The following is a 72,089-nucleotide window of genomic DNA, read 5'->3' as shown; positions in this document are numbered from 1 at the left end:
GAGAAAGTGTGTTTCTCAGCTTTTGTATGTGTTTCTTGTGCTTTGTCTTTAGCTCTTTGTGATTCTGTTTATTTGTTTTGTGCCAGTCTGGTTTGTGTGTTTTCATTTCATCTTGTGTTATTTTATTATTACTTTTTTAGATGGCTGTTTGTGTTTAATGAGAGCAATAAAGAACGGGTGTGAATTCCAGTGGATAGGGAAGAGTTGGGAAAGAGGAAACCATAATCAGAATACATAGTATTAAGAAAGTCCATTTTCAAAAAAAAAAAAAAGACTTTGACATATACTGACGTATACTGGACAATTCATGTTCACATGGTATTGAACAGCAGATCCAACTTCAAGCATCTTTACAAATATGCTATTGCCCTCAAGTATGCTAGAAGAATTATGAATCAGAGTTCAGCAATGTGTTGAACCGTTAAAATTCATAAACTACTTCTTCATTCATCATTCTCTGCACATCGTTTTCTTCTCCCTATATACTTTAGATAGTTTATTGAGCCAGGCAGTGGTGGTGCACACCTTTAATCCCAGCACTCAGGAGGCAGAGAGGCAAGTGGATCTTTGTAAGTTCCAGGGCAACCTGGTCTACAGAGCAAGTTCCAAAAAAACGAACCAAAACCAAACCAAAATCAAACCAAATCAAAACACACACACACACACACACACACACACACACACACACACACACACACACACAAACTATAATTACTCCATTACTCCTAGTCAGTGAGGATTTGTTCAAAGAGAAGTAGAAAGCCTTCACTTTTCCGTAACTCAGTTTTGACATCTGCCTTTAAAAAACTAGTGCCTTGCAGGGAGATAGGAAGAGGAATGGTGCTCACAAGGACTATCAATACCATGTCATGTAAAAAGTTTGCAGGAAAGAGAAGTATATTCGGTTATGTTTACTGACTGATCGACTCAGGGTTACTTGTTTATGCTTTTCTGCAATAACCATCAGACATCAACAGTAACAGTTCCTTTGTTCATTTTTGTTTGCACAACATATTATTTTTAGAAAAATATTTAAACTTTACAATATAAACCAATTACATGTGAATACTTATTTAAATAAACTTTATTCCTTAGCAGTCTTGCAGAAGACTATCTATTCCTGAGCTCCCAACTGGGATAGTAGGGGTATGAGGGAATCCACTTAATAACAACCACAGTGCATACTTAATAATTCTATTTTACACCATTCCTTTCAAAATCAAATTCCCAAAACTTAAATTCCTAAAGGTTGACACCCATCAGACACTATATAAAGTGTTGTGTACAGGGTAAGCTTTTACATTTGGGGGTTTTATTATTTTTTTATTTTATTTTTTTAAAGAATCAATATTTTATTTTTATTTATTTATTTATTTTTAATGTCGAATGCCATTTATTGAAGGAGGGAGGAGGTCTTAAATACAGGCTTACAGCACAATGGGAGAACCCCGGAGGGCAGAAATTCACTACCGATGTTTTACAATCTTGTATCTAAGCTGTTAACGCCCATTATGCAGGATACAGGGACAAGGAACTTCCCTTAAGCATTCAGGAGGGTGGAACCCCGCAGGGAATTAGCATAGGGAGGATATCAGGTCAAGGTCAGCAAGCAAGGCAACAGCTACCCAAAAATGGGGGCCAGGGCTCATTTACTAAAAAATGAGCTTCTGACTTAGATTGTGTGGGATGTCAGCAGGTCACCTTACCCATCATGTCACAGGGCATCTTGGAAATCACATCATACTATCCTATGATTCAGATGTTAGACATGGGGATATAGGATTAATGTTTGCTTTGCTGGATGTTACATATTGCTTTTGTCTGTATCTGCCTTGCGATTTTTGTCTTTTAGAATGGGAATGTGGGCCATGTACCATCACTGAATTTTAGAATTCTGAAATTTTTCGTTTCTCCCACAGGGACTCCTAGTTAAGAGCTTGTCTTTAGTCTCAGAAGACACTCTAAAATTACAAATTTGAGAAATTATGTGGTTGTTAAGTCTATGGGTAATTTTTGATGGTGAACTGAATACCTTTTACATTATGAGATGGGTAAGAATCTTAGGGAGGCTAAGGACAGAGTGATATGATTTAAATACCAAGGCTCCTTCAAAACCCTTGTGTGTTGAAATCTCTCTCTGCACATGTGTGTGTTATGGTGAGCTGAGTATATTGTAAAGGTGCAAACTTCATCAATGGGTTAATCCATTGATGACTATGTCCTGAACAGGCTTTAAGGGGTTTGGGTGATTGGAGAAAGTAGATATGTGAGGTATGCTTTTGAAGGTATTAATCTTCTTCCACTTTCTTGTCAACCTGTGTCATGGATACCACAATATGAGCATCTTTCCTTCCCAATGTCCTATATTGTTTCTGCTTTACCACAGGCATAAAAACAATAGAGCCAGCCAAACATAAACTGAAATATGAATCAAGAGCCAAAACAATTCTCATTCACATAAGTGTTCTCTTAGATAACATGTCACAGTGACAAAGAATAACAAGCTCAAACATTGACAAAGTACTGCTAATTGTAGACTTTGTCCTATTTCACAAGTTTTTTCCACTAATATTTTTCTGTTTCAATCCAGATCATCATGTTACATTTAGCATCAAATCCCTTTAGTTTTATTTTCTTTGTTTTGAGCTTTTCCTTGCTTCTTGTATCTCTAGAAACTTTTAAGGGTAGTTGCCTAGCTATTTATTTGGCAGGCCTGGCCTCAATCTAGGTTAGTTGTTTTTCATGGCTACACTAGAATTATGAATTTTATGAAAATGTTATTGAGCTGAAATATTGTATTAAAGTATAGAAATTATTAACATAATTTGTTAATGTCCAAGCATGCTAATGGATATACACAGTATTCAGTTTTCTTGACTTGTATAATTACATACTTTGTCTGTGCTCTACTCCTTGGTGATCACTATTTTAGCTTAACTTACTGGGGGCATTGCAGAAGTGACCAATTTTGCTGCATTGTATTATTCCATAAGTTGATAATTATAAAGCTACTACATAATAAGCTAAATTTATATGAATTCTTATCTGTGGTAATTTCAGATACATTTCTAGACAATTACAAACAAATGGAATACCTTTTGTAATTATGTGAAGATTCAGTAGAAAAATATAAAGCCTTCCCTGGATGTTTCCGAATTCTAAGCAATGGTAACAAGAACTTGAAGAAATTAGTGTTGAATTGCAGGTCAAAAGCCCAGAGAATGACAAAAACTTCATTTTTTACAGCAAATAAACCATTTCCTAAGTGTCAGGTACTTTTGGAAGTTGAATCAATTCCTACAGAATGTGATAATACACTTAGTATCAGAAGCATTACTTTACTCCCGTGCTTTAAAATTATTGTTTGGTTCCAGGTGGAAAAGTGTCTAATTTGCTTTCAGGTGGCGGCTTGCTCACTAGAAGGACAAGTTCTATTTCAAAGGAATTTGTGTGCATTAGGCAGCAATTCTCAAATTGTGGGTTACAGTCACTTGATATGTGCTAAGAAAGCTAGCCTCTTAGTAAAACAGAAATGTAGACACCCATATTCTTTTACTGAAATTCCATTTATGAACATTAGGAAAAATTGAGTGAATATGAGAGAACGCAAGGGAAAACTTTCTATTTTCATAATAGAAACACTTAAGAGATTCATTAATTTTTTAAAAATTTGCTTCCAACTTCTATCATCAGGACCTCCCAAACACATACATGCAAGAATCGCCTGCTTCTGTTTGAGGATTTTAAAATATTGCAACTGAAATTGACATGAGCATTGATATCACCTTCATCAACTTGGATCAATTAGCTATCACATCTTATTGATAACTCTTTCAAAAATAATGTTTTAATTTATCTTTGTTTCTCATCTTATTGATTTTATTTTATTGTAGTTCCTCATAGCTGAACCCTCAAAGACCCTTCGTCCCAACAACTTTTCATTTATTTCTCTTTCTCTATTATGTATTTGATATGCTGTCACCATAAAATATTCTGAAATTATGTGGAATATCTAAGTTTCTGGTAAAATACTTAATGTTTCTCTCTATTTGAGAATTAATATTTCATACATGTTGGTGTCTTCCACCCACGATCTCTCATAATTTAGAATGAATGTTTCTAACTTCTTGTTTCATTTTTCATTTCTCTTTTGAGAAAAATCAACTATTTCCCGTCTTGCAGGAAGTATATATTTTACCAACCCAAATATTTGTTTGTTCATTTATAGCTATCTTTACTATGGAAAGAGTCTGCATTCTTGATCTTGTTCTCAATGTCTAGCATTTAGCTCTTAATATGATGTATTAATAGGTCAAGTTTATTGCCTTATCATTATATCTATAGTTAATTAACAAGGAATAGATTTCCTGAAAAACTAAAACAATAACCCCCCCTCCAGTTTTATAATTGCAATTTAAACAAAGATATATGTAATAATTCTAGGAGTAAACTTGGAGCTATGAGGACTGAACACTGATACTTACTGCATCCCCTGCTATTGACAGTCAGCCTCAGAAAACAGAGCCAAGAGGGAGTAAGATCTTTAAGTCCTTAAGATGCAGAAATATTCTGGGCCTTTATTGTAGGAAACCAGGATTGGAATACAATAGCTATCAAAATAAGCATAATCAAACCACAGAATCAGTTTGGAGATGCATCTAGATACTTGACATAATCACTAACACCCCCATCACCCTGAACTCATTATTGTTACAATAAGAATGAGTTTTCCACTTTCCTTTTCCTTGGCCCACTCCAGATTTAAGACCCAGGCGAGAGTCTGATTGCCCATCTCAGGATGTACTCTGCATACAGGTTACCAAAACTTGACATGAGCAAATGTTTGCCTTTCTATTATTGATGTCAGAGGTTAATTCTATCTCTTACTAACCATCACAAAGTGGCAGATTTCCAAATATTTAAATAAATCAACCCAGAGGAAAATCAGATAAAAAGTCCAATCAGAAATGAGTTCAATTCATTTACCCCTCTATCCAAGCCATTATTGGGAATTTCTACTGCAAAAAAACCAAACCAAAACAAACAAACAAAAAACCCACATCTAAATAAAATAAAAATCAAAATACTCTTTTAGACTAATACATTAGTTATATATTATTAATAAGTGTTTTTAAGATTCATTTATTTTTATTTTACATATATGAGGGTTTGCCTGCATGTGTGTATATGTACCATGTCCATTCCTGGTTTCCACTGAAGTCATAGTAACTGAAGTGTTTTTAATCTTACTTTAACAAATAAAGAATAACGAGCCCAGCGGTGGTGGCACATGCCTTTAATCCCAGCACTTGGGAGGCAGAGCCAGGCGGATCTCTGTGAGTTCGAGGCCAGCCTGGGCTACCAAGTGAGTTCCAGGAGAGGCGCAAAGCTACACAGAGAAACCCTGTCTCAAAAAACCAAAAAAAAAAAAAAAAGAATAACGAATTGGAGATTTAATGTTATTTGTAACTACTCCTATTCTGCCTTTTCATAAACTATACAATTTGGCAATGAAAATGCAGCCAGTTTACATGACATTTCTTGTTTTAATGGAATATCATATCTTTTTTTTACTATTTTTTTTTCTGAATCCACAGAAATTCTTGTTGGTTTTACAAAGAAACATTCAGTCACTTCCCCAACTTCACTGAGCAGCTGTCTCCTGGTCTGATTCACTCTTCCTTATCCATACCTGTATATCTTATCCACTAAAAAGGTTCAATCCCTTGGTGTCATGCTTTTCTACTTTCTGAGTGTTAACAGCTTTTGCTCCATTTCACACTTCTCATCTGCTTTTTTTTCAAGATATGTCATAGGTTGTTTTCATTATCACTAATTATAACAAGTTTAAAATCTTAAATAGTTTACTAGCTCTTCTACATTTTATACTTATTCAAGTTCCTATGCTTTAAAAAAACAAAACAACTGGGTTATATGGCTGGAGATATGGCACAGAAGCTCAGAACACTTGTTTTGCCAGAGGACCAGAGCTCAGGGCTGAGCACTCAATTTGGATAGCGTACAACCACTTGTAGCTCCAGCTACAAGCACCAGCATATATGCGGCATACATTCACACACACATACAACATAAGTAAAAAATAAAATTTTATTTACTAGTTTAAAAAAAGAAGAGGAGGAGGTGGTGGCCATGGGGAAAGAGAACTAACAGCTGAAGACCTTTTGAAAAATCATATGGAAATCTACTACTGTAGAAGATTTATGAAATATACACAGATATGAAAGGAATTTAAATAGTGTCACTATATAATGGGAGATAAAATGCCTCAGACATTTTATGCCACGAAGTAAAACATTCAGTGCCAAGAATGAATTGCATATTATGGAGTCATTGGAATAAGAGACCCCCTAAACACTAGAGCCCATTGAGAAGGTTAATGGTTACTCTTCATAACCTGATGGTAAGGCCCTGTTGTTGGTGATACAACTTACTTATATCATTGGACATGGAGAAATAGAGCTGGTGTCCAACTGAAGCGTCGCTCCTTTGACTAGTCTTCCTCATGCTAGAAGATTCTCTGAATGCTATGGAAAGAAAAAAAGTAATCATAAATACTATCTCAAAGTTATAGCCTATACCAGATCCCTGGCCGCAAGATATATTAATTCAATAGTAATACATATATTATGGAAGTAACCAATCACATTTTTATTGTTTTTATTTTTTATTTAGATGTATGGTCCACTTCACGAACAAACATATGCTTGATAATACTATTATATATTTATATCTATATCTATCTATCTATCTATCTATCTATCTATCTATCTATCTATCTTAAGACTGGATAGGTCATGGGCTCTAAGTGAAAACCTATTACTATTGTTCTGCTAAAGAAACATAATGATAAAATGACTCCTAATGACATATTGCTGTAAACATAAATCAGTGCATTGATAAATCTTCATCAGAAAAGCTTCTTCTTGAAGAAGATAAAAATTAACACAGAGACCCACAACTGGAAAAAGTGCAAAGACTGAGAGCCTTTGGAGCACTCAGTCCTAAATTCAATATCCTTTTTTTTAATAGTATTTTTATTTTGTAATTAACTTAATTTCACACCTCAGCCATGGATTCCCCCATCCTCCCTCCTCCCACCCCCCAGCCCTCCTTCTCACCCCCCCCCCCACTCCCACCTCTTCCAAGGCAAGGTCTCCCCTGGGGAGTCAGCCCAGCCTGGCACACTCAGCCAAGGCAGGTCCAGTCCCCTCCTCCCTACACCAAGGCTGAGCAAAGTGTCTCAGCATAGGCCCCAGGCTCCAAAAAGTCAGCCCATGCACCAAGGACAGGTCCTGGCTCCACCGCCTGGGGGCCTCCCAAACAGTTCAAGCTAATCAACTGTCTCACTTATCCAGAGGGCCTGGTCTAGTTCCATGGGGGCTTCTCCACCATTGGTTCACATGCGCTTCCACTAGTTTGACTATTTGTCCCTGCACTTCCTCCAACCACGGTCTCAACGTCTCTCGCTCATACAATCCCTCCTCTCTCTCGCTGATTGGACTCCCGGAGCTCCACCTGGGGCTCGGCCGTGGATCTCTGCATCTGCTTCCATCAGACACTGGATGAGAGTTCTATCATGACAGCCAGGGTGTTTGGCCATCTGATCACCAGAGTAGGTCAGCTCAGGCACTCTCTCTACCATTGCTAGTAGTCTACAGTGGAGGTATCTTTGTGGATTTCTGGGGACCTCTCTAGCACTCTGCTTCTTCCTATTCCCACAGGGTCTTCATTCATCATGGTATCTGCCTCTCCATTCTCCCACACTGCAGCATTATTTGTAATAGCCAGAACCTGGAAACAACCTAGATGTCCTTCAACTGAAGAATGGATAAACAAAATGTGGTACATATAAACAATGGAGTACTATTCAGCAGAGAAAAACAATGACACCATGAGGTTTGCGGGCAAATGGATGGAACTAGAAAATATCATCCTGAGTGAGGTAACCCAGACTCAGAAAGACAAACATGGTATGTATTCACTCATAAGTGGATACTAGATGTAAAGCAAAGGATAACCAGACTGCAACTCACAACTCCAGGGAGGCTACCTAGTAAAGAGGACCCTAAGAAAGACACGGGGATCGCCCAACGACAGAGAAATAGATGATGAGATCTACATGAGCAAACTGGGGCTTGGGGGGCAGTAATGGAGGGCAAAGGTCAGGGGAAAGAGAGCTTAGGGGAGAGGGAGGTCCTAGCTGGATCAGGAGCAGTGTGGGAGAATGGAGAGGGAAATTCAATATCTTATCAAACCTCTTCCTATTAGATTCGGTGATCTATGAAGAAGAGGAGGCAAAAAGATTATAAGAGCCAGAGATGGTGGTTTTCTCCTTGGAAATAGCATCTTCCAGACAGAGCAAGGCTCATGCACATACGAATTAACAGATTGTTACAATGTTCTCAAGACCTGCACATACTCAAACCAGACAAAATCCCCAGCGCAAAGGAGAGGAAGCAGACACAAAGTCCCAGCTCGAAGCAATCGGTTGTTAGCTCTGGAAAATGAAAGTCAGCTTTCTTCAGTGGGGTGTCACTGAGAGTATCAACCCCAATCCAGGGCAGGCCCCATTCCTAGGAGTAGTAACCTAAAACAAGATGGACTCTTCGTTTTGTTTATGTGGGCTTTTTTTTTCTTTCATTTTTTTGTTCTATTTTGGATTTTTTGGTTTTTGTCCAGTTTTTTTTGTTTCTTTTTGTCTTGCTGTGGGGAGGAGGGAGAGGGAGAGGAAAAGAAACTGAAGGATCTAGAGTGAGTGTGAGAGGGAGCTAGAGAATCAAGCTGGGTAGGTAGAGAGATGGGAAGGATCTGAGAGGAGATGTGGGAGGGGAAAATGGGATCAAAGTATATTAAATAAAAAAAAAAAAAGAACAGCTTTTAGTTTGCAGTGCCTTTTATCTTAAAAGCAATGGGATTTTAATTTGGTTTTGTCTCCCGTAAGTACTCTGAAAAATACAGATGTTTAGAAAACTATTATCTGTGGCCAGATTCTTGAAAGTAAAAATGGGGTTCAAATGAAGGTTTCTGGCTAATAAGAGTGTTAACTGGCCTAACAAAATTTAGTGCAATCCAGGATTTTATTTTTCTCTGCTGCCATTTGTTCAAGTGACTAAGAAGGCTGCATTCGGTCTTTTAGCTTGCTGCCTGTTGGATTTCCAACAACTTTATTGAAGCAGAAAATAGTTCAGTGCAGTACTTTGAAATGTCTCATGTTCAAACAGAAAAGTACCAGATTTTCATGAGCTTTCACCAGGAATCTTCAAACTGTTTTTGAATAACCTTTTGAAGTTCTATAATACTCATTTTTAAAAATGAATTTAGAAAGAAAAGGATGCTTAACAGAGAACAAAATATGTACAAATAAATATATTCTCGTTTTCATTTTATAATAAATATGGTTTTAGTAAATGTCTCTAGAATGTATTGTCAATTTTCACATTGTTAACTAAGAACTATTACTGATACACCTTTACATATTCTAACAATGAAACATTAACATAAAAACAAAACTTTTAAATATATCTATGCACCTTAGAACGCTAAGACAACATACCATAGAAATACACATACCTTCATGTTTATTTCCACATGACTCATAATAATCTACTTTCAGAACCAGCCTGATTGTCCATCAATAGTTGACTAGGAAAAATTATATGGTATGTGTGCACAATGGAAATTCTCAGCTTAACCAAAAATAAAATTATGATATTTATCGAGAAAATGGATACATCTGAAGCTACTTTTGTGAAGCAAAATAAGCCAGTCTTAGAGAGAAAGGTATGTGTTTTATCTTATGTGTGGAATACAGATTTAAATACTATGAATGTGTGTTTGTGTGTATGTGTATACGTGCATGCATAAGCGTATATATGTGAGAGTGATAAATGTAGAAACCATGAGACGGGAGCGAAAATTCTTAAGTGAAGAGAGCAGGAGGAAAGAAAGGCTAAAATGGAATACATTTTGTGGTGGTCCATAGGCTCCTAGGGAGTGGCTCTATTTGGAGGTGTGGCCTTTTTGGAGTAGGCGTGGCCTTTTTGGAGTAGGTGTGGTCTTTTTGGAGTAGGTGTGGCCTTTTTGGAGTAGGTGTGGCCTTTTGGAGTAGGCGTGGCCTTTTTGGAGTAGGTGTGGTCTTTTTGGAGAAAGTGTGTCATTGAGGTGGGCTTTAAGGTTTCAGAAGCTCAAGTCAGGCCCAGTCTGGTTCTCTCTCTTTCTCTTTCTGCTGCCTGCTTATCTCAACTACCCCTCCAGCACCTTGTGTGCCTGTGTGCTGCCATGCTTCCTGCCGTGACAATAATGGACTAGAATTCTGAATGTATGCCAACCCCAATTAGATGGTTTTCTTTATAAGAGTTACCATGGTCGTGGATCTCTTCACAGCAATAGAACATTAACTAAGCCACGTTTGACATGGAAGCAGAAGGACTAATTTTTGTGAAGAAGGGGACCACCAACAGGATCCAGGAAATGCAGGGAATTATAGAGAAGCAAGGTAAATAAAACCAAGGCATATGTGGATGCAAATGCCATAACAAAGCCATGGACAAGGCAGGCATGATCACATGTGTCTATAATACTAGTGCTGGTGGTATGGAGGTTGCTGGCCAGGCAGTTCAGCCAATCACTGAGCTCAGTGTTCAGTGAGAGACTGTCTCTCAAAAACTGGGGGGGAGAGTGACTCTCAATATCTACCTTTTGCCTCCACTTCCATGTGCACCCACATACACATGTGTACAGACACATGCATATGAATTAACTAACAAGAATAATTTAAAAATATACCCATGTGCCTAATGTTTACTTGGATTGCTATTCTTGCAATGTTTTCTTTACATTTCCTTACTCATTAGGTAAACCATTCATGTTCCTCCTACAACCTCACTATAAACTCCCTTTTACAATTCCTTATAATTTGGCTACAATTAAAATGAATCATATAATATACATATTGCATGACTTTATTTAAAACATGTTTGTTTATCCTATATGATGTGGTTCTTGTTCCTCTCACAGAGTTTTTTCTTTGTGTAGAACAGAACAAATGTGTGACTTATAATACTATTGAATAAATGCATTTGGTACTCCCTTTGTATTGTAAGTATCCTTATCTCCTCATATTAGTTTTTAAATGATACACCTGTATTGAAACAAAGTTAGAAAATGGAGTACTGTGAAGAGAATTCCAAGTGCTTGTGAGGAAACTACCAGAAAACAAGACAAGAGCCTTGTGACTTAGTGTTTTAAAAAACACTAGAATTGTTTTTGGATTATGCTTTCTATTGAGGACCATGAGAGCCCAGCTCCCACGATCTGCTCAGAGTAATGAAAGGAATGCCTCAGAGTAGCGAGGGGTGGGAAACTTTTTTTTAAAATTACATTTGTGGTATTCATTGATTACATTCTCCGTATTCATTTAATAACTCTATTTATGAAACTTTTTTATCTGAGGGTAATTGGGAACAAGTATTAGTTTATTTATCACACTTTGCTAACTCATTCTTTTATGCTTCTTCTTCTCATACTTCTCTCATGCTTCTTCTTCTCCTCTCACCCAGCACACTCATACATACACATAGACACACACACACACACACACACACACACACACACACACACACACACAGACACACACACACATATACAAACACACACTTCACTCACAGTCTGCAGCAGCTCTCGTTGTGAAGTGTGGTAGCACAGGTGTGTGAGTTCACATGGATCCGGATCAAAGGAAAAAAGACTCAGATGCACCTAAGGAACGCAGCCTTTCTGGACACAAGGCTCTAGGGACTGACCCCTTTTCCTTCACCTCGGGCATTTTTATTACTCTCAATGTTTACAGTTTAGCCAGTTGATTTTCATATGCTCAAAACAACCTGAAAGGAGCTCTCAAAAATACAATGCCAAATGCAAATTCCTCGATTTATCAGGGACCATGGTTTGTTGGGTTTCCCTGAAACATGTTTTGGGTAGGCCTTTTATCCTTAGTAGACTCTCAGACAAGATTCACCTAGGAAGACAAGAGATGCAAAAGGTATGAATTAAACAAAAGATGGATTAGGGCTAGGTGCTACTCTCTGGAGCCAGGCCAGGAGTAGCTCAGTGGGAATGCAGCCACAAGCTCTCACATAGCTCTACACAGCCAGTCAACAATTGGCTGAACTTTGAGTGGTCAGGATACCTGCAGAAAGGGAACTACTGCAAGGACTATGTCTGGTGCTCTGGATAAAGTTGGCTGTTATGTGAGGCTTCAGTTTGCCCCACTCTCCCAGGTCCCATCGCATCTAGAGCAGTAGATACACCTGGACTTACTATTGTTATTTCATAGCTGACTTTTCAGATTGGCATAAAGTTGTGATAGTTTGAATGAGAATGTCCCCATAGGCTCATGCATTTGAATACTTGGTATACTTGATTCCAGTTAGTGTGATTGCTCAGGAAGGATTAGGAAGTGTGGCCTTATTGGAAGGTGTGTCCCTGGGGAAGAGAGGGGTCGCTGAGTTTTTGAAAGACTTGCCATCCCCAGTGTTGTTCTCTCTCTCTCTCTCTCTCTCTCTCTCTCTCTCTCTCTCTCTCTCTCTCTCTCTCTCTCTCCCTTGCTTGTATATCAAAATATGAGCTCGGAGCTATTCCTGCTACCTTGCATTTGCTATGCCATCATGGACTCAAACACTCTGAAACTGTGATTTCCTTTTTTTAATAAAGTTTTTTTTTTTATAAAAAAACCTTTTTTTGTAAGTTGCCTCAGTCATGGTGTCTTATCATAGCAATAGAAAAGCAATCGAGACATATTGTATACATTAGACAGAGATACCTTTAACTTTTCTGAAATGTAGGGTACTGTGATTGTTTAATAAGTTTAAAATGTTAAAGGAGTTTATCTGATCTTCTATGTGTTTATCTCCACCTATGGTTTTCTTCTTTTCTTGGTTAGATTGTTTACAATGGCAGGAACTTCCTTAGGAAAACAAATAAACTTGTATTGGGATCTCTGTATAGAGTCTGTACCAAGTAATAAATGAGGTGGTCCAATCTATGATGGATTCCACCTATTGCTTAACTATTTTTGAGTTGACTTGAGTGAGGATTAGAGGCTATCAATACTTCCTTCAGGGAGGAAATTTTTAAACAATTCCATGGAAATGAGACAAGGATGGAATAGGGCAAATAGGGTTTACAACTTAGAGGATACTTCCTCTAAGTAATGCCTACAATCATCCGAGTGAGTATCTGGATCTATTGACAGCAGATGTTATTTTGGGGGAAAATTGTTTAATAACAAAGAGTTTGTTCAATATGTGACTGTCAATCAAGAAAAGAATGGAAATACTTCTAAATTTCTAGTGAACCATCTTTTTCCTTTTACACATATAGGAAGGATAATGAAACAGGATGAAAGGAAGGGGTGAAAGAAAAGGCTCCCTTGGGCAAACAGTGAGCCTAACTCAAAAAAGTATACACTCTTTGGTGCCATTTAATTCAACTAAAATAACAGTGTACTTTGGCATTAGAAGGCAAGATCATTTTAACCCTTGAGGACAGTGACAGGCTATGGCACAAGGAGCCCCCTGTGATGCGAGGTAATGAACTGCTTTGTTCTGGATGTTCGTTCCATTGGTCAGCTTGTGAGACTCCATCCAGCTGAACACTTGTTATTGGTGCAAGTTTTCATATGTCAGTTTCTCTTCAATAAAAAATAATGCTAAATTGAGTTTCAAAATAATCATCTTATGAAGAAAAAACTGATGGCATTAATAAACTCTGGAGACAAATTCCGAGGAGGACAATGAGCCCAACATTAGACGGACATATTAAGGAAGAATGGAAATTGAACAACTTGCTAAAATTCTAGGTTTGGTCTCTGCCGAGGAAAAATGGTGGCTAAAGGTCTGGTAGGTTTGCTTGTTATTCACATACCATTCATAGCTCATAGCTCAAAGAGAGGAACAGGAACCTTGACAAATTACTCTCCTGATCTCTGAACCCCTGTGTTTCCTATGCCTCCTACGCACCTATGTCCTACGCAAGAGGAAACTTCCTGGAAGGGGAACCTGAGATATAAGATCTAGGAGTCAGCTTTCCAAGTACAGTAAAAGACAGAAAATATATCTAGCTGTAAAAAACAAACAAACAAGCCATACAACTAGAGAAAATCCAGTTACTAATGAGAGGCTACCAGGCCCAAATAGCTCAGTCCATGTACCAGTGAAAAATAAAAACATAGGCACTTCTAGATCCTTACTTGACATTTTTAGAGTAGCCAGTCTATACCGAGCCAGTTGGACTTACAAAGGATGCTGACTACAAGTCAACGAAATTCCAGAATGGGTTTGGAGTTAAAAAAAAAAAAAAAAATCACAGGCTCTCTCTGCTCTCTGCTCTGTTTCTGTTCCCTTTCTGCTTCCTGCTCTCTGCTCTGCTCTGGCCATCTCTCCCTTCCCCCAGGCCTGGCTCCCTCCCTCCCGCCATTTATTTCCTAATAAAGCTCTCTATAACTCTTAAAAAAAAATCACAGAGCTCTGGTTTTTAAGTGGCATGTGATTTTTGACCCCATACTTTTTACTTGTGCTCATTTTGGATTCACTGCAGACATAATTTTCCTTCGTTACCTCTGTTTCAAAGATGCTTTCCTAAATTAAGATGCCACAGTGGAACTGCCAGCAGCTGGAAATGTGTGTTTAATTGTTCTTCCAGGAGAGAAAATATGTTGCGCCCATCCCGTGGGGACCATTGGCTTGTGTAGCTGAATGGTTGACCTCCCTTAATGGTGTGATTTGTATTGGTAGAGCAGCTTTGTTGTTGTTGATGTTGATATTTTTTTATGCAGAGCTAATTGTTTCATACAATCAGATTCATAACCTTGTGCGATTAACCATTAACAATCGAGAATCAACCTATACCCTTTTACTTAAATGGTGAGAATTCAGTGTGATTTTTCACACATTAAGTAAAAAGTTTACTTGGAATAAAATAAAAGAGACAAACTAACATGGTTTCCTAGATTTCATTTGAATGTTTGAAGCAAGGGAGTATGAATGCATACTGAGTTCACAGGTTCTGTTTTTAATCTTTCTGCTTATAGATCCCTTTCCTCTGCTAGTTTATGCATATGAATCCTTATAAGTTTCTTATTCCAAGGCTTTATTCTACTAGAATCAGATGTGCTAACAATAGCTATAAACACTGATTTTTATGAAAAGGTATTTCAGATGACATATCCTTTAACTGATACTGCTAATGTTTATGAACCCATTGCATAGACTAATTATGTTATCAACCATCTGAATAACAAGTTGTTTGTAATTTTTCACAACAAACTTATTTACTTCATCACTCCTAAAAATACACTTAGAATTATAGCTTAATATTTCCCTTCAAAAATATACAAAATAATGAAAATATAAAATATTCAAAGTAGCGAAACATATTTATATATGCACTGTTATTCAAGAAATAATTTTACACAAAATATAAATTTATCTAACTGTGTATCAATATTTTAAATTCATCAAAATTCTGTATTGGAATGTAATTGAAAATTTTCAGTGGAAATGCTTCAATAAGCAAAAATGAATAACAGTTTCATTTTCAAAAATCAATATCACTTTTCAATATCAAATTGAAGTGCTAATAACACATTTAGTTTTTTATCTTCTAGAACATTCAACAGACATGCATCTTAGAGCAATGTACAGCTAGAAAGTCTAACTTGCTGTGGATTATTCAGGGATGTGGGGTTGGATGTACTAGATCAAGACTATTATTTTCATGTTTATATTGCAAAAATTTTTGGCATAGATGGTTCCTTTTAACAAAAAAAATCTCTAACTTATAAACAAATGTTTAAATATCTACTAATGTTCACAAGTTCTCTAGGTAGTCATAGTGCTACTGCCCCCACATCAGAGGGCAAGAATAAATAGGTCAAGATTGAAAGGTAAATATGAGTACATGGAACAATTTTTCTGTTTTTCTTTGAAAAACTCTTGATATTTTATTTTATTAAACAGTAATTTTTGTGGTTTGTTAGACAAGTACATATATCTCTGGAAAACTTCTTATAGTTGATTGTATAGATAGACTTTATTTTACTTTAGTTGGTTTTTATTACTCTTGATCATATTTAGAATAGAGGTTCTATTGTTTATATATATGTATATATACATATATATGAATATAACTTAACAGGTATTCACTATGTGGTCAAAGCTGGCCTTGAACTCATTATTTTCCTAACTTTTCATCCAAAGGGCTGGGATGACTGGTGTATCAAAACATACTAGTCATGTTGTTGGCTGTTGATATGCTTTGCCTAATAAAAAATGAGCATATATTGTATATTATAATGTAGGTACTATCAAACTAAAATTAATGTCAAATAATTAAAATAGTGGCTGCATATGCCACAAACAACCCCTAAAATAATGTTATTTTTTACTATTTGTTTTCCTTATGAAACAAGGTAAGTGATATAATTTTGTATAGACTAATGTATTAGTCAGGATTCTCTAGAGGAACAGAGCTAGTAGAATGAATACATATACAAAGGGTATTTGTTAAAATGGCTTACAGGCTGTGGTCCAGCTAGTCCAACAATGACTGTCTACCAACAGAAGGTCCAAAAATCTAGTAGTTGTTCAGTCCACGAGACAGAGAGTCTCAACTGTTTTACAGTACATGCCAGAATCTCAAAGAAGTAGGCTCTAATGCTAGTTTAGAAATGGACTTGCCAGCAAGAGCAAGAGCAAGCTGACAAAGAGAAAAGCTTCCTCTTCCTATGTCCTTCATATAGGCTACAAGCAAAAGCTGTGACCCAGATTAAAGGTAGATTTCTCCACCTCCTTAGATCCAGATTAAAATTGTGTCTTGTCATGTCAAACGACGTAATTAAGAAAAAAATTCCCCACAGGTGTATCCAGTTACTTAGGTTCATCTAATTCCAAATGTAGTTCAAGTTGACAACCAAGAATAGCCATCACAACTAGGAAATAGTTTCCACAAAGATCAGAGGTACAAAAACTCACAAACTATTTATGATTTCATATCTATATTATGATTATCTTTTAGTATAAAGTTTGAGAGCTTTATTATAATATCTTCTGTATGTGTATGGGTGTTTTGCTTCCATGTATGTGTGTATCATGTGTGCAATGGCTGTAGAGTCTATAAGAGGTGTCAAATTTCCTGGGACTTTAGCTACAGATGGTTGTGAGCTACCAATGGATTAGGAATCAAACCCCATCTCCTCTGAAAGAACAATCTGTATTCTGAACTGGTGAGCCACCTTTCCAGGCCCTTAGCCAAATTATTAGTGTTAATTTTACTCTAATTTTAAAAATAAACATTTGACTGGCTCTTCTCTTGGTTCCTTTATAATACATTTGATGACATCATATTAAGGAGACGGCAAAGCTTTTAAAAGGAGCCTGACAAGTAGCAAAAGCTGTTTCTATTTCCCTTGATTTCTACATTTTCTTGACCTCGTCTCTTCTCTCTTCCATGTGAGTATACCTGCATTGAGTGTAATTCCTGTGGAAATTAATTTCCTTTCTGTTTTGAAGCTTAGTGCTAGAGTCAAATCCCTTAACATAGGTACTATGATGCTGTGAAATTGTCAGCCACATAATGTTTTATACAATGGGTTCAGTTTGACCTACTTAACTGTGCTGAAATGATTTCTCTTTTCATCATACTAACTTTTTAGTTGTGAAATTGTAGGCCATAGGTTAAAATAATAGAGAAGTTTAAAGAATGATTAAATACTTATTTTGTTCTTCTTTACCTTTGAAAGGGTCATCTTTGAAGACTCTCAGTAACACATGTATTATACTGTTTTCAAAGCATGCATAAATTTTAAGCTTTGTTGATTTAATATCCAACTATAACCCTTGGAGAATAACTATGAAAAGAAAGACTTAACTACAATATTAATGGGTTATTATGTAAGTGAATATGACATCTCTCTTTAGCAATTGTTATAGCTGATTGTATAGACAGCCTTCAGTCATTATTCAAGTATTATATTTTATAATTTAAAATAATTTTCTAACTTGACATTATAAAACATAATTGATGATGTATTATTATCCCTCCTGTAATCTTCTATAATTCTACCAGTCATTAGACTTTTATTATTTTCCTGCTTTACATATGGCCTATAACATATCCTGACAAAGGAAGTGATAAGTCAGATGACAGCTAGTAAAACATGCATCACTGAGGCAAGGAAGCCTAGGATGCTGATTGCTATTTAGAGCAACCTGTCTCTCTAGCAAAAATTTAAAACACAGGATCAACTCTTAAAGCCCATGAGTTTTTTTGGGGTGGTGTTGGAATTTCTTTATCTGAAGTCTAAATTCCTGAGATTGAAGTATGCTTTTCAGGATAAATTCTTTTCTCAAGAGAATGTGGTTGTAACATACCTCAATGAACACACTGTGCAGCTATGTTAAAATTAATAACTAATAATAATAATAATAAAGATGATGATAATAATAATGATAAATGGTACAATGGGATGGTGTCTAATAGGGTAAACAACAGAAACTTTAAAACCAGACCAGAAAGCCTAAACCTGTGAAAGAAGTAGGCTGGCAACTAATTCTAAGATTGTAAATGCAGTAAAATTCTAGAGGATAACTTCCCCTTTCAATAGTATAATAAATGTGACAAACAAAAGAAATTCCTCTTCTGAGACTTCCAGAAGTGATTGAAAACAAACAAAGCCAACATCCTTCTCTTTCCTATCTGAACTCATAAGACAATTTAGAATACACACACTGAACTAATTTAAAAAATGAGACTGAAAAGCAGAGTGCTTGATGCATGAACTGATGTTGCAGAGTTCCAGATAAGCCTTTTCCTTCTGGATGGTAGTGGTCAAGCCTTGGATACTTGTAGGGAGGGAATTGGAAGTGATTCTGTTACCTAAATTCAGAATCACCAAAATAAAACACAGGATGTCTGTCTTCTGATTTCTTCTCTAAAACTTGTAAGTGGACCTACACCTCCAGTCCCTGCACTTTCTTTTTCAGTAGACCTATTACTTTTCTGCAAGTTGATTCATATGTTTTGTTGTTAGTTGATGACAAAGTGAAAGATGCTTATCATAGAACTAAAGACAAGAATGGGGAGCTACAAAGGCCACTCGACGTTATCTATTCTGTACGTCTACAGGAAGACCACAAATTTGGCCATTACCATCTTGACCATCTAGGTGGAAAGTCCCTTTATAAAATCTGAAGGAGCAGAAGGATAAAAGTAAGAGGAGGTACAAGGGGCAATATCCAAAGAAACAGCCACATTAGAGTCCAGCTGCTGGGCAGAGCACCACAACCATGGATCGGTGTCAGTACATGAAAGTGAATTCCTGAAACTGCATAAGTCACAGGCAAAACCCAGCTTGCCCCTACTATCACTGCTTCAAACTACATGTAGCACAGCAGGGAGAAGTCTAGAGGAGTTTGAATTAGAGCTGAGCCCATCACAGCAAAAGCTAGGAACTGTTGTACCCATGTCGTGGAACAGCCAGAGACCACCAAGGAGCCGGTTTCCGATGCAAGCACACAAGAGTCTTTTTATTATCAGATTCAAACCTAGGCTGCCAACCTATGCCCTGACACAGCAGATAGAGGAAAAATTCCATGGCCTGGGACCAGGAGTAGAGAATTTTTATAGGGAAAAAAAATGCAAATTGGAAATTACGTACTTTGGCAACTTGGGGTTGGGTAGAAGGGATATAGGGCAAGGTGATTTCCTGAAACTATTGACCTAGACTTTGGGCAGGAAACCACATTTGAAAACAGTGGGCTAGACTTTTTGGAGGGGAACCACAATTTGCTGAGCAGGATTATCTAGGCTGCTCAGCAGGATTATCTAGATATCTTCAAGAGCCATAAATTGCAGGAGTATCTGGATCTTGCTAAACTTTACTGCCCTGTATCTGTTCAAGTTGCCATGGCACATTACTGAGATTCTTCCTGGAACTGAGTACAGCAGGTGGTCTAAAATGGTGGCCCTTCCCTAAGATGGAGTCCTTAAAGTCAAGTCTAGGCCTTCATACTGCCTTCACAGAACCAGGTAGAAATTAAGCAACTGATCCTGGACAGGGATTGCAGCTGGAACCTTTAGACCTCCCCTAGGAAGAAACAATGCACAATGATATCACAGACTCTTTGATTCTCCATCACTATCATACTCAGAACAGATCTATGACTACCTCTGACCCTGTTTGGGTTCCCCAGATGGTGTTATGTGACTATTTCCCTTGATTTGAAACATTTCCTCCTGAAAGGATTAGGGTGACTCATACAACTCTGGAAGCTCATGCAACTATGGCACAATGCCAAGAGGAGCCCATCATCTCATTAGCATGAGGGAGCTCAGTCTTGTTATAGCACCTCCATAAAGAAAACCAATTCTTCCTCCCACAGAAGTCATTGACTATGCTAGCTTGTCGAACCAGGGGTAAAGCCTTCTCATTCTAAGACTTTCCATCTTCCATGCTGGAATATTGACAGGTATCCTCTTTGTAGGTTTCATGCAGGCAAAAATATTGGTGTGAATTGGTGAGTGAAATATCATTGTCATATCTGGAAGACACTATTTGGCAGTATAATCTTTCAGGTTCTCTTGCATTGATAATCTTTCTACTTCCTCTTCCATGATATTCCCTGAGCCTTTGATATAGAATCCAACTATATTCTAAATACTTATTCTTATACCCATAGAAAAGTTAGCTCTCATTCCTCAACAAAAAAATTATCACAACTTGTCAAAATGCACAAAAGTTAGTGTTTTTACCCCCCAGTGTGTATTTCTGGCCTTTTTAAAAATCAAAGATCAGGTGTCCATTGGTATATGGATTTATGTCTGGGTCTTCAATTCCATTGATCACATCTGTTTTGTGGCAATACCGTGCTGTTTTTATTACTATAGTCCTGCAGTACAACTTGAAGTTGGGATGGTGATACCTCCAGTAGTGCTTTATTCAGGATTATTTTATCTGTCCTGTTTATTTTTGTGTTCCCATATAAAGCTGAACATGTCCTTTCAAGGTTTATGGGGAATTGTGTTTGATGGGTATTTCATTGAATCTGTAGATTACTTTTGGTAGAAAAGGTCATCTTTACTATGTTATTCCTAACTGATTGACAGGTATAGGATATCTTTCCACCATTTGATATCTTCTTCAATTTTCTTCTCCAATGACTTGAAGGTTTTAATACTAAATTGCTTTTTGCTTGTTTATTTGTTTTGAGGTGCCATGGTTTTCTTTATTTTTCTCTTAGTTTGGAGAGGTTTATTGTTGTATTGCAGTTTTGTTTGTTTTTTGAGAAAGAACTTAAAGTTAATTGGGTAGGGCAGGGGAGAAGATTTGGAAGGACTCGAGGGAATGGAAGAACATGATCAAAATATTTTTTGGCAGAGCATGCCTTTAATCCCAGCACTCGGGAGGCAGAGGCAGGCAGATCTCTGTGAGTTCGAGGCCAGCCTGGTCTCCAAAGCGAGTTCCAGGAAAGACGCAAAGCTACACAGAGAAACCCTGTCTCGAAAAACCAAAAAAAAAATGTTTTAAATAATGAAATATGTAATATAATATTTTTTAAAAAGTGCACAGAAATGTGGAATGCCCATCCCCAAATCTTTGGCATAGAAGACTGAATGCTTTTACCTCCTCAGCCTAATATATCAATTTTTAATACTAAATTAGTATACATTGTCTACAAATTTGAGATGATCAAATGTTTAGTTTATTAATTTATTTTTCATCTAACACTCTTATAACATTTTACTTCTTGTGATGTCCAGACATTAACTTTTACACATAGAACAGTACAGATCATATAGACCATTTCCACCTGGAGAAATTACTCCTTACAGGTTAATTTTCAGATAGAATTCATTAGATTGATGTAGGCATTGAGCATCATGTGGGTAGGTCTACTTGCTCACAGGGCAGCATTCCACACTGCAGGTACTCAACAGGAAGCCAAAGACATACAAGACAGCCATTTTAATCTACAGTTACAGAATGGCTCTGAACACTGCAGAAAAAAATACCCAGAAAGCTTGGTAAAGTTATAACTGTTCAAATCACAAATAACTGGCTTAAATTCCACTTTATTAAATATTCTTATCAAGTCTTTAGGTTCCAAAATTGTTATTATTTTTGTTGGAATATAAATAAATTATTTTCACAGTGAGATTTTCAAACATGTACACTGTTATAGTTTGTTCTCACTTTATCCCAAATTTTCTCTCCCATCCCCCAGTCCCCTCTTTTACTTGTCTCCTTTCTTTCACTAGAACCTTCTAATTTCATCTGTGGAATAGCATGGGATATATGTCACTTGTTTATTAATTTTGTTACTTTTATATCTATTTATGTATAGCTAATAAGTCCATATAAAATGATTAAAAATTTTTCATTGAACCAAAATTTTTATAATAATAAGAACTACATGTTTTTTTGTTTTTTGTTTTTCGAGACAGGGTTTCTCTGTGTAGCTTTGTGCCTTTCCTGGATCTTGCTCTGTAGACCAGGCTGGCCTCACACTCACAAAGGTCTGTCTGGCTCTGCCTCCCAAGTGCTGGGATTAAAGGCATGCGCCACCACCGCCTGGCTAAGAACTACTTTTTTTTTTTTTTTTTTTAAATGATTCAGTCTTTTTTTTTTTTAAAAGATTTTATTTATTTATTATGTATACAATGTTCTGCCTGCATGTATGTCTGCAGGCCAGAAGAGGGCACCAGATCTCATTACAGATAGTTGTGAGCCACCATGTGGTTGCTGGGAATTGAACTCAGGACCTCTGGAAGAACAGCCAGTGCTCTTAACCTCTGAGCCATCTCTCCAGCCCCCTAAGAACTACATTTTTAAACAATCCTATTGTCAATAAATTCAGTATAATGTCCTGCATTCCCCATGAATGAGACTCAAGGACAACTTTTAAATTATTCAGAGATGTAACTTTTCCTTCTCACTTTTAGTATTTAAAGCATATGGGTCTTGTGTTAATAAACAACAGAATTTCTGCTAGAACTCAGAAGAATTTTTACACTGATTGACTAAACTCTAAAACCTGCCAAGAACTGGCAAAAAACTTGTAAAATTTCAAGGAGAAAGAGCTTAACAAGTGAATAATCTATCTCTTCCTTTTTTTTTTTTGGTCTTGTTAGAGACTGAAACCAGCTTCATGTGTGCTAAGCCCACATTTTACCAGCCTTGTCTAAGTATTTAATACAAGCGCCAATGTTTCATATAAAGTCAAGTGATCATATTTTTCATAATTTTTTAATAAATCATCAATTAAATATTTTTCCCTAGTCTTTATAATAATAACCATATATTAAAATTTGTATTCAATATGCTTGAGACAGGAAGCATCTTTCAGTTCATCAGATTAATGACGCTAAACCTTGATTAAGAAAGCATGCAATTTTCTAATTGAGTAATATTGTTGCACATATTGAAAAATTAAAACTGAAGGTATTTGCTGTGGAACAGTCTTTTTGTACACTATGAATATATATTACTTTCATCTGCTAATAAAAAGCTGATTGGCTGATAGCTGGGCAGGAAGATATTGAGCCCAAGAGCTAGACAAGGAAAATTCTGGAAAGAGGAAGGTTGGAGTCAGAGAGTCGCTGGCAAATGCAGAGAAGCTAGATGAGAATGCTGTACTGAGAAGAGGTACCAAGTCATGTAGCTAAACATATATAAGAATTATGGATTAATTTAAGTGTAAGAGTTAGCTAGAAACAAGCCTGAGCTATTGGTGGAGCATTTAAGAGCATTTATAATTCATATTCAGCCTATGAGTCAGTTATTTGGGACCAGGCAATTGGGACAGGAATCATGGATTTATAGGTATTGTGTTTATTTTTGACTATTATGGCACAAATAAAATATAGTATTTAAATACAGACTTTTGAAAAGGTTAAAATTAGACAAAAGTGCAGTAAGCATAGCTTGTCCTTATAATATCCAATTTCCCTGATTGCTTAACATTATTTCATTATGCTTCATATCTCCAACCATTATGTTTTCTATTAAGTTCAATATTCCCCCATTCTGTTTAAAATGTGTAGAATATATATTCTTAATAAATATGGCAAAATTAATCTCTGTAACTTCCTAATATTCTCAGTGGGAATGCTGATTTTACTTATTAAGGATATGGAACAAAATTATTTTTGCTTCTTCACACAGGAATGTATCATTAAAATCAATTTTAAGTCTATAAAAAGGAAATAATTATTTCTCATAGCTATGCATTGAATTAGAACATGAATATACAATCATGTAGATATTAATGAAGATCTCAAATCACTTATACCTATTTATTATTCTAGACATAAAACAGCTACCTACAAAGAATAAGAGTGGCCCTCTTCAACAGAATACGTATGGCCACATAAACATGCATCTTTGTTCTTTATTATAAGGAAGAGTTTTGCTGAAATGACAGATATATCTATAGTGTGTATCTATTTACTATTTAGGAAGGAGAGCAGATTACATAATTTTAGTGTGTGTTAGTTATAAAAAGAAACCAAACAATAAAACCTAAGTCATCCAGAAAATAGAATCATGCTCAAGGGATGATGGGTGTCTAAATAAAGGGACATGAGAGAAGCTTAATAAGGCCCTTACTGACTGAATCTTGGACAATTTAAACATAGATTATGTACTGTAGAAATGACTATAGACCATCAAAAATGCAAATATATTCTTTTAAAGTGATATAAATAATGAATAGAAAGTCTGTAAATTCTTCCTTATCGTTAAACGCCATATGTTGAATTAGGGAGAATTAAATCACAGTTTAGTGAATGTATTAGAGTAACTATTACATAAGAATTTTTGATGGATAAATAAAACTAATGATCTAAGTTTGATAAGGCATAAGGGGTACACACACACACACACACACACACACACACACACACACACACACACTTTCCCAAAGTGTTTATATGCTTATACAACAGAAGCTCAAAATGAGGAAATCTAAAACATTATTTTCATCAAATGATCAATGTTAAGGTCATTAGTTCTGGGCGGTGGTGGCACAAGCCTTTAATCCCAGCACTTGGGAGGCAGAGCCAGGCGGATCTCTGTGAGTTCGAGGCCAGCCTGGGCTACCAAGTGAGTTCCAGGAAAGGTGCAAAAGCTACACAGAGAAACCCTGTCTCGAAAAACCAAAAAAAAAAAAAAAAAAGATCATTAGTAATGGGGAAAAAAAAAAGATCATTAGTAATGGGATATTGTCTTATAAAGGAAAACATTTAATTTGGGCTGGCTTGCAATTCAGAAGTTTAGTCCATTATTATGGTGGGAAACATGATAGCATGCAGGCAGACATGATGCTAAAGAGGTAACTGAGAGTTCTATATCTGGATTCATAGGCAACAGAAAGTTACAGTCACAGTGACCTGGTTTGAATATCAGAGACCTCAGAGCCCACCTCTAGTGACACATTTCCAACAAAGTCACACCTACTCCAAAAAGGCCACACCTCCTAATAGTGCCATTCTCTATGGGTCTAGGGTTTATCTTTTTTTTTTTTTCAAAGCATATTTCATTCCCTCACCCCCCATAGGCTGTAGCCATAATGCAAAACTGCACTAAGTCCAACTTCAAAAGTTGCCATAGTCTGCCACAGTTTCAACCCTGTCTAAAAGTCCAAAGTCTCTTCTGAGACTCGTGGCAATCCCTAGATTGGAATCTCCTGTAAAATAAAAACGAAAAGCAGATTACATACTTCCAACATGCAATGGCACAGGGTATACATAGTCATTCCAAAAGGAAGCTCAGTGAGAAAATCCTGAACCAAAGCAAGACTGAAAACCAACTGGGAGAACTCCAAACTCTGCATCTCCAAATCTGATGTCAAAACACTCTTCAGATCTCCAACTCCTTTAACTTTGTTGACTGCCAACATACTTCTTTTTCTTGGGCTGGTTCCACTCTCTCTTAGCAGCTTTCCTCAGCAGGTATTTTATGGCTCTGGCATCTCCAACATCTTGGGGTCTCCAAGGCAATCCAGGCTTCACCTGTGTAACTTCACACAATGGCCTCTCTGGGCCTCTGTGCAGGGACACCCCTGCCACACACCTGGCCTCAGCAGCTTTTACTTAGCCATGGAGGAAGATTCCATAATCCCTTATTTTTATCCTTGAGTCTAAAGCCAGAACCACATGACTGAAGCTGCCAAGTTCTGTTGCTTGCTGGGGCTGGAACATTGCCACCTCATTTGATTCACTAGCTTTCCGCTTTTGATAGTTTCCTTCACTGCCCAAACTTGGCTGTCCTAGAACTCTCACTGAAGACCAGGCTGGCCTTGCAGTTAGAGATCTGCCAGCCTCTGCCTTCTACATGCTAGGATTAAAGGCATGTACCACCACACTGGACTCTGAGGTTTTCTTCAATTCTTTTTCACAAGTTATAAGAGTAGCTGGGATATTGCCCTGAGGTTACCACCCCGTTTATTCCATTTAACAACAGGCTTTTCTTTAATTTGTTTATCCCCTTGAACACCCAATTTAACTCCATTGCTCTTCCTGGTATGCCTTTTCATTGTGGGGTATTAGTTGAGGATGTTACATTTGTTACTGCCGTGGAGTATTTGTTTAATGATGCAAAGATGTGTTGCATTATTTATGTTGCATTTGTTTACCTCTGTGAAGCTGTGTTACTTTGCCTGTCTAAGTAATGCTGATTGGTGTAATAAAAAAGCTGAATATCCAATAGCTAGGCAGGAGGGAGATAGGCAGGGCTGCCAGGCACAGAGAATAAATAGAAGAGGGAGGAATGAGAAAAGGAGGAGAGAAGGACTCCAGGGGCCAGCCACCCAGTCAGCCATGGAGTAAGAAGAAAATAAAGGAATATAGAAAAGAGAAAGGTAAAACCCCAGAGGCAAAAAATAGATGGGATAATTTAAGTTAAGAAAAGCTGGCTAGAAATAAGTCAAGCTAAGGCCAGGTATTTAGAAATAAGAATACGTCTCCTTGTATTTATTTGGGAGCTAGGTGGCAGAACTCCAAAGAGTAAAAAAACAAAACAAAACAAAAACCAAAAAACTACATCTTTTCTCCTTTAACTGTACATTTTGTATTTTTCCTTACTTAGTTTGTTATATATATATATATGATTTATTTGTTAGAGTGACTTGCAGGCTGTAGTCCAGCTAGTCCAACAATAGCTGACAATGAAAAGCCCAAGAATGAAGAGTTAGTTGTTCAGATCACAAGGCTGAGTGTCTCAGCTGGTCTTCAGTACATTCTAGAATTATGAAGAAGTAGGCTCTAATGTCAGTCAAGGACTGGACTTGCCAGCACGTGCTAGAGCAAGCAGTCAATAAGTAGCAAAATCTCCCTTCTTTTAGGCTCCTTATGTTGGCTGCCACCAGAAGGTGTGGTCCAGATTAAAGGTGGGTCTTTCCACTTCAAATGATTTAATTAAAAAGAAAACCCCTCTCTGTGGCTGTGAACTGTAGGTTGGTTATCCTGTACTTTACATGTAACATTCACTTATGAGTGAATACATGACATGCTTGTCTTTCTGGGTCTGGGTTACTTCACCTAGGATGAAGTTTTCTAATTCCATCCATTTGTCTGCAAATTTTATGATGTCATTGTTTTCACAGCTAAGTAATACTGCATTGTGTAAATGTACCAGGCTTTCTTTATCCTTTCTTAAGTTGAGGGGCATCTAGGTGGTTTCCAGGTTTTGATTATTATGAATAAAGCTGCTATGAACATAGTTGAGCAAGTGTCCTTATGGTATGATTTAGCGGTGGTGATATATTGTGTACCCTTATAAAATTTGCCTTAAGATCAGAGAAAAGAACAAGATAGTTTTCAGTTGACAATACAAGTTAGGATAGAAAGTGAATTAGGTACATTTTGGACTCACCAAAATAGGATAAATAATGGATTATTTTCTCTGAATCTGTCAGAAGTTAATGGACCGGACATTGTTAATGTAATTCTTGACTACATATTTATTGTATACAGGATTTTCTTATATTAGTTATAACCTTCTTTTGTTACTTCAGACATAAAAGAGGAAATGTGATGATGATATATTGTGTACCCTAATAAAATTTGCCTGAAGATCAGAGAACAGAACAAGTCACTAGATTAAAAATAGAAGCCAGACAGTGGTGGCACACACCTTTAATTCTAGCACTCTGGAGGAAGAGATTTGTCTGGATCTCTGTGAGTTCAAAGCCACCCTGGACTACGTAAGATTGACACAGTCTAGGAGAGAAAACAGAGCCAGGCAGTGGTGGCACAAACCTTTAATCCTAGTACTGGGAAGCACATAAATCTTTAATCTGAGGAAGTGATGGCTGGGCAGAGAAAGGTATAGAAGGCACTAAAGACTTTGTGGCAGAAGCGTCCCTTTCAGCCAGAGGCTTTTTCAGGCTGAGGAGTCCTAGAGGTATAAGACATGGCTTGTTCCTTTGTCTCTCTGATCTTTCAGTATTTATCCCAATATCTGGCTCCAGGATGTTTTATTAAAAGACATTTTAACAATGGAGCTACATTTAGCATTCTTTGGGTATATGTCCAATTGTGGTATTGCTGGGTCTTGAGGTGAATAACAAAAAGGGTTCAAGGGAGGACACTCAGATCTCCCTGGGAAGGAGAAATAGAAAAAAATTCGTGGGTGGACTGGGAACAGGTGGAGATGGAGACATGAAGAATCAGATGGACAGAGTGAGGGGAGTACTGAAAGAGATGACTGGAAAGGCGGGAGCATTTTAGGGTCAGGTAGAAACCTGAAAGGAAATGGAAGCTCTCAGGAATCTACAAAGTTGACCCCAGCTAAGATTTCTAGCAACAGGGGATACAAGTCTGAACTGTCCATCTCCTGTGACCAGGCAAGACTTCCAGTGGAGGGATTGGGAAACCAACCCAGCTACATAATCTTTGACCGACAGCCTGCCCTGCCTATGGGATGTGCTGGGATTGGGGGCTAGCCCACTCTCATCAGAGAGCCTTCGTCCAGCAACTGACAGAACCAGGTGCAGAGACCCACAGCCTAACATCAGGCCAAGCTTGGGGAATCCTACTGAAGAGAAGGAGGAAGGAACCAGGGAATGTCAAGGACACCACAAGAAAACCCACAGAATCAATTAACTTGGGCTCATAGGATCTCATAGAGTCTAAACCTACAACCAGGGAGCCTGCATAGGACTGATATATGCATATATGTTACAGGTGTGTAACTTGGTATTTTTGTGGGACTCCTAACAGTGGGAGAGGGGCCATCTTGGACTCTTTTGCTGGCTTTTGGGACCCTATTCCTCATACGTGGTTGCCTTGCCCAGCCTTAAAACAACAGAGGAGAAGTGAATGGGGTGGGGGGAGGCAAAGGGAAAGGGACTAGGGTCTGGGAGGAAATGAGGGAGGGGAAACTGCTATCAGGATGTAAAATAAGTAAATAAATATTAAAAAAGGAAAATCCCTCAAAGTTATACTCAGCCACTTGGGTCGTAGTTAATTTCAGATGTAGTTCAAGTTGAAAAACAAGAAGAGCCATTCCAATAGACAACCAGTTAATATGGAGGGGATGAGAAATAGTCTTCCTGGTTTGATGTGACCCTTAGTTGTTATCAAATACCAAGTGGTTAGACACTACACAGTCTGACTAGGCTGCATTTATATATTTAGGCATAGGCGCACACACACACATTTAACAATAATAACTAAAGAAAAAGACACTGTGATTTCAGGAGAGAGCAAGCAGTCCATGGGAGGGGCTGGAGAGAGTAGAGGGATGGGGGAATTATGTAGTTATATTTAAACTAAAATATATATCATAAAATAATCCAAAATCCATTGACCCATCTCTCAAGCCTCAGTATCCATGTATGCATATATTTGTATTCATATTACATTTTGAAATTTTTATAAAAATGAAGAGATAATAACATTTTTATATCATATGCAACATAATGTACTGTTTTATATATATATGTATGTATGTATATACTTGTGGAATGATTAAATCTCAACTGTACTACTGCACTGCCTCACATAATTATTATTTTTTTGTCATGGAATACATGACATCCACTGTCTTTACATTTTTGAAGAATATATACATGAATATATATAAGAATATATATATATCTTTCTCATCTCTCACATACCACACATGCACATATATGTATTTTTCTGCTTTCACATAGATCACTGGAGATCTATTATTCTTCTATATTATATTCTTTTAATCACATATTGAGATATTTCCCCCTCTACCTTAACCATAATTATATTTCCATGTCTATGTAGTCAATGTTTTTAAGTTCTACATGAATACAATCATGAAATACTTGCCCCTGTACCTAGTTCAGCTAACCTATTACTGGGTCTATGTCTAAAGGAATTGAGTTTGCATACCTAGGAGATATTTGGATTTATTTGTTTATTGCTTTATTATTTACATCTAAGCATTTACCTGGTGCCCAATGAAATTGAACTACATGAGGTAGTTACAAACACAATGAGTGTTATCCATAAAAAAAGGAGATCATGTCATTTGTAACATGACATTGTTATTTTTTTAATGACATTTTAAGCATTTGCAACAGAAATTCAGGAGCTTTTTAGATATGTTGAATTTTAAGAGATAGGAGAAAAGAAATATATATAAAATTTTTTCATAATTATGTTATATATAGAGAGCATTAAAGGAATCTTTCTGAAATCATGACTAATTCCCGAGACTGGAAATAGCATGAATAAATTTCTTACCTGAACAAAATACTAAAATTTTCTCTAGCAATTAGTATTCATTTGACTCTTTCATTTAAAAGACTTCCAGTATTCTCTTTAGTATTGATGTCACCTCCCTAGTAAAGCTATGATAATCTCTCACCTGGATTTTCAGTGTTGTTCTGCAAGTCTGTGTTCTCATCCTTATAACTATCCTTTTCACATTCCCATGACTCCTCTCCCTTGCTTAGCAATTCTTCTCATATCCTGTAAAAGTCTGGAAGAATTATACTTATGGTCCTTCAATAACTGTGTGCCACTCCCTTCTTTTGTCAGCCCTTCCCTTCCTACAGTGTGTTACACAATACCATCATACCTCTGGTAGTTTGAATACAAATATGTCCCACCTTTTTGTACACCGAATGCTTGGTTTCATACAGGTGGTGCTGTTTGGGAGGTATCAAAAACTTTAGAAGGTGTGTCCCACTTGGGATTGCACAATCTCTAAGTGGGATATCCCTGGAAAACTCCCCCTTAGAAGTCATTAATTGTCTGTAGCTTTCTCCAAATGATCATCCCTAGACAGATACACCTAAAAGAAACACTAGATGGACTGAGCAGAATACGTCCACGATAGTAATTAAAGAAGAAATGGTCATAAAGTCGGAAGGAACTTGAAAGTGGCAGGGGGGGTGTCAGGGGGGCAAAGCATGGGGTGGAAATGGCTCAAACAAGTACTCATATATGCATTTCTCCACATATAATAGTACAATAAATGTCAAGAAAGAGTGTCTAGCTGGAGGAAACACGTCATTGAAGACAGAAAGCCCTTCTTTGACAGGTGGACCACCACTTGCTGTCTCTTTTGCTTTCTGTGCATCACAAATGAAGTAGCGCTTCCCACTTGCCCTCACACACGTAATGTTCTCCCTCAGCAGGGTTCAGAATCGACAGAGCCACGTGACAGAGAACCTCAAAATAAAACTTCAGAGACTGGGAGCCTTCTTCTTTTAATTATTTGATGTCTTTCTCTCAGGTATTTGGTCACAGCAATAAATTTTAATATTCCTCCTTGGCACTTTCCTCAGTCATTCTTTGATAAACACATATACATTAATAACCATGCTCTACCTCCTGATATTGGCTTACATCTGTGGAAATCGTCCTAGACCTCTGAAATCTTACCAAGTCTCCCCATTGTTATGTCAAGATATCTTTATATTTTTTACCGTTAACATTGATCAGTTGTTCACAATCTTTAAATTTACTACATTGAGTTTTCTATTGTAGATAGATGGTATTGTATTCATTTAAAATATTTTATGATATCATACAAGCATCATCAATATATTATCTCAGACCATTTTCTTCAGGTGAAAAATCTCTTACATCTCTTAGCAGTGGCTCCATATTCTTTTCTTACACTAGCCTTTGGCAACCACTAATACGTAAGTGGCCTTTCAAATAAATGATATAATGTTATGTGTAATCTTTATTTTTCTTATCTCATTTGAGTTATTGTTTATAAGATCTATCCAGGTCAAAGCAATGTTAGGACTTCATTCCTTTCAATGGTAAAATAATATTCTATTGCATAAATTTTATTTTGTTTATCTGTTTAGCAGTCAAACAGCAGGACTCATTGGTTGTTATTATTGTTTGGGTATTATAAATATTGATGCTATGATGATCTTTATACAAATTTTGATCATGTGTTTTCAATTTGGAAACCTAGGAGTAGAGTTGCTGGATCATGTGATACCTCTCTGTTTCACTCTTTGAAAAACTGTCAAAATTGCACCAGCATTGTGATTATCAATTTGATGATAGCCATCCTAGGAGCTAAGTAGTAGCTCATGTTAGTTATGAGTCATATTTTTCCAAATTACTGATATTATTTTTAATATATATTAATATACATTTTATCACTATACATAGTGATATATATATATATATATAGTGATAAAATATGGACTCAAACCTTTGTCCATTTTTCAGTTGAGTTACTTTTATATCATTCAATGATAAGAGTTCATAGTGCACACTAGACACTAAGCCCTTAGTAGCTATGGTGATTTCCAGACACATGTGCCCATTCTTTGAGTTTCTAGTCATTTTTATGATTACGTTCTCTGAAACATAAGTTAAACTATTTGCTCATATATATTTCCTGTATATTTTTTGCCACCCCTTTTTTCCTATTTTGCTTTTGAAGACACATCTAAGAAATCACTTATTCATCCAAGGCCACAATGTTGTTTAATTCTGTTTCTCCTTGTATACAGAGATATATGATTTATTCTGAGTTACATAATAGCCACCTCCCTTCTTTGGCATGTTGATACCCACTTGCCCTGGCACTACTTGTTAAAGACTATTTTCCCACTGAATATTTTGACATTCTTCCTCCAAATGTTCTCATGTTCTGCCTTTCAAATGCTTTGTCTCACTGTGTTACTTTTCTTGAATTGATGTATCAAACTTTTATAGATACAGTAGTCTAAAAAGCAAGATGTATTTTCTCTTAGTTTTGGTAGCTGGTACCTACAGATCAAAGTGATGAGTTATATATTTTCACTTTTCAGTGCAGTTGTTAATATTTATGCTAATATTTTAGTAGTGTGTATATGTGAAGTCTACATTCATATAGTTCATTTATCTATTGCATTATTCAATGTACATTAATTTTATGGCTATCTATGTCAAGGGCTGATGATCTGTGATTTGAAAAATTGTTCTTTCCTTTGAAGAATGCACACAAGACCCATAAGAAACTAAATACATAAGCATGTGCTGATTTTTTTTGTAACATGTACATGTTAAAGAAAGGTAACCATATAAGTGATGACATGATTTGCTATGTTTCCATGAAGTAGACAGAAATAGCTTTTTAAGGTGAATATAAAATTATCATTAACTAGGACAAAGCAACTGCCCATGGAAATAAGAAACACCATGAAAAAAAAATCTAGCAATTAATGGTAGAGAGTACACTGGGTATGTAACGGGAAATAAAAATGTTAAGATCTATAAAACAGAATTCATGAAAGAGGTTGAACTCAATCTATTTTGCTTGTTTATTATTCTCCTATAAGATAATCACAGCCTCAGAGAAGTTAAAACAGGGATATTGATGTTGGAATTTTATTTTGAACCAGACAGTGAGAGTGAAATCATGATCAGAAATGTAGCTAGCAATGCCCAGTGGAGCAGAAACAGCCTGAACAGGCAATGCCTCCAAAATGTCCCTGAGCTTTCAACAGTCAGGGCAGAGTGGATAGGAGTATAGAAATAAAAACTTCCTTGGAAGAATCTTCCAATTGTTACCAGAGTTTTAGGAGACTAGAATAGGGATTCCAGCTCCCATTCTTGCTCCCATTTCCTGGAATTCATGTACTGTTACCTTCGTGAGGTGCTTCCAGAAAAAAATAAACAATTAAAATTGTGTTTTATGACAGTATTGGTATGGTCAGTGAGCAAGGAGGTCAACCACTGCAGGAAGAGTTTAAATGTACTGTAGACTGTGCTCAGACCTAGTACAGAAACAGTACCTGAAGTAAGCAAGGTCCCCAGGTACCTCATAACATTGAATTTTGAGAATATTTGTAACAGTACATAATTGAATTATCTTATAATTGAATATATCATATATTTTAAATTGAAAATACTGCTGAAGAATTTTATAATTGAATTAATTATCATGAAATAAAGCAAGAAAATGGCTTCCATACCAATAAATATGGAAGTGAGAGTGTAGAGTATATGAATATAAGAACTCTGCAATTTGTTAAAGTAAGAGAGATATGCAGATATTTGTTACTTTAATCATCAACGAGTTTGGGTATATAACACATCACCATTCTACAAATGTCTATGCTGAATCCTAGTCACTAATGAAGTCATGTTAAGAGTTTGAGCCTTTTCAAAGTCAGCACATATGTCATGAGGTCAAGGTTCATAAATGAGATTAGTGTCCCAGAAAGCCTCCTTGCTCCTCATGTTATATAAACATAGTTAGAAAGCTCAACCTATGAAGGAAGAAACTGTTCCCTCTCAGATAGGAAAATATGCATGTGCCTTTGATCTTTGACTCTGCACCCCTTCCCATTGAGAGGGATGATGTTTTGTTATAGCAATCCAAACACACTAAGATATATACAAGTCAGTAATATTCAGAAATACTCAACCCTTTAAAATAGCTTTGGGATTGAGAGAAGTAGCTGCTCAAAAACTCACGATCCTGAGAAATAGGTTTTTACATGGTAAGGTGGTACAAGAGAGTGGGCAGTAACTAAGATACTTTACTGCTAGGCAACAGATATTTCCCCGCCCCCTGAAGTTTCCAGAGTGCATAGAAACGGAGAGAATTCAGAAGCCTATAGAGACATAGTGATATAAGATTTGAGGGGATAAGAGGGAGCTGACCATGCTGGCTAGAGAGTGAGGAATGGTGGCAGGGATGCCACAAACTACAAAGCATCCCTAAGCAGTGAGAAAGCGGGTATTAAAGAATGGCGGTCTCCACGACGGAGAACTCACTTAGAGGTCAGAGAAGGAAAACAACGAAGGGATTATGGATTATCCTGAAAAAGGAAATCTTGAGCCTTAATTCGTTAGATATTGATAAATCTGGGATTTAATAAACCAAACTTCAGAGCGAACTGCTAAGCCAGGGCAAAGAACTATAACAGGGAAAAAAGATCAAATATTTTTTAATTAAAAAAAGTGTGTGTGTGTGTGTGTGTGTGTGTGTGTGTGTGTGTGTGTGTGTGCGTGCGTACTTCAGAGTTTATATCTGTGCACCACTTGCACCTGGGTGCAGGTAGAAACTGGAAGGGGGCATTGTATCTCCTGATGCTAAAGTTCCAGTGGTGATGAAATTCCATGTGAGCGGTGGGAAGTTTTTTGAACAACTAATGCTCTTAACCATTGAGCCATCTCTCCAAACTCTGCTTCTTTTCTTATTCTTCACCCAAAGCTGCCAGAGTGCCAGGGGGACAGAGTGGAGGACTCAGCACACTGCTGTGGTCTCGGTGAGGGATGCAGCAGGTGCAGGAAAAGTAGCAAGCCATATGTTCTAGAAGAGGTGGGCGGGCGTCACCACTCTCACATGGACAACTAAAGTTATAAAAGAGCTGTAGAAACACATATACTCAACCTGAAACTCTAAATATTAGAAGAGAAAGAGAGAGAAAGAAAACCTTCTGTACAGAAGATTTTCTTCCCTCCAGAGTAAAAGAGATTTCATTTTAGTCCCTGGATATGGAAAATCATTCTTCAGAAAGTTGAAGGATACATCAAGTGTTAATACAGAGAGAAGGACTGAAGACAGAGGTAAACAGAAATACTTATGTGTTAGGAAAGGTTCTTCTAAGTCCAACGACACTTTCAAGAACTGAAATCAATTCCTATATTCACCCCCCAATATTATCTACAGAGAGCTGGGAGAAGGAGACTTAAGAACTTAAGAACTCTCAGAGACTCATCCTTCCCTGATGTCAGTGATTTGGAGTATGCCCACAGCATCACCATCACAGCCTGAGCTTTAACCCCCAACAACTTCTCCCAAGCCAGGGTCTAATTCATGCATTGAGCTGGGACTCTTGTGGCCTTCTTGTGGCATTTATGTATAATGTTTATAGATATCTTCCTCCACTTTAACTCCTAGCCAGTTAACATTAAAAAAAAAAAAAAAAAAAAAAAAAAAAAAAACCAGGACTGCTCCAAGGTGTGGTGGAGGAGAAGGTTTGCAGATAATAAGGGAACACACAGACAGAAGCATCTGGAAGAGTCCAGACTGAAGCAAGCCAACAGACAGAACTGGGCCATGAGAGGAGGAGTGTGGAGAGAGTGAGAGAGAGGAAGAGAGAGGGAGTAAGTAGACCAAGAGAGACCCAGGCGTGGAGCCAGCCTGGAGCCAAGAGACCAGGAGACCAAGACCGGCAGAGCCAAAATGTCTGGGTTGTCTAGGAATCAAAGAAGCTGGGGGAAGGGAAGCCCAGCCCTGGGCTGGAGAGTTTAGGGCAGGAGTGGAGTATATCTGCCAGGATAACTCTGAAACAGGTAGTTGCTGAGAACCTGGCTGCCACCGTCTCCTTTGGTATGTTAAATAGGCACCTCCGTTAGCCACTTGTCCTGGGTTTGTGACTAACACTGGAATAAAAAAGAAAAAAAATAAAATAAAATGAGGATGTGACACTCCTAGGTATATGTTAAGGAGAACTTTTATTGTAGATAAAAGGGGGAAACAGCCAGAACCATCTGGAAAGGTCCAGACTGAACACGGCCAACAGACTGAACAGGGGTCTTTGGAAAGTCGGGGTGAGAAAGTAAAAGAGGGGAGAAGGGGCAAAGAGAGAACCTGGGAATCCAAAGAAGGCAATAATCCAAGAGGCAAAGAGAGGGAGAAGAACCAGGAGACTCAGTGTCCAACATGGCTGAGCATGTACAGGGATCAGATGATGGGGGAAGGGAACCCCAGTGCTTGGCCTGGAGAGTTTAGGTTAGGGGAGTGGGTAGAAGTGCTGGGAGGAGCCCAAATGAGACTTGTCCTGGGATTGAGACCTACCATTAATAAGTCACCTTTGTATGATGTCCCAGGACTGTACAGAAATACTGTGTGTAATAGTAATTACATAAAAAACACTCATTTATTTATTTATTTATTTATTTATTTATGTTTGTTTGTTTGTTTGTTTTTATAGCCCAACCACAGTTTCCCTTCCCTCCTCTCCTCTCAGCCCCCTAACCTGAATCCACTCCATCTCCATTTCTCTTCAGAAAAGGGCAGGCCTCCCATGTATATCAGCCGTTCATGGCATATTAAGTTGCAGTGAGACTAGGCACCTCCTCTCCTACTAAGGCTGGATAAGGAAACCCACGAGGAGGAAAGACTCCCAAAAGTAGGCAGCAGAGTCAGAGACAGCCCCTGCTCCCACTGTTAGGAGTTCCACAGGAAAATCAAGCTACACAACTGTAACATATATGCAGAGGCCCTGGGTTAGTCCCATGCAGGATCCCTGGTTGTCAGTTTGGTCTCTGTGAGTTTCTATGAGCCCAGGTTAGTTGATTCAGTGGGCTTCCTAATCTGCCTCCCCTTCTTCCACAGGATTCCCAGAGCTCCACCTATTGTTTGGCTGTGGGTCTCTGCATCTGCTTCCATCAGTTGCTTGGTAAAGCCTCTCTGATGACTATCGGACTAGGCACCAATCTATGAGTACAGCAGAATATCATTAGGAATGATTTCATTGACTTTTTTTTTTTTTTTTTGCTAGTTCTGTTTGGTTCTTTCCTAGGTCTCTGGGCCGTCCAGCCTCTGTGTCCTGGCCCTCCAGGCAGTGTCAGGGGTGAGTTCCCTCTCATGGCATGGGTCTCAAGTTGGAACAGTCATTGATTGGCCACTCCCACAATTTCTGCACCACCTTTACCCTAGTACATCTTGTATGCAGGATGAATTGTAGGTTGAAGGTTGCAAATCAAAACAACACTGAGAGTCCATCTTACACCTGTGTGGTAGTTTAAATGTAATTAACTTTCATAATCCCAAAGGGAGTGGCACTATTAGGAGGTGTGGCCTTTTTAAAGTAGGTGTGGACTTGTTGGAGGAAATGTGTCACTGTGGAGGTAGGTTTTGGGGTTTCTTTTGCTCAGGCTTAGATCAGTGTGACAGAGAGCCCATTTACTGTTGCCTTCTGATTAAGATGCAGCCAGCACCATGTCTGCCTGCATTCCACCATGCTCTTCTCCATGATGATAACGGACTGAATCTCTGAAACTGTAAGCAAGCCACCCCAATTAAATGTTTTCCTTTTAAGAGTTCCTGTGGTCATGGTATCTCTTCACAGCAATAGAAACTCTAAGACAACTTGTCAGAATGGCTAAGATCAAAACACAAGTGAAAGCTCATGCTGGCAAAGATACTCTTCCATTGCTTGTGGGAATGCAAATTTGTATAGTCACTTTGGAAATCAATATGGCAGTTTCTCAGAAAATTGGGAAGACATCTACCTCAAGACTCAGCTATACCACTCCTAGGTATTTACCCAAAGGATGCTCCACCATACCTCAAGGACACTTGTTCAACTCTGTTCACTTCAGCTTTGTTTTTAATAGCCAGAAACTAGAAACAACCTAGCTGTCCTTCAACCAAAGAATGGATGAAGAAAATGTGGTACATTTACACTCAGCTGTTATAAATAATGACATCATGAAATTTACTGACAAATGGATGGAACTAGAAAAGACCATCCTGAGTGAGGTAACCCAGACCAAGAAAGACAAACACTGTATGTACTCACTCATATGTGGATAGTAGCTGTAAAGGATAATCATGTTACCACCTACAGACTCAGGGAAGCTAAGTAACAAGGAGGGCTCAAGAGGGGGTTACAGGTGGGAACAGGAGGAATCAGGTCGGGGAGGATGGAGGGAGAGGGAAGTGGTAGAGACAACTGGAATTGGGGGCATCTCTGGCAAGAGCTAGAAACTTAGTGCAATGGAAGCTGGCAGGAATCTATTAGTGTGACCTTAGTAAAGACTCCAAGGAATGGGGAATATGGAGCCTGAACTGGTCCTCTCCTGTAACTAGCAAGACTCCCAGTGGGTGGATTGGGACACCAACCCAGCCACAAAACCTATGATCTACTTGTTTCGTAAATACGTCCCACGTTCCTGTGGTCCAGGGCAATGCAGTCAAAAAGAGCAAGCAGAATGATTCTCTTTCACTAAAAACTTGGTGTTCTTTCAGGATCTAGTGGAGGGAGGTTTCTCTATTTACCTGTCCATGGGATTTATTGAAAAAGACCAGAAGCAGCCCGCTAGCCCAACAAACTAACAAAATCCAGCAAAATTTAATTTCTCCCCTTTCATCTAATTGCTAAATAGGCATGCTTCTCCTCTGAATAAAAGACTAAAAATTAGGAAATCATGATATATTTTACTTACCCTTCATTGTTTCAGAACTAACATTATCATATGAAATTGAATAAAACATTCCTTGTATTCGTTAACAATGTTTACTGTTTGCATATAAGGACAGTTGCACACACACACACACACACACTATATATATATACTTTAGTACTTTAGGATGGAAATTTGATTATTTCCAACCTGTGCTCTTTTTATACTTATGTCAGTTTGTTTTTCCTGTAACATGCACTTTTATAGCAATGCTTTTCAAATGTCAATTTTTCTTATTTGTCAGAAATATATTTTGTTGGAAATAACAAAACCAAGTGTGTACACACACACAATCACACACACACACACACACACACACACACACACACACACACACACACACTTAAGAGAAAGTCTGGCAATACAAAGACTAACTTTGGTGTGTATAAGCTCAGGGATGCTCTTATGAACAAGGGTTTCCCAAAATTTCAGTGGACCATCAACAGGATGTGGCTTCTCTCCTGGAAAGAATGGAGATAACGGTGGAAGATCAAATTAACACCTGGCACTTCATTTTTTTGTAAGATGGCATTCTGGGAGTTCTAACCATGTTTCCTTTTTCATTTAGTTATTAAGAATTGGTTCACCAACCATTCCTAGATTAATTACACTAAGGGTGACACGTATAAAAGAGACTATTCTAGTGCTTCTCAACCTTCCTAATTCTGCAAATTTTTAGTACAGTTCCTCATGTTGGGTTTACCCCAATCATAACATTATTTCCATTGCTACTTTATTGTGGGAGGTCAGCTCCCACTTTTTCCAGGGTTCCTATGAGGAGGAGAGAGGGATAAGAAAATATTACGTAGAAAGAGAGACCTAGCTGACAAGAAGAAAGACAGAAACACAAGATAGCTTCAGGAGGATCTGGGTCAATACCCAATGGATTTTTCTGTTTATTCAAAAGGGCTTTCTATACACCAAGGGGTGGGGCAAAAGACCTCCCCCTTGCTAGATTAAAGCACACCACACAGCCAAGTGTAGACCCTTCCAAGCACCTGGTAACCACACCCATGACTAAATCATCCCATTATGCAGCCCTGCTGGGTAAAGCAAGCTCAGATTCTCTGACCCTGAGTAATTTGGGCCACTACACTTCATAACTATAATTTTGCTACGGTTATGAATCATAATATAAATATCTGTATTTTCTGATGGTCTTAGGCGACCCCTATGAAAGGGTAATTCCACACCAAAGGAGTCAAAACACTCAAGTTGAGAACCTTTGCTTTAAATAAAGGTGGGTTATTCTTATGAATTTACAGTGGATCTCATTATCTCTCATCATTGTGCTCACACAATACTCTTCCCTGATATACAAAATATTTTGGGTTCAGACCCAATGTTGCATACTATTTATTCAGGTTTACCTACATTTTTCATAATGTTCCTTTGAAAACAATGAAAAAATATCAATAACCTTTCATAATTACCAGCCATTTACTTGGTGTTTAAGTAAGTCTATGCATAACAGTCTTATTCAACATTCTTACTTCTGTGAGAAGTCTAAGATTGTAGACAGCATGATGCCAGATGTTAAAATTTTCTACTTCTGAATTTTCTTTAATTATATATTAGAACTCTTCTCCCTCCTCCTCCTCATTGTCTTCTTTTTTCATTCTCTCTTGGTCATCACCATCATCACCTATCAATGAGCATGCTTCCTGGAAGGGAAGAGAACACAATAGTGTCTCTTCCCATTGCCTGTCACTGACAGTGTGGTTTAAGTATTCAAAGTGACATGTATCAAAAGTAGTTACATAATCAAATGATTTTGAGAAACACTCTGCAAAATAGATACAGATATGTATTCATTCAAGCATTTTACGTCCATCTTGCCAGATGAATCATGTGTTTCTGAGAGTGATGGTGAGCCTGTCCGCCAGCTCATACCTGGTGTTTAGAACAAAACACATCACAAATGCTGACTTCTCATTGTTTTTCTAATGAACTGAGTGAAATATTGCAGGTAATGCAATGTCTAAGCCTCTGCTTAATGAAACAAGTACCACAATTTCTGTTGGGGTATTTCCTTAGTAGTATTTTAAATTAGCAAATAGATCAATGGATTTCTTATGACGTTCTCATACATATGTTCTGTCATATTTTCTTTTCACTCTTAAGGTCTTCCTTGCTCCCTGTGCCCCACTGGACAGTTCTCTATGTTTTAGGTTTTGAATTTATGATACATAACAAATACACAAATTCCCAAAAAGAGAAAAATAAATATGAGTCACTTTTCAAGCTGCTTTCCTGCTTTCTGGTGGCTTTTCAGCATGGTGACTCCTGTTATCGATTTTTTTGGTCTCTTTCTAGAGGAAATCTGCATTCACATGTATACACAAAGATACACAATCTCATTACTTTTCCTGTCAGTAAATGTGGACTTCATTTTTGCTTTGTAATATGACTTTTTGTAAATAATATATATTGCATACTATTTCAGAGTGCCCAATAGCATGTCACTTTTAATAGCAAATATATTTTAATATAATGTAGTTGGTTATCTTGATATAATGGTCATTATTTGATTAACCTAAGCCTGATATAGGAAGTATTTTATGCTCAGGATTTATGTCAAAAGGCATTTAGGAGATGGCCAAACTTTTTTTCCTTGAATGTTATATGACCACATTCACCACAGTAATGGATTAATGACTATATTCCTTCAGACTTGACAGGAATACATGCCATCAGTGTTACCCATTCATATTTAACACAAGTTTCATGAGTTATCATTGAGCCAAGTAGTCTTTTGTGCCCTTTAAATTTATTCCAATGTTTTGTGCAGCATGATGTCTAATTTTAGGATTTGTTCTTTCTCTTTTCCTTCAGCCTGCTTTCCTTTCTTCTTCTCTTCCCTTCTTTCGTTTTGTAATTTACTTAAGCTTCTGCTGTTCATGTTAACGTCTACTTTGTAAACATGTGTGCATGTGAAAGACTATTTCCCTCTTTCTTTAGTTTAACTGGCCAACATAAAAAGACAGGCGTGTCTATGTGTTTACCTCAATTCAGAAATGACAAGGGAGGGGCTGGAAAGGTGGCTCAGTGGTTAGGAGCACTGGCTGCTTTCCCAAAGATCCTAAGTTCAATTCCCAGCATCCACATGGTGGCTCACAACCATCTGTAATTTCAGTTCCAGCAGATTTGACACCCTCTTCTGGCCTCCCTGGGTACCACATACATACCACACCTGGGTACACATACATATATGAAGGCAAAATATTAATATACATAAAATTAAGTAAAACTAAAAGGAAAAAGAAATGACAATGGGCAGGTTCATAGAGAGCGGTGCAGGACACATAGTAACAGAAGAAAACATTTAAACTTTTTGGTTTCAAATCAAAAGGATGAGTCTTTCTGATGATAATTGCACTGTCATCATAGCTTTGAGTACTTTGTGTCATAATGTAGGAGGTCAAATACTTTCCTAAGAATGCAAACTTTTATTGATGCTTGAGCATATATACAAAAGACAGTAGATGTTCAAAAATATAAATATTCTTGTGACTAAATTCTTAATTCTTAGTGACTAAATCAATTTCTTCAAAATCTTGATTTACATAATTTTGACAAAAATGACTAGAATATGAATAATCAAAATGAGACTAGATCTCTGAAGTGTCTTTTTATTGACTGTGAGGCAAATACTTTGTTAAGAACTCTTCTACATTTAAGAAGATGGAGCCAATTATCTACAGTGTGACACTTTGCACAGCCTTGATGCAGGAGGCTTGGATCTGTCTCAACTGAATGGACCAAGCTTTGCTGACTCTGAATGGGAGGCCTTACCTTTTCAGAGGAGGGGGTGGGGGGAGGTTTGGGATGGGAAGGCTGGGGGTTGATCAGGAGGAGGGATGAGAAGGAGATCTGTGGTTGTTATGTAAAATAATAAAGAATTTCTTAATAAAAAAATTAAAAAAGAAGATGCATCTTGACACAACTTTATGTGGCATATATTGTGATTCTTTTCATTTAGTACCTGTGAATTGAAAATGATCGGTCAGAAACTTTCATTTTTTTTAAACCAATTTCTAACTGAAAATGTTTCTTCTTTTTTTTTGCAGAGTAATACTAATATCAAACTTTGTTGAGTAAAATGGATCATTCCAGTGCAAAACATGGAACTTGATCAAACAGTAGGGGAGAATCCAGTAGGTGGTGAATGTGATAAAAGGTAGCTTCAGACTCAGCTCTGCTTGGCACAGCATTCTATCAGGTGATAATTAGGTGAGCTATCAGCATCCACTGAGAATCTGCTGAGCTTCCAGCCTCTAATGGGAATCAGGTGAGCTTCCTATATCACCTGAGAATCTGGTGAGCATCCAGAATGCTTCGAGATGTGGAGGCTTCTTACTGTGGAAGATTCTGAGGTGGGTATGTGTAGTCAGGGGAATTATTTTAGCAGCTGAACAAACAACTTTGGTTCCCCTTGATATAGCCAGAGAGAACTAGATAATTTTCAGGTAGCTAATTAGCATTAAAGGGAATTGCCTTCCAATAAAAAGAAGTTTCAGATAAATTTCGGTGCTAAATGTGAACTTTGGAAATATTTTAAACTCTGATTAAATCAAATGAGGGACAGGAAAATTGGAATAATTTTCCTTTGAAGGACATTTTAGTTAAATGCAAATAATAACTACTGTTGGATTTCCTACAATATAAATTGCAGTTATTTTCGTTAAAATCAAATCTGTTGCAATAGTCCTTTGTTAAATTTAACAGGGATTAGTTATGTATATTAAACTCTAATCTATGTTTACAGATATGTGTATATACAGATATACATATAAAACATACTTAAAGTTCCATTTTGTCTTTGGAGTGTGTGTCTATCATACTTTTGCTTTCTTTGTAATAGAAGTGTTACTCTCTGGGGTCCTCATCTGTTTTATTTTCTCTCAGTTAAAGAAAAATCTCAAGCTTGACAGGTAGCAGTGGGGAAATTCTCAAACACAGCAAACAGAACTAGACAGAATAAGTCCATAAAGAAAGGCTTTTACTAGCATGAAGAAACACACCCACAGCCAAAGGTCCTTTGTAGAGGAGACAGGCTTGGGGTGGGGGAGCCTAGACCAGATCTTTCCTTGAGGGCTGGAGGTCTTTAAATTTTTCCTCATCTAGTTTAGCATTGTTCACTTTGAAGAAAAGATAGCTGATTGGTCCACAACTGCTGTTTAAACATGCCTGATCTGTCTTTGAATTCATGGAGCCAGTCCATCAGCAGTGGGCACATCTGGTAGGTGAACAAGTCTACAGTGTCTTCATTTCAAGCTTCTGGGTTTTTGTTTCAGGTCAGGAGAGATAAGAAGATGAATCCAGCCACTTTTGAAGTTCATCATTATAATTACCTACCTATTCTATTCATGGCACCTCTCCCTACTGTCTGCCTATCAGTGAATCTATCTAAATCCTACTCCCAGAGAAGCATGTTCATTCTCATACATCTGTGGTCATATGACATCAGGAAGACACAGCTGAAAGAGTTTGGATGTGGAATGCCTGTATAGCTGTGTTTAATTCCTGGAGTGTTTGACTTTAGAACATAGTCTAGCTTCTTGACTCTTGGTTCCCAAGTAAAAGTAGAGACATAATAACAAAATTTTTCTTTGTTTTATGAATTCTTAATATTTTACCTGGTTAATGATCAGAACTCAGTTATAAAGTAGGATATAACACTATAGACTGAATCAATAAAACACATGCAAGGCTAAAATTATGATTTGGGGAATTGAATAATTCATTCTTTCATTCATTGTTCATTTTAAATGTCAAACACATTTAGTGATGAGCAATTTTCAATATCCAGCCTTTAATATTTGCTTCATCTAAAGTGCATTTTTCTGTATACTCAATTGACTGATTCTATCATCTCTGGTCATCTTGGAAAAATATCACCTGAATCAGACCCCTCTTTATTTTTACCATTAATATCTAATATTTCATACTTATTTGCTTGTCATTTTATTATCTGTTTTCACCACGAAAACATAAACCTTGCAAGGGTATCATCTTTGTTTATGTCTGGTTAAACCATGCCTTGAGATATGTGTGACAAATCACATGTGCTCATAAATATGCTTGAATAAATGAGTACATAAAGCATTCCATATAACATATGTTGCTCCCATTTGTGCTTGTAATAAAATATTCCTTTAAAATATTCTTTACTGTTAATATGTTACCATGTTTATACATGGACTATATTTGCCTTGTTTAGGTTCAGAACATTTTGACTTTTAAAATAATGATACAACTGACATCTTTATACATGAATGTTATTGCATAATTCTGATTGCATAAAATTCTAGATTGGATTAGCCTGACAAAATGACTCACATTTATAACCTTTTAAATATTCTGATAGTCATTGTGGATTCACTAACAGCAGCTAGTACAGTACACTGATAACAATAACAGAGGAGAACTTTGTTAATTTAAATGTTGGCTGTTAGATAAAGAAATCAATGAGTTTTATAGAAAATGATCAAAGAAATGAAGTGGTCTAGGACATTATAGAGCAAACAGTTGCAAACTAAGTTTACAATCATCAACAAGATTAGCTATAACCTTACATTATAGTTACAGTAATAATAAGAACTGTGGATGGGTGTGGCCACCCAGCAAGTAGAGAATAAAATTTTCAATTGGTTTTGAGTGGCCCTTGCTTTTAGGCCTAAATAAACATCATGGTAAAATGTCTATTTGACAAATATGGTATAATATTTTAGACTTGAGAAAGTTGTGATTAATATTTATATAAAGAATGCTTTAGTGTTTGGGGTATTTAGTCTGCAATAATATGTATAAAATAAGTTACAGTTTAAAGCATCACACATTCTAAAAATTGTAAAAATGTTGTAGTTTTTCAAGTATTTTTCATTTAAAAATACAAGAATGTATAATTTTATCATTTCATGTTCTTAATAGATACAAATAAATTTATTAATATTTGATGGTTTTCTAAACATTAGATTAGTCTCAAAGTCACTTAAGATAGCTGGCACATTAACATTTACTCAATGTCTATTTACTCCACACATCATAGATGTACTGTGTTGGATTGGGTAGCAGTTCAGTGGTAGAGCATGTGCTTAGCATGTGTGAGCCCTTAGGTTCCATTCTAAACACCGCAGCAAAGAACACATAAATGAACAAACAACCTATGTTAGTTGTGACTTGAGATAGGATAAGTCAATGTTCTCTTTCTTTGAAAATTTTAACGTGTAGGCTACAAAGTGATAGAATGATAGAAATTGACAAAATAAGCATTGAATAAAAATTCAAAGGAAGAGGAACCAGTGTATCATAAGGTGTTAATACACCAACAACATAGATAAAAAAATGTAACTTAAATTTAAAAGGGAGAGAGGTGATCAAGTTTGAAGTTTCATAGAAGATTGATTTGGTGCAGTGAGTTGATGGAAATGATGGTATGTAAGGAGAAAAGAATGACATAAAAGTAATGAGGCAAAACAACAACAACAAACCATAAATAAAACAGTTTGTCAAAAGAGGGTGCATGGTAAATATAGAGAATCAAAACCAAAAATAACCCAAGGCATTTAATAGAAGGATTAAAAACTTGTTGGTAAGATCTGAAATGGGTTAACCTGATCTTTGTGCCTTGGCATTTTGACAGTGATCCTCCCATTCTCAGACAGAATTGTGAAGACAGGGGTTGATCCATGAATGGAACTAATGACACTGAATGGCTTTTTTTCCCCTTTTCACTTCAAGGTAGGAGGTTCGTAAAATGTTTAGCCATTTAGACCATCTCTATACCAGAGCTGTACAAACACTAGGACAGACCAGGGTGACTTAATGGGCTAAGAACATTTCATAAACACAGAGGTTGTGACTCATAATCCTGTTCTTATAGTTATCGCAGTATGTGGTGATTCTGCATTAATTCCTCTTGTTATAAAATAGCTGTTTTCCACAACTCTCAAGGGGATCTTATAAAATCAATTGAATAACAGATAAGTACTTTGAGCTTCTCAGAGAGAAAACTAAATCTTATAATTGCCTTCTTCAACCACCTCCCTATTATTTTATAGAGTGACTTAGAGTAAACATAAGAGATGGGTTAATCCTTTCTCTCTTCATTTTTGTCTCAATAAATTGCAAAATAAGAGACAGTGACACACAAATCCTGAACATAGACAATTTTCATTAATGCTAAACATGATACAAGCAATGAAATTACTCTGTGACACATTTAAGAAATAAGTGACACTCATATACATAATCTTACCTGAAGCTATGCTTTTAGATTATAGCTCACTTTTAGAATGATTATATGTGTGTTTTTCCAGAAGAGAGGATAAAGTTTCATTAATTAACCTGTATTTTGGGTCCAGATACAACTTTACTCACAGCAGAAATTTTCAAAAATTATCCAGCTTAGTGTGAATATTCTGTCCCTGGGTCTGAAATATTTGTCTGTGCAGCACTAATATATTTATGAGATCATTGAACGTTCTTGAATATGTGAGGTAGTAAGCAATTCATCTTTGCTTATTTGCATGCCAAAGAAATTTATTTTAAAGCTGCTAAGCATTACAAAGGCAAAGGAATATTGGAGACGTGGATCCTCTGCAAGCACAAGCATGTTGGCATCAGCAATAAGGAATTCCTGGATGCCAATGACTAGGCAATGTCATCAATAGGCCTCATCATCTATGTAATTTCATCTTTGTCTCCATATGTGTGATCAAGGTTCTCGGGGATATGTTGTGTCTGTTTGTCCCTTGATGAATCCAGCCTTTAAGATTACTAGCATGCAGAGAACACACTTGGGGTTTCAATGATGTAAGCAGAATGGGTCAGTCTGTTGGCTGGTTAAGATTACTATACTTGGTCAGTCCTGGAAATTGCTCCTCACAAATAAACTCTTCTCCATTATATGCTAATAGGCCAGACAGAAAAAAAATGCTGTATTTTCCCAGTTATGTATAAAATTAAGCTGTTAAACTTGTAGAAGGACAAAACTGAATAGTTATCACTAGAGGCTGGGAAGATCAGAGAATGGTGGAATGGACTGAGTTAGAGAAGGGACACAGCACAATGAGAGAGCAAGAAGGACCTCTGGTTTCCATAAGCAGAGAAGGTCAAATATTAGTTCCCCAAGATCTATGTCATGGTTGGAAATAACTAGGAAGAGTTTTAAAGTTTATAGCATTTTGATAAGTAAGCCCTCCCTACTCTGATTTGATTATTATATGTTGCATATCCAGTCAATTATCTCACTGTACCCATAAAAATGCCAAATTTGTCTTAAGTTTTAAAAGTTTTGAAGGGTATAAATAAGCAGAAACATGGCAGAACAGCTAAATCTCCATAATATATATATATATACATATATATTATATTTAGAGTATATATTATATATGTTATCTACTCCAAATGCTTAGTAAGGTATAGATATAAAATTGAGAATAGATAATCTATAACATTAAATAAATATTTAGATGGCAGCAGATGCATAGAATAAGTTAATGTTATTTCGTATGTATTATGTTTTCATTTTCATAAGAAAAGGGCTTTGGGGCATTAATTTTTTCTTAAAATATAGATGGAGCAGAATTGGATGAGGTGGATGAGGAGTATCTCTGTGATGCCAGGGAAGTCTTCTCCATAACCCATATTTTGAGGGTAGATCAAAGTTGAGAATTTTCGAGTGGGGATAAAAGGAAAGAAAGCCATGATTAATGTTGCTATGGAAAGAGATGAGGGCTCCCTCATCCCAGCAAATGCTGCCCCAGTACAGACATGAAACTGTCACAAAAGCAAGATATAGCAGCAATGTAAAGCTTCAGATGCCTGGACATCTGCTGGAAGTTTTGTTTTGCTTAAAGCAACAACTCTGATAAATAGAAGAATGGTAGATAATGTGTTCCCTCTATACTATCTCAATGTTCTCTTGCACAGAGCCATCTCTTAACTATCCTCTAAAGAATGCCAATCTCTCATAATCAAATCCCCTTGCCATCTTACATATAGAATATTCTTTCCTCAGCCAACATCTATTTCTTTTCTAAGGCAATTGGTTCTTTGAAATGAAGTTTGAAATTTTGTTAAAGTATAGATTCATTATTTCCTCTCCCTCTCCTGTCTCCTATGTCCCCGTCTCCCATGCTTTCTTCTGGCTCCCTCAAATTCATGACCTCCTTTTTAATAACCATTGTTTTTATGCATTCAAATAAACATATAAATATCACCTGCTGAGTATGTTCAGTGTTGGCTACACTTATGTATTTCTAGTGCTGACTGTTTGGTATGGATAACCAACCAAGGGGCACCTCCCTGGGGAAGACTAATTCTTCTGTTCTTATCAGTTGCTATGTTTAGCTCTTCCTTTAGGGGTGGGGATGAGAGAGATTTTCCGTATTTATGTTGGGATGTTTAGTGCTATTGGAATTGTCTTGCATAGACAGCTGTATTGAGATTTCATAAATTTAGCTTTCATAACATAGCTAGAAGTCATAATCTCACATTGGATGTCTTAGTTAGGGCTTCTACTGCTTTGCTATAATGCTATGACCATAAACAACTTAGGGAGGAAGGTGTTTATTTAAGTTTACAACTCTCAGGTCACACTGTATTGCTGAAAGAAATCAAGGCAGGGATTCAGGACAGGAATCTGGAGGCAGGAACTGATGTGGAGGCCACGGAGGAATGCTACTTATTGGCTTGCTTCCATGGCTTGCTCAGCTTGCCTTCTTATGCAATCCAGGAACACCAGCACAGAGATAGCACGGCCTACTATTGGGCCCTATATCATCAATCATCAATCAAGAAAATACATCAGCCAGGTAGCAGTGGCCCACGCCTTTAATCCCAGCACTCAGGAGGCAGAGCCAGGTGGGTCTCTATGATTTCGAGGCCAGCTTGGTCTACAGAGCGAGATCCAGGATAGGACCAAAACTACACAGAGAAACCCTGTCTCAAAAAACAAAACAAAAGAAAGCAAAACAAAACAAAAAACAAACAAAAAGAAAAAAGAAAAAGCAAAAATATATCACAGGCTAATCTGGAGGTTGCTCATGAGCCACTCATTCTGTGCTGGCATGTGATTGGCTTGATCTTGTGCAGCGGGTCTTCTTCAGGCAACCAGAACTCCTCTGAATTTATGAGTACAGAGGTTTGGTCACATCCAGAAGACACTGTTTTCCTCTGGTTCTCCCTGAACTCTGTTTCCTCTTTCATAATGGTTCTTTCATGAGGAACACTCCATAGGTATTTATTCTCTGCACTTTTACCAGTCGAGAGTTGCTTAGTTGCCATCTGCTGCACAAAAGAAACCTGTCTGATGAGGTCTGAGAACTCATTTAATCTATGGGTACAGGGATGCAAATTTAGAAAGCAGTTTGATAGTATGTCTGTCTATTCATCTAAAAGCAGCAGTAGGTTCATCTCTGTGACCTGTGGGCTTCTCAACCATGTGTCCTTGGTGAGATTTACAGTACTAGGCTTGTGTTTCCTTTGGTGAACTGGGCCTTAAGTCCAAGTAGAGAGTGATTGGTTACTCCATAATGTCTGTGCCACTAATTCACCAATAGGCATATTTTGTCACACTGCTTGCAGCTTATTGTGGTAGCTCACAATGTTCACAGCTAGAATAAACACACACACACACACACACACACACACACACACACACACACACACACACACACGTGTTCTGGACTGTACTTTCTGGTACTAAGAAAGCTGTCCAGCAGAAAGGAAGTTTCCAGATTGGTACCAACTTGATATTTCCATGTACTGTGACCAAAGTAAAGAATTTAGTGTCTTTAATGGTAGAATCTTAATGTGAAGTTATGATGGGCAACCTGTGAATATACCCTACCCAAGAGTATATGGTTAGCACAAACTGGACTCAGTGGGTTACTGAAACAATAGATGACATAAATGGGAAAGAATAAAGCGTGCAGAGTGGATCTGGGAGGAGTTGATGGTAGGAATGGGGACAATATGGTCAAAGTATATTGTATGCTTCTATGCTATCCTCAAAGAATTAAAGAAATATTATATTAAAAACTGTCATTTATATCATTTCACTCTACAAAATATAAAATTTAACTATATTTTGCAAGGTCCTTCAATTTTTGTTAAATGTCTAAGACCATCACCATATCTACTTCCACTTTGTGTGAATGACTAAAGGCCTCTTCCCAGAAGTATGCAGTTTGCAATAGGACTCAGGAGGCTAGTTTCAAAGTCATTACTCTGACAGAAAAACAACAACAACAATAACAACAACAACAACAACAACAACAACACAGAAAATGGCAGTTCAAAGCAAAGCTGAGTTATCTGATTTCCTAATCTGATTGGACAATTCTAGAGAGGATTCTAGAGCCTCTAGAGAGGCTTTTCCAATGTAAGACCAGAGAGTTATTTAATATCTCTGAAAGGGAGAGAGAGAGAGAGAGAGACTTTAGTATAGAGAAGCTGAGATTGCTTCTTTATATTTTTTTGAATATAGCACCAGTATGCAGGTTCAGAATATTAAATTAAGAAATGGGCTTTGGGAGATGGAGAGATGGCTTGGCAGTTAAGAGCACTTTTTCTTGCAGAGGACCTGGATTCACTTCTCAGTATCCATAGAGCACAATTATCCACAATGACAGTTCTAGGAGATCTCATGCCCTCTGTTGATCTTTATAGACAACAGGCATATAAGTAGTTCACTTACCTACATGTGAGTAAAATAATCATACACATAAAATAAGTATAAAATAAATAGAAAGAAAAGAAAAAAAAAACAAATGAAAGGTGCTTTGTTTTTGCCAAATTGTCCAAGCTAGTTAGAATAAAATATACCCAAATTGCTTTTCTCTCCTTTAATGAACAGGGGACTGAATGTTCCAATGAAGTTTCTTATCCAACAAAATACCAACACTATTGAATAGGCAAATATGGCATTTATTGTAATATTCATGGCATTTGGAAAGTTATGCTATAATTCACTGCGATGTGTATAATTCAGTTTTCAAGCTCACAATAGATTATTTTCTTTGGACATTTCAGATGGTCCATACCACTATTTCTAAGTTGCTTTTGTTTTTCTCCAAGAAATGATCTTCCTACAGATATCAGTCTTGTCTAGAACTTTCTATGTGACCCAGTTTAGCCTCAAACCCTCAGTGAGTGTTGGGATCACAGTGATGTGCTTTCATTACCAGCTCGATTTGTTTGAGATCTGTTTACAGATCTCAAACTTTATATTTATTTTAAAGAAAATTAGGACAAATATTAATTTTAATATTATAAAATAGTATTTACTGAAAGAGGATAGAAATTAGAAATCCTTAGAATTTTAATGTTTTTTTTCTGAATAGACACTCATAAACAGAAAATGAAATGTGTTGTCTGTCTAAAGAAGGTCTGGTACTTAAATACAACCACAGAGGAACAATAGTAATACATTCTTTTTTTTCTCCCTTATTTTTATCTTTTTGTCTCTATTTTCTGCCACAGATACAAGATTGTACATACTGGCCAGGTCTAACAAATACATACACAACAATAGCAGAATTAATTACAAAAATATAATAATAATATTATAATATTATAATAACTAAATAAAATATTTTCAGCAATGATTTCTTGGTGCCTCAGATGAGCTCTCATTGTATACTGTCATTGAAATGTTTGACTTCAGAAAATTTAATGAAATAATTTTTATACTTTATTCCAGGCTCACCTATTTTTCTTTTTTACTGAGAAAAGGAACAATATCAAAATAACAGCACCCACAACACACACACACACATGCATACACAAAGACATGCAGCACCCACAACACACACACATGCATACACAATAACATGAGCCTGACATCTCAGACACCAGCATCTATAAGCTACAAAAAAAGCAGTTTGTCTCCATAGAATGGTGAAAATATGATCATTGGGCAGGGCAGGAAAAACATGGAGTTGTGCCAGCTATGACACTTATGAACCACAACAATTATCAGCTTGGCATAGTAACCCTAAAGATGTAGTAGTGGCATCCATTATTTTGGTGGTAACCAACAACTCTCTACTTGGGCTTAAGATCTGCTCAATATGTTGAAAGTCATTCCTGGTACTGGAAACCTAACCAACTTTCAGGACTATTGAAGTCATAAATATTGGAGGTGAAATTATAATCATCACTTTACTAAAACAGAATATCTTAACTATATTCTAAATATTTGTCCATATGTCTACAGATAACTGTAGTCCCCACCCTTCATCGAAGAAACCTTTTGCAACAAATGGAGAAAACCACAATTAATCAAAATTCAGAGTTATGGAGTCCAGTTCTGATGGATACATTTTTTTTTGTTTTGGAGACAGGGTTTCTCTGTGTAGCTTTGGGCCTTTCCTGGAACTCACTCTGTAGCCCAGGCTGGACTTGAACTCACAGAGATCCACCTGGCTCTGCCTCCCGAGTGCTGGGATTAAAGGCCTACACCACCACTGCCCGGTATCTGATGGATACTTCTACAAAACAACTCCAGCACCTCAGGCCAGGGAACAATGTGAAAGAGCAGGTAGGAAGGCTGTAAAAGCCAGAGCATCAGGGAGTTTGCTGTGAGACAGGGTCTTCTAGCAATGTCAGAAGCTACACCCCAAAACTCTCAGCAATATGACTGGCTAAACATGAGCTGAACAAGGACAATAGCAATAGACATACCAAAGTGGATGGGAGAAATATTACAAAAAGGAAAGGGAAGGGGAAATGCTGTAATGATACTATAATTTCAAAAAATAAAACAAATAATGAGAAAGGATCTCATTAGTCGTAAAAATTCAGGAACTTACAGCCATGTAAAGAGTGGAAATTCATTGAAGATTTCCTTCTGGAACTGAAACAAGAGGCTCAGCCCACCACTATCGTTTGTCTAATGTAAATAAATAACCTAGATGAGGAATTTGCTTCCTTACAATGGATTAGAAACTAGCTGGTTTTCTGTTGTTGTTGTTGCTGTTATTGTTATTTTTGGTTTTTTAAAGTGTTGATAAACTCAGTGGTGTGTCTTGTGTTACCTTCCTCTGGAAAAAGCAGGCAAAACACTTAGAGAAATAATTTAATTCCCTCCCCCCCCGAGAGGCACAGTTGAGAGAGCCAAGGTAGGATAGGAGCTCTACGTCAGGGAACATATCTCCGAATAACATGCCAAATTTCATTTTGTATAATTTGCAGATATATGTAAATATATGCATTCTGTGAAGCCCATATTTTGTGCTTTAATATAGTCATAACTCTGTTATTGAAATGAATGCTCTCCGTAATCCTCTAAAATATACCCGACATTACTAAGGCCACATGGGCAATACATTTACTCTAATCATGGGTAAATATCATCTACTGTGCAAGTTCACTTATTTTAAGTCTATAAGTCACTCCAGCCCTTTAGCTATCCTGGCTGCCTCCTCCTCCTCCTCCTCCTCCTCCTCCTCCTCCTCCTCTTCTTCCTCCTCCTCCTCCTCCTTCTTCTTCCTCTTCCTCTCCTTTTTAACAATTTGAAGATTTTAAGATGAAAGATAGCAATTGATTTTTTTCCTTTTATTTCATTTCCTATTGAAAATGGATTCTTCTCTCACACAATACATTCTGTCCACAGTTTTCCCTCCCCCCATTCCTCTCAGCTGCCCCCACCTCCCATGTCCCCCCGATCCACTCCCCCTCTGTTCCTATTCAGCAAAGAGAAGGCCTCCAAGAGACAGCAGCCAAACACAACAAAACAAGATAAAACAAGACAAAAGCCATCATACCAAGGCTGGGTGGGGAAGGTAACCCTATAGGAGAAAAAAAAGTTTCAAGAGTAGGCAAGAGAGTCAGAAATACACCTGTTAGGAGTCCCACAAAAAAACCAGATAAAATCCGTAACATATATGCACAGAATCTGGTGCAAACCTATGCAGCCCCCATGGTTACCACTTCAGTCTCTGTGAGCCCATATGAGCCCTTCATGGTTTATTCAGTGGGCCATGTTCTCCTGGTGTCCTTCATGCCCTCTGACTCTTATCATCTCCCCATCTTCCATGGGGTTCGCTGATCTCCTCTTAGGCTATGTGTGATGATTCATCTTGACTGCCAACTTGATGGTATCTAGAACCAACATGGAAAACATCCTCAGGGGTTTGACTGTGAGGGATTTTCTAGATTAGGTTAACTGAGGTGGGTAGACCCACTCTGAATATGGGTGGCATCTTTCCATGGGCTAAGGTCCTAGACTGAATAAAAAGGAGAAAATGAGCTGAGAAACAGCATTCTTTGTACTGCTGGAGTGCAGGTATAATGGGACCAGTTGCCTTGTGTTTCTGCCACCATTCTGTGCTCTCAGTGATGGTCTGCACCTTTGAACTATCAGGCAAAATAAACTTTTTCTTTGTTAAGTTGTTCAGGTTTGGTGTTTTGTCACAGCAATAAGACATATAACTAATAATTACATTATGCTTCTGTTATACTCTTCTACACTATTAATGCCAAGAGACTTGAATGAATTTAGAAGATTTAAATAAGTAGTACTAAATAAATATTACTTTTCCTTTTTCCTTTATTCACAAATACATCATATACCTGGTCATGCTTATGCCGCTTTCCTCCCTCAGTATTTCATTTCTTCAACATCTGCCTTTTCTTATTTTTCAATTATCCAATAAAACTCTGTACAATTAAAATAGACATTGGGGAAAAACTAAACCTAACCTATGTCTATATTAATTTATTGTAGAGTCTGTCAGTTACCTCAAAATAGAATGTGTAGGTTAATTCTCTAAATTGACTTGAATTCATTATCTCTTGTAGTTATTCTGATTCTAAAGCAAAATCCAAATGATTCATTTTTTCCATTAACTACTCTTTTCCCTTTAAATTTATTATTCTTTAAATAGCCATGCAAACAAAGACACTTTGACATTACTTGTAATCATTTACTTTGTATAGTGGATTCTAAAAGCATTTCAGAAACTACAGTAATGGAACATTAGAACTCATACTCAAAGTACAATCTTTCCATGAGCTATATATTAAATATATATAAAACTGTCTTGTTAGTTCTCTAGATTTTGCCTATGAAATATATATTGTGGAAATAATATATCTGTAATGCATATCATTGAAAATTTTAAGGAATTGGTTTGGAAAATCTTATGTATCAATTCATCTGGACCTAACTGGTCCACTGTAAAATACAACAATAAAGTTATATACTTCATTTATTTATTCATTTTTCTCACTTTGTGTTGTCCTTGAAGATCTTCTTCATGGCATCAATGATGAGGGCCACCTCTTTATACTCATATCCATGTTGGAGAGAACCGTTGCCAAAGAGACTTAGGTTTCTTAATGTCTGTACCGACCAGATGCAACCTGGCTCTGACCACTTCTCAGCAGGCTTGATATTTCTCCCTCATTGACTTCTTGGCTCTTCACTCTCCAAAATGTTCCAAATCCCTTTAGCCCAGAAGTTTCCAACTCTTTCCTCTAGCTAATGCAGATCTCTTACTTCACTGTACATCCTGTGACAATTTAGAGAGGGTTTCCCTGTATTGCAGTATTCCTTGTGTCCTTTTATTCCTTTATATACACTTTGGTACAGATAATTATCTTATCTTAAATAAAAATCAAATATTTTTATTTGATTTATGTGCATCTTGGAAGCCTGAATACATATTACTTCTGCAAGATATACATCATAAATGCCACTCACCTTATTTTAAAACTCTAATCAGTCATATAATTAACAAATATTTAACTAGGGCTTATTGCACTAGGCTACTTCTTTGTAAAGGAGAAAAGACAGTGAGATCTGATATGAGTTTACAATACAATGTTTCAATGACTGTTCCAAATGTGGTAGGTGAAATATGAGAATTATTAAATACTACATTGAAGTTGACTGTACCCAGACATTGGTAAGTTATTTAATACAGTCTTCTGGAAAATTCAATGAAATAAACATGTATACAGGCAGTTTTATGCTTGCATTACTTTTGCAACAATAACACTAGATGTATGAGGATGGCTCTTCAAATCCATGGCTTTCAGGTTCCAGGAGGTATATGGGAGATTAGGAATGTCTAATTCAGATTTGAATATGACAAATGTCTCCATGGAAAGTTTTTCTTCATCGTTTTTCTGATTAATACTAAATTTAGACCTGAATGTACCTGAGTGTTACCTTGCATTGTATGTATAAGAAGCTACATGAAATAGGGGGAAAATCATTCATATTAATAGAATAAGAGTAGTGTAGTATAAAGGAACATGAAGTAGTAAAACAGGAGTGGTAGAAAACTATGATGGGCCCTTATCATGTGGCACTATATTGAGCTTTAATTCCATATTAGAAGTAAGAAGTAGCCAATACAATTTGAATGAAATAACTTACAAGGTCAGACTTTTATTCCTTACTCAAGATTCCACCTAGAATCAGGGAGATGAACAAACAAACAACAAAAATACCGCTAAGAAAAGGAGAAATAAAAGCTTGACAATTGTTTTCATCATACAGGTGAGAGGTGATTAATGAGAGAGATACCAAGCAATGGCATCACTACCCTATGGACCTGGGGTTCCATTTTGGCTCCATTTATCTACCAGCTGTGTGACTCAAGCTTATTTATAATCTTTATAATTTTATAAGTTCTTAATGTGGTACCTGAGTAATTCCTTTGTAAATGTATTAAAGTGAATATATTATATAAATCACAAAGTACTTAACATACTGCTAAGTTTTAAATATTCAGTAAATTAGTGATGATAGTACTAATGTTACATTTACTTATAAAATCAAGACCAACATCCATGTTGTGGTATGTTTTTCTGTATGCTGTGAATATGTGTTGCTATGATTAGTTAATAAAGAAGCTGCTCTGGCCTATGGTGAGTCAGGTTATGGCCAGGCAGGAAATCCAAGAGGGAGATAGAAAGAAGAAAGGCAGAGGTGGGAGAGATGTCAGCCTGCTGCCCAAGGAGCAACATGCCAGTAGACTGGTAAAGTCATGGAACACATGGCAATACATAGATTAATAGTTATTGTTTGAGTTAAGTTGTAAGAGCTAGCTAGCAAGAAGCCTGCCATAGGCCATACAATTGTTAATTAATATTAAGCCTCTGAATGATTACTTTATAAGTGGCTGTGGGACCTTGGAGCTGGGTGGCACAGAGAAACTTCTGGCTACAGAGCAGAACATGGAAAATTAACTCAATTTGTTAACTTAGAAATCAGGAATATATATCACAGTTGATGGAGTAGGCTTTCTTACTAGGATGCAAAGATTTCAAGACACAAAACCTGTTTATCAGATAGGAAACTTAGTGATCATAACTGAGCTATATGTCACACTAAACCTTTAAGGCTTTTGCTCATACAAGAGTTTAACTCTGGTACTAATGTCCCCACATAGGGACCCTATGTTACTAATCATCTCAGGAAAATGTCCAATCCTATTCTCAGCATATATAATACATTCCTTGCACTTTTTAAATATCCAATAATACGGAGAAGCCCTTCAAACTTTTTCAGAACACTACTCAAGGTGAATTTAACAATATTGTATTAATAACATTTTGCTGTACTCACAACCAACCATAGAAACTCTGTGGATTTTATTTCATTTGTTCATGAATACGTTCACACCATGTCAGTGGGAAAGGCCTGGAGTCTCTATACAGGAGGTACATTGAGGCTGGTACTGAAAACAACTGTAAAGCTATAGCAAAGAGCAGAAAAGTAAAAATCTTACCATCTACCTAGGATTAGAACCTTGTGTACCTGACAAATAGGATGAAGTCCTCACGCATTCACCAATCCCTTCACCACCTATAAGCTTGCCTAAAGCAACCTTTTATCTTTTTCTTTCTAGGTTTGACTGATTAACAACAGCAAACTCCAACATGGGACTTCACTGAATATCTATGGGAGTTTTGTTCCTGTCATACCCAAAGAACACTTCAAATGACCATTCTGATAAATCTCCAACTTTCTGGACTGGGCAATCTTGGTTTCTTTGGGCTCAGGCTTTTTCACTACACCAAAATGTGGGCAAAGATAACTTTGTATGACTAAGTATAAAAAGTTTAGTCTTTAACTACTCCCCATTTCACCCACCCTGCCCAGTCCTCTAGGTGAAAAGCTGAGATGAATTCTAAGGGAAATTCCATGAGACAGAAGAGGAGAAAATGTCTTCTGTGGTGAGAAAAAAATGTCCCTGTAAAAGAAGTTTCAAAACTGTCACATTTTAATAAAAGCTGCTGAGTAACTATAACCTTCAGTGAATCTAGTGCTACGTGTAGTAGAAAGGAAGCTGCAAAGTAAGGAGATGGAGTCAGTAAAGAGCCTTTGACACACAGGCAAGAGGACACAAAGGGTCGTTGCTGTGTAGAAATGGTTGTGGAGATGATAGACTGGGCACAGATGCCTTCTGGGAATTGAGTGTGATGGTTTCATACAAGGAGGAAGTGAAGATGGTTTCCAACTTTAAATCTGGTCCCATGGATTATAGACAGTGTCATTTTTTTTCAAATACCCAACACTTGAATGACTTCCAGTGATCTTCATTGCATCTGCTAAATTGAAGCATTGCAAGGATACATGCAGTAGGTGTTGAGATGTATGAACCTGAATTTTGACAATTCAATGAAATGAAATTTTGAAATGAAGCATGAATTGCTTTAGTGTAGAGAAGGTTGGTAAAAACATAAGATGGGTGAAATCTCCTAAGGAGACAAAGAGAGTAGTAAGAAAGTTGAGAGTTGAGATTTCTTTGCCTTGTAAAGACAAAACAAACAGACAAACAAAAACAAAACAAACAAGCAAACAAACAAAAAACCCAAAGTGATCATTACAAACATTGACATTTTTCTCTTTGATTCTCACACTTAAAACACCCTTTCTTCACCAAATGAGTATTCATTCTCATTTTGTTTATTGGTTGATTACTTACTTCTTCATGTATGCCCGAATTATAAACTTTTATATTTTTACTGCCACAAAGCTTTTTACTATGTGATTACTATGTGCAAGATGTTGATTTTGGTCTTTTATGTGGAGTTCCTTCCTGTCCTCAGGAAGATCTTGCTCAAGTTAGTAGCATTGTCTTCACTTTCATATGGAAAGAAATAGATTAATAAAGTTTAGAAGAAAAAGAAAAATGAGGAATTCACCAGACCTCATCATCCCTCCCCAACAAGTTATTGGCAGTAAATGATTACTGTGGGGTCTAAGTTTGGCTTTTAACTGCTGTAAAAAGACATCATGACCATAACACTTCTTATAAATGAAAACATTTAATTGAGATGGCTCACTTACAGTTTCAGAGGTTCAGTCCATTATCATCATGGCAGGGAGTATGGTAACATGCAGTAGTGCTGGAGTAGTAGTTGAGAGTCAACATTCTGCAGGCAAGATGAAGTTGACTGACACACTGGGCAGTATCCTGGGCATAAGAAACCTCAAAGCCTGCCCTCCACAGTGACATACTTCCTCCAAAAGGACCATACCCACTCCAACAAAGCCATACCTCTTAATAGTGCCACTTTCTATAAAATTATATGTGCCAATTACATTCAAAACACCACACTGGGGGGGACAGAAATCATGTTCCTTAGCACTGTATTTATTAGTAAGTTGTTCATGCTGCACTACATACCTGTGATTCCATGCTCATGTGAGCAAACTGCTTAAACTCAGTGGGTCAGAAGGAAAAGAAATGGAAAAGAGAAGAAAAAAGAGGAAAGGAATAACCTTCCTTTAAAAATATTATGATGTAAGAAAATGTCAGTATATTTAAATTTATGAGCTAATAATATACGATAGTAAGAAGAATTTTTTGAAACTATGTCATTCCTAATTCTATAAATATATAATAATAAATAGTAACAGTATAAATGCATATTCTTAATTATATAAATATAATCTGCTTGGTCCATATAATGTTAATTATACAGTGTGTATTCATATGATGTCAGGGATAATCAGTTGGTGTTAGATTATCGTTTGGGGACTCTTTCCTCAGGAGGACCATTTCTCCCATTCTCAGCATTGCTTTGTGCTGTGTCTAGGCTGGGGGCTCTGTAATATTTCCTTCATGCTCAAACAAATTCTGAGCAAGAATGGACCCAACATACATGATAGTATGGACATATGATCTTTGTTTAGAATACTTGGTAGTAGTAAACAGCAGACATTAGAATGGATAGTAAGATCTTCCCTTATTTTATATACACTTTCCATACTAAAGCAAGAGTGATTTATTATTAAAATAAAAAAACCTGTCAGAATGTTTTCTTTTTAGTTCCTGTGTTTATATGCTACTTAATGCTACAGAGCCATTATTTATGTTGTCATAATCTTCTTGAATTGTGTGTGTTAAACTTTAGGAAAAACACTGCAAAATACAAGAATGGCCGAGCTGTTTTCATGGTAGAATGCATTATACTTTCATTGCAGATCAAACAGGCAGTGCATCAGAGCCAGTGGCTGACTGTGTACTCTGTGCATTACAAAACCGGTCTTGGTTTCTTTAGACTAGGGTTAAATCATCCCAAACTGTCATATTTTAATAAAAGCTAGTGAGTGACTCATAACCCTCAGTATGAATTCTCCAAGTTTTAAGTGTAGTGGAAAGGATCCTGTGAGAAAGGTACAGATGTAGACCTTTAACACACAGAATGTGAATGATCTTCCTGACTACAGTGAAATTTCCTCTAACTTAAAAGGCCCAATAGGGTATACATACAAATAGGATGTGTGTGTGTGTGTGTGTGTGTGTGTGTGTGTGTGTGTGTGTGTGTGTGTGTGTGTATGTGTGTGTGTATGTTTATGTTACAGTATTTCAGTGCGCATGTTTATGTGGTATACGTACTTGTTAGCTGCACATGTGTATATGTGCGTATAGGACAGAATTCCAAATCTGGTGTTTTTCTCTCATTCACTTCCACCTTTAGTTTTTGAGACAGGATCTCTACCTGCACCTGTTTCTCATCATTTTGCCTAGGTTCCCCAGCTGATGACTTTCAGATTCCCTCTTCTGCTCTCCCCAAACTCTGGGGTTAAGGATGTGACTGCCACACGGGTTCACAGACCTGTGGGTTCTGGGGAGCTGAACTCAGGTTGTCATGCCTGTGGAGCAGGCACTGTGCACACTGTATTGTCCTCAGCTTTGGAAACTATTTTTTTGATATAAAAATTTAATGCCAGTAACTTGTCCATTTTGTTTTGTGGTTACAAAAATAAGATAATGTCCTTTACCCATTACATTCTTTCATGTAGGAACAAATACCTCCCAACCAGGATTGCTACATTTTACTAATAATTTATTAAAAGTAGTTAAATAACTACTAATAACTATAAAGCTTTAATACACCATCATACTTACTGAAAATTCAATTTTGTATACTAACATACCTGAGTTGTCAAATACCCACCATTCATTTGCAGTGGCTTAAATGGTCATGTAAGAAAGTTTCACTCTGCCTATGTATGGAAACTGACAAATTACTTCAGAACTGTTGTTAACATTTACAACATTCACTTATTGGATGTTCATTTGAAAGGAAATCTCTTAGGCTGTTAATTATAAGCATGACAGCCTGGAGCAGAGTGAAATATCTATATTTTTTCCTATCAATTAAACACCTTTGATTTTAAGGTCAATGTCTTCAGTTAAGTCTTTGAGAGCTGTTAAAACATTGTTCGTGTCTCTTCAATTACTCTGACTAGACATTTAAGCCTCCACAGGGAGAAATTGTGTTTCCAATATTACTGAATATACAGTTCCCAGTTTTAATCCTCTTACTCTTTAAATATATTCCTTACAGTAAAAATCTATCCTGGATGGAAGGATGCATTGAAAACAATGGGCCTCACACCTAAGCAGGCTCCTGAATCAGCAACAATATGGTAAAGCAAAGACCCCTGGGCAGTACCCCAGAATATCTCACTCAATAGTCTGGGGTAGATCCCGAATCTGTATTTCTCAGTAGATCACTACAGATGTTGATGATGAAGCGGTTGCTCTGGGGGTCAAACTTTAACAACTAATAGCATTGACTATAAATTTGTCCAATTGACTTTATAGCTTTAAAATTATCTAAAAATTGAAGATGTTTTGAAAACCATACAAATAGATGTGAAATGTTGAAGATGGTAAGAAAGATTTTTAAGTAAAGCTAAATTCATGAGGATATTTAATTCTTTTAATTTCAGTATTTTCAAAAATTATTTTACCTCAAACCAGGTTTATCATGCACAATTAACATGATGAAGATTTCTTCAAATATAGGTAAGTGCATTCATCTCTTGGGACTGGACAATGACAGTTTTATAGTATTGGCCTAACCTTTTGAGTTGCACAGGCAAGGAGTTTGGGAGTAAGCCTTCTTTCCTTAACAGCAAGTTAAATCTGAACAGACTGAAACATTAACAACTCTGCTTTTGATCCAAAAGATAGGGAAAGACACAGGGAAAATCCCTTGCCTTTGACATTGGACAGGCAAAAAAAAAAAGTATAAACTGGGTTGTAGCTTATCAGAGAGAGATTTGTGCACTAAAACCATTGGTGCATATAACAAAACCTGAACTGCAGGAGTCACTAAGGTCTCAGTGTGCACAACTCTTCACACTGCAGACTGGTAATCCCATCCTGTGCCTTTCCCACCCTCCATGATTTTGCTGATGCCTAAGGCATTTGTTTATGGGGTTTCCACTCACCTAAAACTAGGAAAAACTGAAAGCTATTTCAGTGATGGTCGAACACCAGAAGTCCTGGTTTTAAAATAAGATTCAGACATTTTGCAAGACGTGTAAATGTCTCTCTCCACCTTCTATGAATTACAGTAGTTTCAAATTTACTTCTTTTGCCCAAAGACAATGTTTTCAAAGCAAAACTGCTATCTCATGGAGGCTTTTTTTTTTCTCTAAGCTTCTGCCATAGATTTCTGTATGAAGTCTAGGAGGGTTAATTAGTATTGACTGAGCTACTTTGGCTGTATCTGCTTTTACTTGCTTAGAGCTGTAACTAATATAATAGATTTAGAATATTTTTCTGGTATGGCTTTACTGACCAGCATAAAGAAAGCTTTGGATCATAATGCATTTTGGGCAAAACATATCCGAAGTCTAATCTTAAAGTTTGTTTCCAGTTTCAGGTGCAGAAAAGTGTGCCATTATATTAGCCATGAAAATGCTCCAATACTTTACTTTTAAAATCCCTGCTTCTAAGAGTGGCTTAATAATATAGAACTTTAAGAAATATCATCTATATCCTTGAACTGGCAAAGCCAGCTCTAGTGTGGCAGGTATTACAATTATAGACATCAAGACTAGATGAAGATAAGGGGCTTCTGAGTTGATCACTCTGCCCTTCTTCCTTTATTGGAATGATGATGAATGTTTCAGAGAGTGTCAAATGCACTTGGCCTTCTGTATTTCACTGTTCATCCAAGAGTCAGGAACTCCTGAAACCCATCTGTGCCACTTTAATATAGTTCTATGGTACATGGTCCACACTTAAAAGCATTTTCAAGGAAATCATATTAATGCCAGTTATTGTGATCAAGTTTTATAAACTGTACATAGAGAAATAAAAATACATTATCACTATACTTAGTTCTTTAATAAATACAGAAATAATATATTTGACCTCAAGTTTCAGTTGTGCTTGTGAGGTTAAAATAATTTAAATGTAAGAATCAGTGAAGTTATAGGACTTACTTATGAAAAGATACATTGAATACTTATATATTCTAAAATTTTCTGCGGTTATTGCTTTCCATAGTAGGATATATACTTTATTTTTGAAAAAGATTGGTTTCTTGAATGAACAAGATGCCTAGAAGCATGAGTAGGTATCTATAAATTAATTTAGCTTTAGCAAATTGACTGAAGCATAAAAAAGCATGTGCTAGCTAAGTACTTAATAAGCACCACAGTCTAATGTTATTCCCAGGGCAATACTATCTATTAAGTACTATCAGTCTAATTTTACAGGTAAGGGAACTGAGGCATGAAGGAGCTATATATCCCACCCAAAGTCAGACACATCTAGTAATTGTCAGAATCAAGGTTTGAGTCCTAGCAATCTGGCATTGGACTCTGTGTTCATAACAACTTTGCAATATTCATTTGCTTCTCTGAACCTAGAAACAGCGGAGACTGTGCATGCCAGTGTGAGATGCCAGGAGCCAGTTCCAAGTGGCACAGAGTGCAAGAATGTCAGCTGTTAAGGAGCCCAAATACATTGAAGCTGCTACTATTTTATATTGCAATGGGAGTAGAGATGAGGACATGGAGCAGAATGCTGATCTACATGGCCCCTGCCTTCCCAGAGCTTTGCAGCAAGAATTTTTTTTAAATAGGAGTTGAAATTTTATGTATATGAGTATTTTATTTGCATGGACGTCTGTGAGCCACTTGAGTGACTGGAGTCCAAAGAAGCCAGAAACGTGTGTAGACCCTAGAGCCTGAGTTACAGACTGTTGTGAGCCGCCATGTGCATGCTGGGAACAGAACCCAGGTCCTTTGGAGGAGCAGCCAATGCTCTAAACCTTTAAGTTCTCTCTCCAACCCCAGTGTGCCACATTTAGTGAAGTTCCTACATAATTCCATTTCTCCCAAGAACCAGCTGTTTTATAATAATAAATGGCGACAAGAATCCTGTGCTCTAAAGGCTTGACTTTTTCTGTAAACACTTCCAAGTCATCTTGAAAGGGCTTATTTCACCACCTTGGTGGCTCAGTGTCAGAGTAGGTGGCCAGCTGTTCATGAATCACAATGTAATTAAAGAACTAATTTGCTAACTCACTTTAAAGTTGTAACTGTTTTAAAATTGTAACTAACTCTCCCCCTCACCTTTAGTCTAGTTTTTCTTAAAATTGTCTTGACCCTTAAAATTTTCTTAAAATTGTCTTGCATTTGCAAGGAAGGTATTTATGTACCTAACAGATATTCTCCTTCTCAATACCCATGCCCTTCTCTTTGCTAATTACATTGAATATGACCTGTGCCTCTTACTATGATTGTCCTTATTTAATCACTAACTGTCCTTTTGCTTCTTTTCAAGAATTCTATTCATTGACTAGAAAGAACCATTACTCCAGGGATGGAGATGAACATCAGCCATGATTCTCTCTCCTAATCAATGTGGAGTACAGATCCCATGCTGCCCCGAATAAGCCATTAGCATCAGTGTGGAAAGAAAAGTCTCAGAGCTGTCATGTTCAATGGGGAGAGTTGATTTTGTTTCAAGAAGAGTCTGCCTTGCTCCTGAACATTCATGTAAGCGTGAAACTTTAGTGTTGCTAGGGACCTATGAAATCATCTAGATCAATCCCCTCTTTTCATTGGTTAGAAGACTAAGCTCTGAGCACTTAAGTGAGCAACTGAAGGTCACAGAGTTGGTAAGAACAACAAAGAATGAGGGGCTCAGATACGTGACTGTGAAAACTTAGGGCCATACCTGCAGAGTAAATGATGGTGTGAATACGTCACTTCTTTAGTGCACGTGTAGTATGCCCATTGTGGGCCAAACTAAACTTATATTGCATAGTTAACATTTCACTTGCAGCCATCCTAAGGTAAATGGCACAGCTTCTATTTTACAAATAAGAAATATGATGCACAGAAATGCTAACAACTCATGAGTCTTTTCACAGGCATTGAGGGGGGAGATGAACTGATAGTTCGGGCACACTAGTTTTTGAGTTTATACTATTCTCAGATTTGTAAGAGGAATTTCTTTTTACTAGTCATCTCTTTTTTGGATCTTTGGTAGGCTTCTTTTAATGCTTGTTTATAACTTTTTTTCTCTCAGCCCTTTGTTATAGAACATACCTACTCTTTAAATAAAGCAATAGAAAACAAAGCAGTGTCAAATATTTTCAGAGTATTTTAGGTATGCATGTAAAGAGAAAACACTAAATAAATCATAACCATAAAACTGATGACTGATATACTATACCAGTATAAATGCTAAAGTTCATTCATTTACCCAACAAATTTTTACTGAACTGCTACTCTGCCCAATGTTCTCAACCACGTTATTGCACTGAACAAAATGACAAAGATTTTTATTAAGAAATTTTCTATTCACTTTACATACCAACCACAGACCCCCATCTTCCCTCTTCCCACCCCCCAGTCTTCCCCCCCAAACCACCCCCATCCCAATATTTTCCAAATCAAAGTCTCCCATGGGGAGTCAGCAGAGCCTGGCACACTCAGCTGAGGCAGGTATAAGCCCCTTCACCCTGCACCAAGGCTGTGCAAGGTATGACAAAGATTCTTGCTATTGATACAGTGTAAACACCAGAGAAGAATACTCAATAAAAAATCAGTAGTAGGCACGTATGTCACATGTGGGGGTAACTACATTTCTGAAGGACAAAGAAGGGACTGATATCTGTGGTGAGGAATTTAGGAGGAGTTGGTATCATATGTGTGCCATGTAGGAAACAAAGATGAGCATGTTTGTGTCTTTGCATAATGTTAGGATTTATTAAAGAATAAATTCACAAGGCAAAATAGTTTTAATAGCAACAATTTTCTAGCTATCCCCCTTTGTTTGGTAATCTTGACGAGACAAGCACAGGCTCTTTTATTCTAATCTCAATTACGAATGCTAACTCTCACACATTACATATCACACAATAAAAATATTTACATACATGCATGAATGTAGGCTACAGAGTGTTGACAAAGATTTAAAGAGGCAGGGAGTTTCATAGAAGGCTGAGAAACCAGAGCAGCAATACAAATGGGGATGCCAGAGTCTGTGTTTATAAGACAAGGAACTAATCAATGCTGCAGGGAAGAAACTCCCTTGTAAGTTACAGGTTTCAGAGCAAACTGGTGCAAAGGTGAATGGGCAGGACTGGCTTCAGATAGAGAAGGAAAGATGGATGGATGTTAGATACAGACTGGTGACTGGTGGACAGTCTATAGTTGAGTAGGGTACAGCAACAGTGAGGACTAAACCAAGGAACAGTTGGCAGAAGGCAAAAGAGCTCAAGAAAGAAGAGTTGTTGAGTTACCCCACATCCACATGATATAAAATTCCAAACAAAAACAAAAACAAAAACAAAAACAAGGAACCTGAGTATATTGAGTAGGATGAAATGACCCATTATGAAGAAATCAGTTGTCAGGTAAAGTAAAATGAAATGGACCATTAGATTTGGGTTTAGCCCATGAGTTATATGATGTGAGTATGAGATATTCCCCAGATAAGTGATGCGTTGAGGGTTTGGTCTCTAGGGTGTGAACTTAGTCTTTGAAAGATGATTGAATAATGTGGGTTCTTCAACTATAGGTAATCCATTGATAGTTTCACTATTTGGTGGCATTACTTGGAGGTGGGACCTTGTTAGAGAAAATTCATTTGGATCATGCTCTTAGGGGCCATATGTATGCTAGCCTCAAGCTCTCTCATTTATAATCTTAGTCACTATAACAGGAACAGCCTCCTACTCCACAGGCTCCCCCATCAACATGATGATATGTCTTATGTCAGAATTAGATGAGCATGGACTAACAGCTCAGAAACTATCCGATAAAATAATGATTTCATTCAAATCATTTGTCATAGCTAAAGAAAGCTGTTTAACAAAACAGGTACTGGTCACAGTGACATATCTTATTCTTGGAGAAAGAAAGGTAAAAGGTAGAATGCAGAGGGTTGACTACAGAAATGGAGAATTGAAGACAATAAGCACAGCAACCTAGAGGAGTATAGCTGTGGGGAAACAAAAATAATAATTGCAGTTCACAGGAGGACACGTTTAAATAAATGAAGTGTTTTTATGATTCAAGGAATCATTAAAATGAAAGTTGAAGGGTTGAAAAGAAAGCAATACTTTTAGAAGATACAGAAAATAAAGCTATGTAATAAGAAAAAGGTGTGATTAAATTAAAGTTTTATGGAAGACAAAAAAGATGAAACATCTTATTTCTAATTTGAATTTTGAAATACTGTTTTAAACTTTTAGTCCTTACATAAGTTATAGTTTGAGTGTCACCGTTTGGTTTACAATATTGGACAAAGTAACACTCAGATGGGGGTGGTTTATTTAAGAAAATTGGATCCTAGTGACCCTGATAGCAAATTGAGGATTGCCAGTTGGCCCATCAAACACATTCAAATAACATAGCACTATTTTGGTGAATTCATTATAGCTTAACTTCCAGAATTGGACTTGTGATAATGAAGCGCACAGAGAATACAAATTCATTTATTTAAATCAGGTACAATCTCTACTGACTAATGCTAGGAACATTATCAGGTTTTATCTTTTAGTTCCTTCCTTTTTATTCATGGTTTTTCTTCCCTTTCTTCATATATTCTTCAATCTCTTTGAACACAGTTAAATATAATTATTTTAATGTGGGTTTCCTTAGTTACAGTCAAACTAAGTCATTCCTTCATAAAAGCATTCTCAGGTCACCTTGATCAAATTACAGATGCACCAAGAACACCTCTTAAATCAAATGATTTAGACAAATGTGCTGATGATTATGCTTATTCTACATTTTGAAGCTCTCTAATTAATTTATCATTGCATAACTTTTACTTCAGTACTGGAGGAACTTTATATTCTGCATGCAACTCATGAGCTCTGGTATGATTTTAAAAAAGAAAAAAAACCGTGAGTATTTTAATGTCAGTCATTCAAAAACCAGGTGCTAATATTTTTCAGATATTGAATACTTGTTTTTACATATTTAAGTAAGACAATCAGAACTGTAGTTCAGGATACAATCACTAAGTGAGACATGTTAGAAAATAGTCATGCAGGAAACAGCACCATTTCTCAGTTTAGCATTGTTATTAGCCACAGACATGAGGGAAAAGAATAGCTTTGAAATAAAATTTAAATTTTTATTATTTCAAATAAAAAATTTCCAAAAGCAGTGTATGGGAGAGATTTGGTGATTCTATGTCTTAATACCCAAACTATCATTTGTTTCACTTTTTGTGATTTTTTTTTTTTTTGCCACTGAAAGTGCTTGCTAATTATTTGCTCTGGCCTTTATAGCCAGAAGACCCACAGAATCCACTCAGCCTCTAATAAATATATCCTGCTTCAAAAGCCTCACCGAAGGCAGCGGGGGAGAGGGGGGAAAGGGGGAAGGGGGAAGGACAGGGGAATCCGTGGCTGATATGTAAAATTAAATTAAATTATAAAATAAAAAAGCAGAAAAAAGTACATTATCAGTAACTCATAAGCTACATAGCAGGTACATCAAATTTCTGTCTAAATCACACCAGTTTATTTACATAAATTATGCCAGATATAAATTTATATTGATAAAATGAAATTGAAATAAGTAGTATTCAGAAAACCTTTTATGTAGTAACCTGTCCTGATGATATGAGGTAGAAGGTGCAGAAACCAATCAATCCCAGTAATATGATGACTATAAGTGCCATCCCACACTTATGTCACATGTAACTCTGCTTCTGCCCCAGATCCCTCTCTCATTTCATTTTTAATCACTCCCCTTGGGCTACCTCTTCATCCCATTTACTGATCAGATTTGGCCAACACTGCTGGAAGGCAAGCAGGAGACTTTCAGTTGGCTACCTGTGGCATGATGCATATTTAAGCACAAATGATGGTGCTGTGAGACAGAAGCTATAGGTAAAGAACATGTGGGGGTCATAAAAAAAAAGCCTCACTGATATTTCCACTCATACCTCATTGGTTATGACTTGGCTATACTAAAACAAATACAAAAACAAGCAAACACAAAAAACCAAGAAAACAAAATTAAATCTGTAAAACGTCTCGTAAGTGGCTACAGTGTTAACCTTAGGGAACTAGGGTGTTGCTGCTGAGAAGGAGGGAAGGAGTAAAGACAATTTTGGATTGTCATTGCATGTTTACTGTGGTAGGGTGCCATGGGTACTCAGTGGGTTATTTTGTTAGAGATGACTCAACATAGGGATCTTGGAAAAACGTTTGTTATTAATCCCAAGAAGATATTTAAAGTGTGTGTGTGGGGGTGTTTCTTAGAGATGGTAGGTAACCTTAAGGAAGACTATTTTAAAATCTTATGATCTGTGCACTGGTGTTTTAATTTTTATTTCCATTATTTTATGTGTGAGATTTTATTTTTACTCAAACTGTCTAAGTGGTTTCAGCCATTTATTTATTTAACTTGTTTTAAAAAAAATGTAGCTCCCGATATTGATGGGTTATCTGCAAATGAATTTTTACATGCAGAGTGGTTTTCTTTTTTATTTCTTTAACGATTTTCCTGGCCTAGTCTAGCAATACATTTTCCCTAGGCTAACACTATGTATTTGGTTAAATAAATAATCCATTTCTTATATAACCTTCCATACATGTGTTTTACTTCA

The sequence above is a fragment of the Peromyscus californicus genome, unplaced genomic scaffold, assembly GCF_007827085.1.
Source record: "Peromyscus californicus insignis strain IS unplaced genomic scaffold, ASM782708v3 Scaffold_19__1_contigs__length_69161282, whole genome shotgun sequence".
NCBI lineage: Eukaryota > Metazoa > Chordata > Mammalia > Rodentia > Cricetidae > Peromyscus > Peromyscus californicus.
Note: the sequence above shows the minus strand (reverse complement) of the source record.